This window comes from Silurus meridionalis, chromosome 5, assembly GCF_014805685.1.
Source record: "Silurus meridionalis isolate SWU-2019-XX chromosome 5, ASM1480568v1, whole genome shotgun sequence".
NCBI classification, from domain to species: domain Eukaryota; kingdom Metazoa; phylum Chordata; class Actinopteri; order Siluriformes; family Siluridae; genus Silurus; species Silurus meridionalis.
In genome coordinates this window covers 15509338-15560121 of record NC_060888.1, presented here as the reverse complement: position 1 = coordinate 15560121, position 50784 = coordinate 15509338, and the positions used below count along the sequence as shown (strand labels likewise).

The 50784-nt window shown below is 38.0% G+C and overlaps 3 protein-coding genes and 1 non-coding gene across 9 annotated transcripts; 3 read left to right on the top strand and 1 right to left on the bottom strand.

Annotated features, from left to right (window-relative positions):
- Positions 1 to 5165: 5165 nt before the first annotated feature.
- Positions 5166 to 13139, top strand: pabir2 (PABIR family member 2). Of its 4 annotated transcripts, none has more exons than XM_046850074.1 (10): positions 5166 to 5224; positions 7094 to 7172; positions 7274 to 7327; positions 8144 to 8187; positions 8380 to 8434; positions 9096 to 9197; positions 9306 to 9391; positions 9482 to 9546; positions 10740 to 10842; positions 11179 to 13139. In XM_046850074.1, exons 2-10 carry the CDS (start codon positions 7170 to 7172, stop codon positions 11312 to 11314), a joined length of 648 nt encoding a protein of 215 aa, XP_046706030.1. In that variant the 5' UTR covers positions 5166 to 5224; positions 7094 to 7169; the 3' UTR covers positions 11315 to 13139. The 4 variants fall into 4 exon arrangements, with proteins under 4 accessions (XP_046706030.1, XP_046706029.1, XP_046706028.1 ...); XM_046850073.1 differs by lacking the exon at positions 5166 to 5224 and adding an exon at positions 5736 to 5915; XM_046850072.1 differs by lacking the exon at positions 5166 to 5224 and adding an exon at positions 5750 to 6801 and having other exon boundaries at positions 9485 to 9546.
- On the top strand, positions 8570 to 8724 carry LOC124386674. The gene has a single exon (XR_006925995.1). It is a non-coding gene; the product is annotated as a small nucleolar RNA U109 (small nucleolar RNA).
- A 2584-nt stretch (positions 13140 to 15723) lies between the features above and the next one.
- On the bottom strand, positions 15724 to 23330 carry mospd1 (motile sperm domain containing 1). Of its 3 annotated transcripts, none has more exons than XM_046849235.1 (6): positions 23185 to 23330; positions 19303 to 19580; positions 19134 to 19209; positions 17553 to 17785; positions 16187 to 16348; positions 15724 to 16097 (listed from the first exon to the last, which is right to left on the bottom strand). In XM_046849235.1, the coding sequence occupies exons 2-6, from the start codon at positions 19454 to 19456 to the stop codon at positions 16066 to 16068; spliced, it is 657 nt and encodes a 218-aa protein (XP_046705191.1). In that variant the 5' UTR covers positions 19457 to 19580; positions 23185 to 23330; the 3' UTR covers positions 15724 to 16065. The 3 variants fall into 3 exon arrangements, with proteins under 3 accessions (XP_046705191.1, XP_046705193.1, XP_046705190.1); XM_046849237.1 differs by lacking the exon at positions 23185 to 23330 and adding an exon at positions 22501 to 23064; XM_046849234.1 differs by lacking the exon at positions 23185 to 23330 and adding an exon at positions 21331 to 21871.
- A 184-nt stretch (positions 23331 to 23514) lies between these two features.
- ints6l (integrator complex subunit 6 like) lies at positions 23515 to 49301 on the top strand. Its single transcript, XM_046849233.1, has 18 exons — positions 23515 to 23848; positions 23967 to 24044; positions 29559 to 29708; positions 31041 to 31130; positions 31313 to 31496; positions 34761 to 34889; positions 35183 to 35346; positions 36372 to 36524; positions 39312 to 39444; positions 40664 to 40758; positions 42670 to 42780; positions 43525 to 43740; positions 43993 to 44119; positions 44326 to 44468; positions 44727 to 44955; positions 45763 to 46152; positions 46267 to 46360; positions 48032 to 49301. Exons 1-18 carry the CDS (start codon positions 23738 to 23740, stop codon positions 48132 to 48134), a joined length of 2700 nt encoding a protein of 899 aa, XP_046705189.1. The 5' UTR covers positions 23515 to 23737; the 3' UTR covers positions 48135 to 49301.
- Positions 49302 to 50784: the final 1483 nt, after the last annotated feature.

Genomic DNA, 50784 nt, shown 5'->3' with positions numbered 1-50784 from the left:
GGCTATTCTTAATAGCTGTGTGTTTTCTGAATGTACACTTTTGCTGAAGCAACACCTCAGTCCTGGAATTGACAAATAGGTTATTAGCTAATGTAATTGGACCACATTGTCAAAGAGATTTGTGAGTGATGTTAAAAATGTAATAAATTGAAAAATGTGACATTAAAATAGTATTTCAATTCAATTTGAAAAAGCATTTGTCTTGTTCTCTTAAAATAAGTAATGGACTCACAGAGGTAATATCATGTGTCATATGGTGCACAGATGGTCCTAGTGGTGTCTGAATCAACACTCGTCTGTGCAACCTGATCCTGGAAAATTCACAAGAATTGTAACAGGAAAGAGCAATTCTGTTGGGACTTTATAAGAATAGCCATAATCCAGTCACCTATCTTAACTATTACTCGTATGAGCGAATATGTGCGGGATCAAATACAGTCAAACAATAATGGTAATCGACTTCTATAATTACTGTTAAATTTTAAATTGGTAAAATGTCTTCAGATGTTTAAAAGCAAAACTGGACTGAAACAACAAATCCCACACAATTTGTAATATTTGTAGTTAGGTTTTATTTCAGATTACAGTCATTAATGCACATAACCATGTATAACATAAACGACATTCTGTTTCTGATGGCTTTGTTGAAACCTGAGTTTGTGTAGACAGGCCTTACTAGAGCAGAACAGTAACACTGGATACCCCGACATCCAACTCCAGTATTGACGTGCTGCTTTAACACAGCCCATACACAAGTCCAAGAGCTGAACACAACTTAAGAACCGACGTGTTACCAGAATGGCGCTGAGCTGAAATGACTGGAGAAAATGCTAGCATTTTACCAGCAGCTCCTCATGATCTGCATCTCCTTTATCACTACAAACCATGATGTGCTGCTAGTAAAGCTACCAGCAAGGGAATAACAACTACAGCTATAGCGCAGACTCAAAGGTGGTTCACTGAAATGATGAATATACTTTGGATGGAAATAATAGCTGTAGCATTTAATCTGAGTTCAAACAGCCAAGTCCAGCCATTTTTCAATCTCTCAGCAGAATTTATAATGTGTGGGCCTCAGCATGTCTAAATTTTATTTAGAATTATTTATTTTCTAGTTTAAAAAAAATTAAAAAAAGGGGGTATTACATGTTTATCTTCTGAGTGTAAACACGAACTGCGAGCAAACACTAAAAAAGTTTTGAGTGAGAGAAGAGTGCCCTCTACGAGAAACTAAGAAAATAACAAGACAACTTTACCTGTGGGACAGGCCTCAGCTTGCTTGCTTTTGTGCCTGGTTATAAGCAACGTGACTTCCCTGGAAATACACACACTGAAATCTGATCTGTTGCAATAATCTTACTGCATTTTGACAATAAAACGCCATGTTTGAAAGCTACTTTCATATTTTAACATTTTTTCCCTGTGGGATCAAACAATTATTCTGATTAAATGGTGCAATTTGCTGAAATCACAAAAACTAATAAATAATATAAATAAAAACACGTGAATCGGAGTAAAACCTATGAAGTAAATAGAGCAGAGACAAGTGCAATCCTGATACACCACTGAGTTCAGAAATGGCTACACATTGTGGTCTAGCAGCTCGGTAGTTCCTCTAAATAAAAATAAACTGCACAGTAAATAAAACGGACTAAAAACAGTTTTACTTGCAAGTAGCTCACCGAATTTAATGTTATATAATTATTCCACTAGACATGGTGAAAAAAGAAATAGCCTTTTTGCATGAGCCTTTATGGACAAAAAAAAAAAAAAAACAAGTCTGTACATGCTGCTGTTGACAAATCAATGAACATTATTGCTTACTCAGCACGCACAACGCACTTTCTTAACATGTTTGCTAATTAAACATTTATTATACATATTGAGTATTTTTTCACAAATTCGTGCTGGAACACTGGTCAGTAGTAGAATGTATGGTTTATATATATAATCTCCTATAGACGGCCCCTATAGTATCATCGTCCTGCACTTATAATCATTATGTTATTGCGGGGGAATAAACCGCGTTCAGTAAAACACTTTCCGCGACTCAATAAATACAACCATTAAAACACAACTCGCTGGAATTGTGCATATTACTGGTTTGTTATGCTTTTTTAACCTGTATAAACTGTAAAATTGTGCTCAAAACATCGTTGGGTTTCAACTATTTAGAAAAGTGTCCGAAATCTACATTTTGCGGTCAGGAAACTGCGCTTATATAAAACCAACACAATAGAATCTGAACTAAAGCACAATGAAACAGAACAGATTAGAAGCTTATAAACGACAAGTTCACTAGAATACTTGAAGATGTTTAAAAAAAAAATAGTGAAAATATTACACCGAAAATCCTGAAACTTACCTCCTGCCCAATCGAAAATGGCGCCGAAACGTTAAAAAAAAGCCTGAAATTTGGTTGCACGGTCTCCTGCAAAGCTTTGTGGGAGCCTGAGTGCTGCTACAGCCTCGCCTCGCCTCGCCTCTTTTTTTCTCTCTCTCTCTCTCTCTCTCTCTCTCTCTCTCTCTCTCTCTCACTCTCACACACACACACAGGAGGAGTGCAGCTGAGCTTCCACCGTCTTATTACGCGTACAAATCCAAAATGTTTAATAACAAAACAATCATTTCAGTTTCCTTGTTTGTCTCTTCCCATTTGTTACTGAGAAAAAAGTAATAATAAAATAATGTTTAGGATTTGACCCTGATAAGTGATGTTAGTTGTAGTATCCATTGCTATGCAATTTGCTTTACTTTTCACAATATAATTTAATTCTATCTATCTATCTATCTATCTATCTATCTATCTATCTATCTATCTATCTATCTATCTATCTATCTATCTATCTGTGCAAGGTATTAATGACTTATTTGACTCATTAGCTAATGTATCTCCACACACAGTGTTTGGAGCATGTGAACTGAACTTTGGATACTAGTCATCATATTTTCGGCTGAAGACAACTTTACTTTTTTCCGTTTCCGTTGTCCCCATGGCTTGGTCTTTTTTTTACCTCCTGCGCTGAAGAACCTTTTAAAAGATATTAGTTTTACACACATGTTAATAACAAGTTTTGTTTTCTAAAAAATAGTGCTATATGTAATTGTGAAAAGTGGCTTTTAAAGGTTCAAAACGCACAATAATATCATACAATGTCATATCTAGACACATTTTCTGTACATTCTTCTTGCCTCCAGGTAGCAACTCCAAGACCTGGTCCTGGAGATATCGGCTAATCTAAAACAATGTTCCTTGTTCCTAATATTGTCTCTATGCTACAGTATTGCGACGGTTCGCCCTCTGATAAAGCAAAGTAGCTGTATAAATCATGTGTGTTGTAAACATACCCAAAGTGTGACATGCAAATATTAATAATAAAGAAAAAGTCCATCTTGAAGCAAATACATTTTACTATATTTCTGTTTTTCCTATACAACATTAGCTGTTCTCAGCTACACGTGTCACAGTTTTAAACATTAGGGAAAATGGTTAGATTTTGCTAGTAGCTCCTAGACACAAAAGAGCAACTACTTCTTAAATCATGACATTTTATTTTACATAAATGTTTAATGTCAATGAGAAATCCAGTATAGAAATAGTGTAGATAGTAAACACTCCAGAATGGTGGATTTGATTTGATGGCAGACTCAGTTTGGCTAGTTAGCAAAGATGATGACATGGTGGTATGGATGGGAACCGTTTTTGAGCAGAGTGTAGAGATGAGGATGTGAGAACGGACAAGACTGCTACTGCTCGAGTCACTTTAGGTAGTGTTAAAGCACAGGCAGTTAAACGGCATTGTGGATAAAACAGAAAACCATTAACCATAGTGAAAATGGACCAGTAGGTCAATAAAAGATGTTTAAAATAACTAAAACAAGCAACTCAGAATTTTATTACAAAACCAATTTTGGACTGCTAAAGATAACATGCTAATTCAAATGATCAATAAGCAAGTATTTTGGTGGATTTTTTCCCCCCTTTGATTAAAAAGCATATGAGGCATTTAGGAAATGTATGCTAGCCTGATATAACTATTCAACTAAGCTGTTCAATTTATTAAGGTTATTGCCAACAAGAACATTACTTCCTGAGTAATGAATTTGTGACATCATACCACATTATAGGGAAAACCAAAAACCCTGTCTGCCGACGAACATAGGCTGTAATGTGAATGGTGAGCTCTGTGTATTTATTATGAAGTTAGACTAACGTGTGTGACAAAGAGTACTTTGTAAACTCTGGATAAGGGAAGTAAACTGGAACCATTTCATATGAATAATTTCATTAGAACTTCCACAGAGCTTTGTTGTTTCTTAAGAACTATCTAAAATCAGGCCAGTTAAATAAATATGGTTGTGAGTTCCGATGGTGATCTGGTTAAAGATATTTTTTGTTTACCATGTATAAGTTTCGTTATCATTATATGTCTCTTTACCTACTCTGTGCTGTTTTTGTCCTTGTGCCTAGTCATAGGCTATACTAAAACAAAAAGTGACCAAAAAAAATACAAGCAATGACATGACTTGTCCTAGAAACCCGGAGATAGACCTTCTCATGTGGTTTGGGAAGTCAGACAATCCCAAGGAAACCCTTGTAAGCTCTATATCGGCATATAGAGAACATGCAGAGAAACTTCAACAGACAATGAAACTGGGATTCAAGATCGCCGAAGTGGCAACACTATCCGCTATGCCAACATGTCAACCAAGCATAATATAGTTTAGGTTTTTATAGTTTTTATAGTTATAGAAAATATGGTTCATTTAAAATCAAGCTTCCTTACTGATATCTTAACACTCCTACTATGACAAAGAAATGAACAAGACAATACCCCTGTAATATTCTCCCTGTGGCCTGAAGTATTCATAATGTGAAGACTAAATAAAAAATTCATAGATGACATTAATAGGCAGTTAGATACTAATTATTTAAAAAATATTTACAGTTCACTGTTATAAATATAATAAATAAGTATGGGTGCAGGTCAGGATCTTTGCATTGTATTACCATATTACATGGAAACAAAAAAAATACAGAATGGAAATGAGTTCTGGTGTGTCATTTTCCTATGTTGTTATCAGAAATACAGTGCGTGTAATAACATGATATAGTAAAAGGATTTGGTAGTTTAAAGCAGTGAAGTGTGAACATGTTTAAACTGCAGAAGGCTGGTCAGTCTGAAGGAAGAGCCGAGGAGAGAGGGTGTTTGCTGCAGGAGAGGTAAGGCCTTAGAACCCAGACTGGCTTGTTGGTTTTTTTTGCAGTGCATAATTTCTGCTGCTATTAGACAAGCTGAGCTATCATAAATCATACATTCTTTAGAAATCAACAGGAAAAAATGATATTTTAACTCATGTAGCTTAGCAGCTGTTTTTGTTATGAATACTACCAGGCCTACCAGTATTGGCCTACATGGCTGCTATAGTGTGAATAATGGGTGTTTTTTTTAAAGATGTGCTAAAGTATAATTATATGTTCACCATGATTCAGTGCTTCTGTGTAAATGCTTGCGTAAACTTTTAATATTGCATTGTTTGTTAGTAAAATAATTTCTAAGGTAACTTTACCAACAAAGAGCTCAAGGCACGCATGCGTTTCTCTGGGCCGAAAATGAAGGCGGGGCAAATATGACGTAAGAACGTAACGTTTCCAGGAAGTACGATGAACTTGCGATTTCATTGGCTACCCGCGCCCTGGTTTCCCTTTCAAAAGCTCACGCTTGCGGCGACCCAGAGGTTTGATTGGTGCAGGTTCTGTCGGTCACCCGGCGATAACAGCGAGGGCGGAACAGCTTGGTCGAGTCTCGATGTCCAGTGCGGCGCCCACAGGGATATAACCACAAACTTCGCACAGGAAGATTCATGCACTCGCATTATCTGTTCGCTCAGACTGATGCTCGGGCAGGACAGAGGTTGGACAGAAAGAGGATGATGGCTAATAAGTTGTTTGCTCGTTAAATAATAGAGTAGTGATATAGGTAGCGGGTTAGCATTGCATGCTAGCGCATCAGCAGCATATATTTATATATATATATATATATATATATATATATATATATTTGCATGGATATAGAGACAGGCTGGTTAGCCAGGATGCTAGTTTTTCTTTTCTAATTAGGACCAATTGAGCCTTTTTGTGTTTTACAGTTAAACTGAACATTTCCCAGTACGACCAGCTCCTGCTCGGGGAAGGTTGTAGGTGTTTTTTTTTTATTGCGTGTCTTTTTTTGTATTTTCTAAAAAAGCAGCAGGAGTTGAAATTTAAGCTTGCTGGAGTCCGAGGAAGGAGCGTTAAGAGCTAAAAGCTAACAAGCTGTAAGCGGTGTACCGAACGATTTGGAAGTTGGTGCGGCCGCGTGTTCATGCAGGTTACGTCGAAAATTTGATCGGGGGGAAAAAAAAAAATCATGGACACATGGTTCCGTATACGGATTCGTGATTTCTGGTTAGTGTGGCCATGCATGTAGCTAGCAGCTGCTTTCGGTTGTAGACGTCCTTTACGCGTGCAGGGCTCGTTAGCTTGTGCTAACCGCCTGAACACTGCGAGATGCGCAAATAAAAGCGGCAGTTGAACTCGCTTTGGCTGCTTTGAGGCGCTCAACGATGTAGCTTTCTAGCGGAGAAACGAAGTGCACGCGGTTGTGAAGTGAATTCGGACATTTAGGAAAGCACCATGAACAACCAAGGCATGATGGCGCAGGAGAAGATGGAGTTGGACTTGGACATGCCGTCGGCTCTGCTGCAGGGAGACGGACACTTGCGGCGATCCAACAGCGAGCCCATGATAAACGGCTTAAGGTTCATTGACCGTCTATCGTTCGTAATTTTCATGAACTAAAACCAATTCAAAGATTTATTCTCACTGTTTCTGGGTTCGACCAATTTCGACTAAACTGCATGAATGTTACTTGACCACCCTCCTTGATATCAGCAGTGTGAAATCACAGATTTGCAAAACACTTTAAAGTGAACAAGGCCATTAGTCTTAAAGCACAGACTGTTTACATTATACGCAATGTCCATGCAAACGCACCCTATGCTTTGTTTGCCTTTACTTTGCATTCAGTAAAAATGTAACTCTGTCTTTCAGTGACAACTCTCAGGTTTTCCAGAGAGATATCCAACGAAGCAGACGAAACAGCACAACTCTTGTTAACCGGCCGAACATGGTGTGCAACACGCAATGAATCTGGTTCACATTCACATAATCACCATGTTGTTGACTGTGCACAAAGTTCTTTCTGCTTATTGTTGTTTGTGTAACACCTAGGTTCCATCTTCTCCAGTTCGCATCCCTAGCACCAGGCTTGAAAGAATCAAACAGGTAAACCCAGTGTCTGTTGATTAACTCTACCACGCGTTAGTAGGTTTCGAAATTTTAACTTATAAATACTTGAAAACACAAGCTGTTGGTGAATGTGAATGGAAACCTCCATTTCCTCTCTGGAATCTGTGCATTTACGTGTAAGGACCAAAAGAAAACTTAAGTCTCTTAATTGTACTTTTTTTGGGGAATAAACATTCGATAAAAATCTATAACACTTTTTGTTTGTCACGAAACATGAGTATGATCATGACGCATAGTACTTGGCCAAATTCTTATACATGCACTGAGACTCATACTGCTAACATGCAGCAGCTACTACAAAAATAGATGCCTTGTTGAGTGTTTAGGAGTAATAGCAACAGTAGGCAGTTTTTTTTTTTCTTTAGCACAATTTGTTTAGCAGAGAAACTGAGGTTGCTGTAGTGTGATTGTAGGGGAAGTCCAGAAGGAATGGGTTGTGAAATCCACCCAAAATTTTTGTTGAGTTAAAACTGAACACAATTGAGATGAGAACCACTTAAGTATGGAACTCAATCTGTTAAAAAAAAAAAAGAAAGGAGCAAGTAGATGATGTACTAAAATGCATTTTTGTCTTTATTTTGCCTTTAGGCATTGGCTCGGTTAGAACGCTGCTTATTTGATGGTTTCCACATCTGTTGGATAAAGTTATCCGTTTCTGTGTAATTGTGTAATATTAGAGATATCTCATTGCACATGCCTGTTCTTTCCACAACACTGGAGCTTGCATGTTACTGTTTTGTAAATGGTGCTGCTTGATTAATAGGTAATATGTATGTCCGTCTGTCTTTGTAGGAGGAGGGGGTAGATGTGATGAACCGGGAAACAGCTCATGAACGGTAAATAACTGGCTTTCCGGATGCTGTTCATTATGGGTGACTATAATAAAATATTTCTTTGAACAGATGAAATCTTGGTATCAACAACCTCTCTATGGTCATGGTGTGTCCACCCATTTCCTGTTATTTTTGAGTGATTTTTCTTGTTTTTTCTGTTTCTCTCTTTTTTTTATATTCTTTCTGTCCAACTAGGGAGGTGCAGGCTGCAATGCAAATGAGCCAGTCATGGGAGGAAAGTCTTAGTCTGGTAAGGCTTGCTGTATTGTCAGAACTTCCTGGTTGTTGTATGTTAAGCACTCTACATCATGGGACACTGGGTTCCTGTAACACTTGTTGGCCCATATATTATGTAAAGTATTTGTAAGTGATCAAAGGCTGAAGTTTGCATGCAGTGGCTTTGTTGCCACAACCCATCCACCCTCTCCCCACTGATGAGATTGTGGGTGTAGAAACAAGCATGCTACAGTAAGATGGAGTTAACAGGGCCACCAGTCTCTCGAGATCAGACTGTGTTGGTAGTATAAAACTCCAACATTCCTCCTCACAAACGCACTTTGCGGTTTGTTGCGATATGGGCTGAAGGTGTGTACAGTGGTCCCCTGGAACTCGTGAGGGGGGTTACATTCTGAGATGCCCCGCGAGTTCTGAAAATCCATGAAGTTTGGACGCACCCCAGCAGCCCCTAAATGTAATAGTGTACAGCGTTTGACCAAACGCATAGTTTAAAACGTTATTCCTAACGTTCCTGAACATTCGGTCCCGCTGTGGATTCCCACGAATTTTAAGATAATCTGAAACTTGCTGTTAGTTAGGTTCCAAACGAGAACCCGCAGATTTTCCGAGCTGCGAGTTTCCCGAACCGCGAATTATCTGGGGTTGAACTGTGTGTCTGTATTGTGGTATTCCAGAGTGACAACGACTTTGAGAAGTCTTCATCATCGTCGCCGAAGCGTATTGATTTTGTGCCCGTGTCTCCGGCTCCATCTCCCACCAGAGGAATTGGGAAGAAGGTATTACTTCGACGATTTCATCGAGCCAAGCACTACACGTGCACTTCTGTTTTTCTGATTTTAATATCGCTAATGCTTATGCAAGTGTTCTCGTTTCTTAATGAGCAGCAGTGCTTCTCTCCATCTCTGCAAATATTGGTGAGCAGTAATGGTCTAACTCCTAGCCCCATTCCCAGCCCAACACGCCGCTTCAGGTAAATATGTGCTATTTTATTTGACACGCAAACAATACCTGCTAATGTATTAACATTAATGCGATGATCTGGTGCTCTGTGTGTGCTCAGCAGAAGGAGTCAGAGCCCCATCAACTGCATCAGACCCAGCATTTTGGGGCCCATCAAACGAAAAGGTAAAACTATTATTATGCATACAGAATTAGATTGTGGATGGTCCTGAGTGGTGATGCTAAGGCTGTCTGTCTGTAAGGTGGATTTAAAGTTGCCTGCAGGAGTTACTCATGATTTCCTGACCATATTAATACATTCTAGCAAACATTTATTGGTGTGAGAAGGGATTATTATTTTCTTCTGTCACAGAGACAGAATCGCATTCAAACCATTGTTGACATTATTACTTTAGACAATAGCTTGAATGTGAACAATCATACAGCTGTTTTTGTTAAAGCGATTCTGTTTAACTGTTTATGTTCTGTAAAGATTCGCCAGTTCAGAATTTTTCTTTTTCCACATCATCCTGGTTTCATCTTCATTCTGAAGCCATAGACTACAAAGAGCTTACAACACGAGTACAGGATGTCATGTTGAAATGTATTTATTAGGAGAAGGGTAGGAAAAAGTTCCAACACACATTTGCCATGGAACACTGAATCATAACGAGTGGAGAAAAAGGCAGTGACCTCACCAAGAACCAGACTCTCCAAGCTTATTAGGGAGAACTTTCAGGAAACCTACAGCGACGTTTAAGGAGCTGCAGAAACATTTAACAAGTGCTGGCTGTTTGATTTATGTGGCAAATATCTTGTCTTCTTTTCATGTCTGGGCTTTGGTGTAGTGTGGCTTGATAGAAGAACCCACATTCTTTTGGTGAAAAAAAGCCATTCCTTCTTAACCCCTAAACAATATGGCAGATTCTGCTACAGGTAGCATTTTTTTGGACCTAATTCTGTGGGGAAGCAAGGTAGTGATGGTATCATGCCTAGTAGGCTGCTCTCTTCAGATGGGACTGTGGCTCTGGTCGATTTAAAGAGAATCGTGAATAGTTCCAAATTAGCAATCTATTAAGACATAATATTTGCAGGTCATTGTTAATCAGGCTTCAGGGAAAAAATACTTAACATGGTAATTTGAATATGTGGAATGACACATGCACACACACACAGTGGAACCTCGATACTTGTGACTTTTCATTTGGAACTGGACTATGATTAGGAATTAAGATTATTTTTATAGTTTTGGCAGCTGTCATGAGACTGATAGGAAGCATATATTTTAATGAATGTGCACAGGACTGTGAAAAGCACTTTATTGAACTTTTTTCAGAGAGAATTTTTTTTTTTGTTAAATCTGTTCTGTCACTTCTTAGTTTCAGGAGAGATGGAGGCAGAAAGCCAGCCAAAGAGACTTTTCCAGGGTACCACCACCATGTTGTCCACAGAGACGGCCCACCTGCCTGAACTCAACTCATGGTATGTTTTCCATATCTGATTTGGTTTTATGATTACTGGAATGACAAAGCACCTGAGTAAAACACAAGCTAGAGTGTCTACTAAAACCTGGAAACATTTTGAGCTTGTTTTGGCTGGTGAAAAGTGTTACCAATGTAAGAGATTTTGTTTGCATTAACTCCATTGGGCTAAATTATATACAGCAAACAAGTAAGTAACTATTATCTTTATTTGAACCTGAAGCTCTTTGTTTTGCTTAGATTAGTAAATTTCAGCGATTACCTTTTTTTTTTTTTTCTTTCTTGCTAGTCTGGTATCTGTTGTACCCTAAGGTTTGATTTGTTTCTATTCCTACAGTTTATCTGCTGACCTGCTTGATGGAAGCCTCAGTAGTGTCGGCTCTTCTTCGGGTTCTCCATCTAAGATGGAAGGAGTTTCACCCTCCTCAAGCAACTCCCCCTTCACCCCGCTTCAGGACCTTTCACCCAAGTGATCGACACGTGTCTTTGTGAACAAGAAAAGGCCACATGAATGAGTTTCTTGTGCTTCTGTTCCATGCCTTCCCAGCCATACTTATTTTATTTTTCTTCATGTGAGGATTTTTTGTGGGTCATTGTGGGGAAGCTCTGTAATAAAAGAAGCCAAAGCCCTGCAGGTATTTTGTATGGACTGTACCATTTGGGTAATCAGCAGTAGTAAAGACTGAATGCTGTTTACACCAGCTGCTATAAAAAGGTGTAATATTTGGGGTGATGCTCCATAATGAAATGAACAGCATTTCAGAACCCTGCAGTTTCTGTATGATTTTTATTTTATTTTATTTTTTGTCCCCCTGGCTTTCTTAAATGAGGAGAGAATTCTATTATACAAAGTTAAGCTCTTACAGAGCAAAGTTTTCCCATTTGCAACAGTACCAGTAGGTTGGCTGTGACCAGGTCTATTAATTTACACAAACAGAATGCCAACAGGTGTTGTGAGAGAGAATTTAACTTATTTAAATTTTTTTGGGTTCCAGCTTGGGTTTTTTTATGTTCTTTGTAAGTATGTACATACATTTTAATGTCTATTAGCTTGTCATTTGTGTTCCATGAGGGAGTGAATGTGTGCACAGTGCTCGAGCAGTTAACTGACAGCTGGGTGCGATTGCACATCGCATACGTTTACCGTTTGAATCCGCATTTAGTCACGTGTATAAGGATCAGCCTTTCATTATTCATGCAGATGGAAGGAGGCGGCAACACTATCGACGAGTGCCTGTTTATCACTCTTAGTGTTTCATTAAGTTTTTCTAATGGAGTTAACAGTTGCCACCATGCAATATTAATGGGGAGTTGTACCACTAAATCCAGGATTTGAGCACTACAGTCCGAGTTGCAATTTGTCTTCAGGTCTACCACCTTGGGATGTGGTTTAGCCCTGTCAGCTTTAGAGAAGTGAACTGCCTCACTGCAGTGTGTTTTACAGCCCTTTAAAATGGTGGCTTGACCCTTATTCGCTTGTCTTTGGAATCACTGTGTGACAATACCAACCTTATACAAATGACTTGTGTTCAATGCCCTTTTTTTATTTTTATATAAACATGAGAACTACTGCATACCACTGTCAGTTATTTTGGCGAGAACGCAGTTTGGATAACTAGTAGAATAGAAGCAGCTGCTGATGGAGACATTTAGAATAATTAGGGTCTGGAGGAAGGTCATCTGCTGATTCAAGTAAACGTTTGTAAATAAGAGATGTAAAATTGTATTTGTGCATTTGAGCTTTTGTTATTTTAGTAAATAGAATTTTTTTTTCTGTAAATGGCTTTATGAATTAGTTTCCTTGGAAAAAAAAAATGACTATTTCCTCAGAGCATGATGCATCGTAAATGTTTTTATTTGCAAGCAAGAAAATGATTGTAAATTTTTTTTTCCATGATTTTGAAATTAACAGTGCGTTTTATTGCCCCATATTAGAAATATGCCTGAGGCAAAACTGCACTGTACATCCTTTCTCTGAATGTCTGTCTTTGCAAAGAGGGAGGGAGGAGCAGTATGTGGGTCATGGAGGTCCCCTTTCTGTACTGTATTGATGGTTGCAGTGTTTGTGGTTTGATTTAGCAATTTTTTTGTTTGTGGGTTTTTTTTTTTTTTGTCCTTTGGACTTGTCTGGTCTTTTATTTAAATTACAATGTCCTCTTTTCAAGAGCATAAACCTTAAGCTTATGTGTTAAGTGAGTCGAGTGCTTTGCTGAGCTCGGCTCTAAATGGACAAAGATATTTTCTTGTCCCCTTTATCAGTGATCTTCAGATTACAAAATAAATTATTGGTCTGGCAAATCTTGGAATGGAGTTTCTTTTGCCAGAGAAGAGGTCATGCTTTTTATGTTGCAATTTCTTTGAGAAATAATTAACGAGCAACATTACAGTATTAAAGGAGCTACATTGGCGGATTTGAACTGAGCTCTTATTGTAGAACTCCCATTTCTCTCAGGTTGCTTTTAGCTATTAACTTTCCCTTACAAAGACCCTGAATGTAAGAAATGGCTGGAAGTATCTTCGTATTAAATACCAGCACTATAGGGGAATGAATAAAATCCAGTAGTGTAAGTTGCTAATACATTGCTATTAGATAGTTGCAAACTTTTCCAATAATGGGACTTAAATACAATGTGTTCGATTCTGTTATTGTTAGCATTTGTTAAACAAAAATGTCAGAACACTGCATTAATTTCTACCTGTAGTTGATCTACCAGTCAATTGTGCTTTCTTGACTCAACAGTGCAACACAATACCCTTAAGACAGTCACTATTTTTTTACTGCTAAATGTGCTGCACAGTAACCTAAGTTGCCTCTTTGTTTTTTATAAAAAAAAAAAAAATATATATATATATATATATATATATATATATATATATATATATATACAGTACACACCTGCTCATTCAAAGAGTTTTCTTTATTTTCATGACTATGAAAATTGTAGATTCACACTGAAGGCATCAAAACTATGAATTAACACGTGGAATTATATACAGAACAAAAAAGTGTGAAACAACTGAAAATGTCATATTCTAGGTTCTTTAAAGTAGCCACCTTTTGCTTTGATTACTGCTTTGCACACTTGCCATTCTCTTGATGAGCTTCAAGAGGTAGTCACCTGAAATGGTCTTCCAACAGTCTTGAAGGAGTTCCCAGAGATGCTTAGCACTTGTTGGCCCTTTTGCCTTCACTCTGCAGTCCAGCTCACCCCTAAACCATCTCGATTGGGTTCAGGTCCAGTGACTGTGGAGGCCAGGTCATCTGGTGCAGCACCCCATCACTCTCCTTCTTGGTCAAATAGCCCTTACACAGCCTGGAGGTGTGGTCGGGGTCATTGTCCTGTTGAAAAATAAATGATGGTCCAACTAAACGCAAACCGGATGGAATAGCATGCCGCTGCAAGATGCTGTGGTAGCCATGCTGGTTCAGTATGCCTTCAATTTTGAATAAATCCCCAACAGTGTCACCAGCAAAGCACCATCACACCACCTCCTCCATGCTTCACGGTGGGAACCAGGCATGTAGAGTCCATCCGTTCACCTTTTCTGCGTCGCACAAAGACACAGTGGTTGGAACCAAAGATCTCAAATTTGGACCCATCAGACCAAAGCACAGATTTCCACTGGTCTAATGTCCATTCCTTGTGTTCTTTAGCCCAAACAAGTCTCTTCTGCTTGTTGCCTTTCTTTAGCAGTGGTTTCCTAGCAGATATTCTACCATGAAGGCCTGATTCACACAGTCTCCTCTTAACAGTTGTTGTAGAGATGTGTCTGCTGCTAGAACTCTGTGTGCCATTGACCTGGTCTCTAATCTGAGCTGCTGTTAACCTGCGATTTCTGAGGCTGGTGACTCGCATGAACTTATCCTCCGCAGCAGAGGTGACTCTTGGTCTTCCTTTCCTGGGGTGGTCCGCATGTGAGCCAGTTTCTTTGTAGCGCTTGATGGTTTTTGTGACTGCACTTGGGGACACTTTCAAATTTTCAGACTGACTGACCTTCATTTCTTAAAGTAATGATGGCCACTCGTTTTCTGTACTTAGCTGCTTTTTTCTTGCCATAATACAAATTCTAACAGTCTATTCAGTAGGACTATCAGCTGTGTATCCACCTGACTTCTGCACAGCACAACTGATGGTCCCAACCCCATTTATGAAGCAAGAAATCACACTTATTAAACCTGACAGGGCACACCTGTGAAGTGAAAACCATTTCAGGTGACTACCTCTTGAAACTCATCAAGAGAATGCCAAGAGTGTGCAAAGCAGTAATCAAAGCCAAAGGTGGCTACTTTGAAGAACCTACAATATGACATATTTTCAGTTGTTTCACACTTTTTTGTTATGTATATAATTCCATATATAATTTCACATGTGTTAATTCATAGTTTTGATGCCTTCAGTGTGAATCTACAATTTTCATAGTCATGAAAATAAAGAAATCTCTTTGAATGAGAAGGTGTGTCCACACTTTTGGTCTGTACTGTGTGTATATATATATATATATATATATATATATATATATATATATATATATATAAAGCACATTCTGGGAAGTGTTAGTGTATTCATTTCAGGATTTTGGTTAAAAAAAAAAATCAGAGCCTATAAATGTAAACTGCAGTTTATGCAGATATTGTTACTAGTGTACAGTTAAGTGTGTACATAAGTAGATAATTGGATTGCAGTCAACTATTATGTCATAGCACAAAATATACTATTCATTGTTTATAAACATTTATAAATATATATCTTTTGCATGGATGAAAACCATACAAGAATGATTTGGCTGACATTGTAAACTTTATAGGTGTTAATAGACAAATCCACATGCATGTTCATTTTACATATTGTGGCAGTAAGAATAAAGGCACTGTCACAGGTGATGAAGTAAAACGTTTAATTTAACATATTCCTTATGGTTATGCACACAACCCCATCCCACCATCCCTGATAGTCAGCGTGGCTCAGTCGCCAGCTCAGTCATTGTTTCTGGGTGTCCTCTCAGAGTACATCCCTCCCTGGCCCCATGATGTTTTCATCTTCATTGGGGCATACACTTGTTTGTAATATCATTTAAGCAGTTAGTTCCTGTTAAAAAAAAAGAGTTGATTTTTATCTTTCACATGGGTTCACCCCTTTTTTTCACAACTCTTCTGGTTGTGCAAATGTCTATTTCCCCTCTTTTTCTTTAGTTCCTCTATACAAAGTCATCAGCCAGTGGCACATCATGTGCGGAGGATAACCATTGTGAGAAGACCTGAATCCGAAGAGACACAAAAATACAATGGATACATGCGCAAAAAAATAAATAAATCTGTACACAAATTAATTTACAGTGCAACTCACCTAACACATAAGCAGCTACGAGTTTCTTATTAACGCTTAAGTGGAGGTAGACAGGCACTGTGGATTCCTGCTCTCCCAGTGTAGGGAGCATAAGCGCAGCCATGCACACTAATCCCAACAGGACAGTTAACAGGCTGGGGCCCCCTGACGCTGCACGACTCTCTGTAGAACACATACATAAAGAAAAAGTTCAGTCATTATTAACAAATCATTATTAAATCATAGACGTAACTCTCTACTGCCACCTAGTGACAAAAATTTGTCCCGCAGGATAATGTAGAAGGAACTACCACACAGTGAATATTAAGAACACGTAAATACCACTTTGCCAATGGCTTGCCTAAACCAATAGTGATGAGTGCATTTGTTAGAAGTAATCAACAAGGAAGCATGTTCATTCACCCAAGTACCATGCATTCATATCCGTTTATGCATTTCTACTATATAGAATTGTCTACACATACTCAGTGCCCAGAGATTTGTTATTTACTAAATATATTCACTTTGTAATGTTTATTGGATATATTTTTACATAGTCAACTGCACTTTGTTAATCTGTACAATGCTACTATTTGCACGTCTGGTAGATGCTAAAATAATATTTTGTTGCTGAGTTGATTGTAAATTAAGTGCCTTAGCTGGCTACATTAATGGGGTTGTGACAGTAGCACTATACAGTAGTACTGCAACAGACAGTTGGTTTTGTTTCACTTTCGTGTCGTAAGTGAAGCACACCTGATTGTCTTCAATGGTTCGGAATCCCTCATTGTCAAAAACCATTAGCAGCTGGTCATTAAAGATTTATTGGTTAAGGGCTGATATTTTCACTCACCCAACTGCTGGGTTTTATAGTTAAGATGTTTTATCAGGTCACTTGTAATGTAGGAAGATGCTATAGTTCCTGCTGTGGATATTTTTTGCTGAGCACAGTTTGAAGTCTGCTTTGCATTGATTGCCATCATTAAACACGGAATGCTTTCAGACTGCTGTCATTTCATGCAGTCTGCTCATTAGCAAGGCAACGTGCGCTGGGCTTATATCACATCGTATCAGGTGATAGCAGATGTTGGTATCAGAGCATTTTTTAGAAGTACAGATCAATGGGCATGGTACTGGACCAAAATATGATTGCATTATTGATATCGATGCATTGTTAATAAATACTATAATATAATTTGAATAAAAACAATTTCTTCTTTATATGATACATGTTTGAATGTCTTCCAATATTTAGCTTATACTGAGCTTAAAGTAACCCATATGAATTAAATATCTTTTTGGTGTCCGATCTTCAACAAACACACACCACTCACACGTGCTTATTCGTTAATTCAAGTTTCATGAGGTCTAGTACAGTTGTCGCTACCTGTCTGGAATGCAGTCTGCTCAAAGAACAAGCTGTCAGTGAGCTGCTCCTTCATCCTGCGCTCCTCCTCCTGAGGCCGGCTTTGAGGCTGCTCCTGAGCTGCTGAGGGCAGCAGCGTTGCCATTACTTCCTTCCGGCCCAGAGCTTTCCTCTGGCTCTGCTCAGACACCTGCAGGCGAAACTTATCGATCACTCCATAGTGGCAGGCCCGCACGTCTCGGTGCCGGATCACTCTATAGGACGGAGGAAACGGCAAGAGGTCAAAGCGGAAAAAAGATCACGTATCGACCATTTCAATTGTGTGGCCTTTACTAACTTCTTTAGACAAATCTAATTTTACAATAAATAAATAAATAAAAAGTAAGGAGACATCATTCTAAACCAACTGCAACACAGTAACATGTCCACCAGTATCCCACATTGTTTTGGAGAAATATTTTTTTTTTTTTTTTACATTACTTAATTGATGTTTCATGGAATCCATTTCTTTATGCACTGCTCTCTTAATATTTTGCCACAACATTGCAATGGGGTTGAGGTCTGGACTTTGGTATCCCAAGATCGTTTTCAAGATTTTTTTTTCTTCTACAGCCATTTAGGTAATGATTTGTTGGTGTATTTAGGATCATTGCAATGTTTCATGACCCAATTCGGGCAAGCTTAAGCTGCTGAACACACATCTCACATTTGTCTCAATGACTGCAGAGACCTAAAGCTGCAAAACAAACCCAAATTATCCTTAATTCAACCCTAAATCATGCTTCATAATAGAGGGGGTTTTTCTAGTCACAAATAAATATAATCCATAGATGTCCAGCATTTTTCTGTGCTGTTATGAACACGAACATTTAATATGCTTACTGAGGCATGTAGGTCACATAGCTTCTGTTTCCCCCCCCTTAATATCCCTGAGCCCACTCCAGGAAATAGTGTCAGCTGTCTTAAAGGCTCTCGATTTGTAAGCAATCCTTCTTACTGTTGAATGGTGAATTTGAAATGGTTAGGAGATGGCCTTATAACCCTTCCCAAACTGATCAAGAGCAACTATTGCTTCTGAAACGTCTACTTCTTGTCATTATTTAGACAAATACACCAAAACTGCCAAATAATCTGCTTTTATAGGGGTAGTCTCTATAGAGGAAGTTCCATGATGATGAATAAGTCTTGTGTATTTCATTAGAAACACACACAATTGTAATCTAGTGCTGATAAACAAAAACTATTTTATTTTCCCCCTGTTCTATTCATACCAAAATAACCTTCTGTCAAATTCAATAGAAAAGAAAATCACATCAAACCTTGTAAATTCTTATCAAAACTTTTCTAATTACTTTTTTCTCCAATGACATTCTCCAACTTGCATTACACTTAGGTGCATTTTAACCTGGTGTTAAGAAAATAACCAAATGGTGATTTTAGAAACTGTCACAAGTAGATGTCCAAACGTGTCCTTCGCATTTTTGTAGTTTCTTTCTTTAAAATCTATACCCAGGTATACCTAGTGAATAGTTCCTATTTAAATTTAATGCTTGGATCAACAATATATCTCTTGGTTAAATAACAGACACTTAAAAAACTTACATGTCTACACAGCATTGCGGCTTGACAGCACCAGTGGCATCCACTACTGCATACTTATTTGGTGCTGTGCACAGAACTGAGAAGGAACAACAAACAGTTAAATCAGTCTACCATTTGGAGTGTACTAAAAGACAGTCATGTATTGCTTGCAGACTTGTGTTGATCTTACCTTTGAACTTGAGTGCAAACTCATATGGGTTGTAAAGGGTAAGCACCTGCTTGTGTGAGGCCTGCTCATCTGCATAAAAAAACAGCTCTGTGGGGAACACAAACACTGGAAGTCTTCCTTCCACTAGGTCGGGTTGCCGGCTGTGCTGCTGCATTGGCACAGGCTGAGCAAACCTAGCACTTTAGTTTATACTCTCTTTTGGATTCAGAGTTTGCAGAAGCTCCCTTAAACATCAGCTGGCCTTGCTCACTCAGTTCCTTCGCAGCATGATGATTAGCCTTAAAAACAAAGGCACAATTTATCTGTTTTTTATTATTTGTTTTTTAGTAACAAAACCTGATTCAGTGTACCAAAAGCACTGTGACAAAGAGAAATATATAAGAAGAGAAAATTAAGCTTTTGAGGGGGAAAAAATGTTCCATGACTGAAGAAAATAAACTATTTATGTATAAGGCGGGATTTTACATCGTTTCTATTATGTTTTTAGAATACATTCAAAAAAATCCAATCTGCGCATGCATGTAAAAACAGTAAAGACGTGTAGCAAACTTTGTACGTGTACAATGATTGAATATAGTTTATTTGTGAGTCCTTCTCTACACTATATATCAGAAATAACCAAACCTTGACCAACGAGCTAAAGTGGGTCCATGGTGACCTTTGATTGAGTAGCTGGAAAAACTACTGGAAATAAGGGTTTATGTCTCTGACTGAAGGTCACTGAATAGATGTCATTTATTTCCTATTCATTTTAGATGATAAATCATAAATGAAAGGAACCATGGCTTTCATTTTAATATAATGTTCACTACACTGCAACATTAATTTTCGGCCATCGGCTCTCAACCGAGTTGGATTTTTAGCCATTCATAAGAAAAAGTGCTGCATCATGCGTGGCACTGGGATAAGAGTATCGAGCACAGTAAAGTGTAGCTTGTTTATGAACACTTCACCCTGTGTGCCCCATGTATGATCTCATTTTGGCCAAACTGACCCCGAAATTAGTCCAATGGCCCAACCAGTGACATAACGCTGCTCTTTACACAATCAAGACAACCAATGGTCAGTAGACTTTTCTGAATTCAACAAAAACACTGAAATCTCATACCAGTGGCACACAAACAGAGCAAAATAATATCTGTTAAGTAAAGATAATGTGGATGAATGAAGTTGAGGTATAGAAACAAAACTAATAAATACTGGACAGAAGTTAACCAGCCTTTAATTAAATAAATACATTTTACAGAAATATATACACAACGCGACTGCCCAGGCCCAAATTAAAACCCCGAAGGCTACACGTGGCTAGTCACGTGACCACGTTTACCCGCAGATCTCATTACTATTGCGTGCGAGATTCCGCAATAATTCTAATATTTACTTCCCAAACTCAACAACACACAACCACACACACATATCAACCAGTTTGGTAGACTATAAGTTAACTTAACATGTGTGTTGACGCAGTACTCAGACTGATGATTGCTTTCTAAAATGCTGTGACATAAATGACATGTATGCCAATGTTGTCCGGTGTAGCTCGAGCTAACAAGACACATAAACAACCGGCTGTAACACGATCTTTTCTCCGATACGGCTTTGGTTTCACCCAAAAACTCATTTTGTGGGATGTTTGTTAACAAGCTGTCGTGTTGTCACGTAGTAGCCACATAGTATTCGTTAAACATTAGCTACATCCCACAAGCTCTTCCAGCTACAGCAGCCTAATGTAAACATTGTAGACATCCGGACTTTAGCCATCGTGTTTTCTTTTAACGCTATAAATGATATTCAACGATGGTGATGATTGTCGAGTCTTTTAATATGAAAACCAGAGTACAAAAAAAAACAGCCCACATAACATCGTGCTAATCCAGATATGAGCTTGTACATATCTCCTGCCATACAGGCTTTGTTCATCAGCTTGATCAAATTATGTCCATATTGACCCTGGTTATAACAGAATATTTTTTTATTTTATTGTCAAATTCACATCAGCATCTTAATTGAGTAACAAGAAAGGTTTACCTTTGTCACGACAATTAATGTTGATGCGAGGTACTGTGCAAAATCCCACCCTTGTTTTGCCTTTTTTTTCTTTGTCGGTGCGCTGCAGTTCGCGCACTGAACTCTGGGATGCCGGAGGGCGTTAGTTTCTATGACGCAACGAGCCTCCATACAATAATTGTGGACATGCTGTCCTCTTCCTTGTTTACGATCGTTTGTTCCGCTTTGCAAGGCTGTAAAAAGTAGGATTCCGAGCGAGAAGAAGTGGGAAATCAGTGAGGGATATAAACGCGTGGTTGGCAGGCAGCTTTTTATACAGTGCACGAGCTACAACAGAGATCTACATTATTACTAATTGAAAACAAGTCCAGACCAAAAGTAAAATCAGGATGTATGCAAGATATGATCTAGTCGCCAATGTAGGAGACGAATATGGTACTCACTTGCATGCAATAAAAAGACTTAATGCAACAGCCTACTGCTTCCTCCTTTAGTTCAAGGGCAATTCCCCTTTATTGTAATATAAACCACCAAAAACAAATAAGTCCACAAGAAAAGTTTAACTTTCTTTTTTACGACAAGTCATTTCATCTATAGCATTCAATCTGACCTTGTTGTCAGACATTTCTATTTATCACATGCATGACAATAAACTGGAAATTTTTCTTGTAAAATGTTAAACTGTATTAATAGAGACTGGCGTTTACTGTCTGTTGCCACATTGCCTTGAGGGATTCAACTTTCCACCTCGAAAACAAAGGTAGTGCAGGACTTTAAAATGGTTTATGACTTGTAATATACACTGCCAGGATTCATTAGAGGAGAGAGAGAGAGAAAGAGAGAGAGAGAGCAAGCAATCGGATATATTTACCAGTGTTAATGAATCCTGACGGGACACATTATGAGCCATAACTCTTACACAAAGGGACACATACGTGGGTCAGAATCTCCTAATGTAAATATGTGTATAAAAGAAATCGCAGGTTGCCAAATAACTCAGAAGACATCCCACAAAAAAAGCCAAAATCTTTGATCACCTGTGATGTTTTATCTGTCTGTACATCCACACAAAAAAGTTTCTATATAATATAAAAAGAAAGAAAGTGTTGCGCACGTGCAGAGTTCACCTGCAATTGTAGCTGTGCGAGGCACTTTGTCCAATATATAGTAATAGTTTTTTTTAATAATTACCATGTGCAATTTTTTAATGGCGCTCAACATATTTTCACACGTGGCGATGACTGTTCATCAAAGTGTGCACATGCCAGTTAAAATTCCGAGTTTCATCCGAAGTTCAACAGGAACCCACATGTGTTATCTAGGCTGTGTCAGTTGTGGGCGGGGCTTAGCGCCCTGTTCCACAAGGCGGTCCTATAGAGAAGCTGCATGAATGTGACGTGGATCGCCGCTTCTCAAGTACAGTGCACTGAGTCGCCTTCTGGAGTCACGTCCTGACATATCAATAATGTCCTTTGCACCATTAAACATAATCCAACCTTCTGTATTAAATGAAAAACAAGATGTGGATATGAAGGTTAAATACCCGTATGAATAGACACGTGCGTCGCAGGGATTATATGGTTATATACACATCTATTTATCGTAATTATTTTGTAAAAAAAAAAAAGAAATGCAGGATCCCCCTCCCTCCTGCAGTGTCCGTATTGCAAAGGGCATGTACATGGATTAGTCCGTAGTATTTGTGAAGCATAATTGATGTTGATGAGCAACGCTTTTGAATCAGACATACAGTGCAGTATGTAATGTAAAAAAATGGCGCTTTTTTATGGCAAAAAAAAAAAAAGATCAGAGAAAAGGGCGAGGGGGGAAGGAATTATTATAAAAAAAAATCGCATTGATGAGCACTTCCCCCACCTCCATGAAGACATCCAGAAGAGAAGACTAGTAAAGGACGTTTGGCGTGGGATTATCTTAAAAGCGTGTGCACTCACGAATTACATAACAAAAATGCCAATACGTATGCTTGTTCCAGCGGATCCAATGGCGTATCATACTCGTGTTTAGAAGTGAAAGGAAGAGCACGACGTGCCTGCGGTTCCCCCCTCACACCAAGAAGGAAGGAAAAGTGTGAGGCGGGTGAGAAAAGCTCTAAAACCCAATTCGCATATTCATGAGCCGGAGGCGTGGCCACTGTGGCCTGAGCTCAGCCAATGGGGTGTGAGCGGCGGAGCGAGGGCGTGTCTGTCTGTTCGGAAGAGAAGTTGTGTGAGCGCGAGCCCCAGCACTGCTCAGAAGAAAAGACAGATAGAGAGTCAGGCGGCGGCAAAGGGTGGCAGTGCGACCCTCTTTCTGAGGGGGGGTCTGATTATAACAAAATATAACACACCATATATGCATGCCCAGGCCGGTCATATGCCGATCATAGGGATTTTCGTAACCATCTAGCTCTATATCTATCCATTTCAAAATGCCTATTTTACTTTTCCTGATAGACACGTCCGCTTCTATGAATCAGCGCACATATTTGGGTACGACGTATCTGGACATTGCTAAAGGCGCGGTTGAGATCTTTATGAAGGTAAAGAATAATTTTACCCCGACTTTTACCGCTTACTGTTGTACCTTGTGGCAGTTAAGGATCCCTGTGATAGGATCAAGTCGAAATTAATGTGTTATTGTTTCGTTTTCTTTAACAGCTGCGTGCCCGAGACCCGGCTAGTAGAGGCGACAGGTACATGCTAGTTACATTTGACGATCCGCCATACGGAGTAAAGGTAAATAAATGCTGCTCAAATTGTTTGTATGTGGATAAATCGTAGATTTTTTTCTGACAGTGAGACTCTACTGTCCCTTTGGTTCGTAGCATCGGGTCAGACGGCTTCCCGGTGACGAAAACGGCTATTTTTTGTTAAAATACCCGCAGACGCGGAGCAGCGCAGCCTCTGAACATGGCGGACATTTTGCTTTTGTGTTGGGAAGCTCTCGGGCGCTTAGATGGAGGCGGAGAGATTTATTATCTACCGTGACGTATCGCGTGACGCGATGGTGGGCAAACTCGTCCCGGATTGGACAAGCGATCTGCCCTTCTCCCTCAAGCCCGCCCCTCCCGGCGCGCTGTGGCTGACCTCTGCGCTTTCTTATTGGCCAATAAAGACTAAACAAATCAAAACTGATTTGATTTCTGAAAAGCCATCAATAAGAAAATGAGAGTGCATTTCACTTAGGGTGTTTTATTTTTATATTAAATATATATATATATATATATATATATATATATATATATATATATATATATATATATATATATATTTCCCCCCTCTCATTGGTTAATTTTACATTGACTGTAGTCTTGACATAGTCAAGTGCATATTTATAACAAGCATCAGTTTTTGGCCCTCTTCATTCACTTACCTCTCTCCATTTGAGTACATGAATCACCCTCTCATTTAGAAACTGTTTCCCAGTGTCAAATCCCATGTAAGCATAAAACAAATTGCCTTCTCCTAAAGTTACCCGGTTTGCATTGCTTAAACAAATGGCCTGACCTAGACAGAAAGTTCACATTGTAGTATGTGACCCACACAAGGTGATCCTGACACATACAGATACATGCTTTTGGTTTGGCTTCCCTTTTTTTTTGTTGTTGACATCTTCCACTTTTTAAACTGAACATTTCAGTTTTCACAAAACCCCCCGACATTAAGACTTGACTACGGCAAAAAAAAAAAAAATACGTTGCTGTGATGAACAAAAATAAATCCTTCAGCAGTTATAACAAGTGTAAAGGCAAAAACAAGTGACCATAAACACAAGTGACCATGTTTTTTATATGAATATATGGATCATTCCAAAGTGTCATATAAGCACAAGTGTACAACATTTACAACCTGATATAGACTAATTAGCAGGTTGTTCCTAAGCATTTTGCTTCTATTTTTTTCCCCTTATTCTATATCACATCTTTACCTCTCACATTTCTACAACTTATCCGCAGGCAAAGATTTAAACTACATTGCAATTGCCGTTAACTTTGTAAATTCATACCATTTCTTTTAGTTTAACAGTAGTTTCTAAATAATTTATTTTTATAACTCAGTAATATGCTTTATCATGAATAATGAACACCATTGAACAATAAGGAAAGGATTTAAAGAAGGACATGGTCAATAATATTGTAGAATATCCTTCATTGGATGCTTATATTCTGTGCGGAGAATCAGTGTAACATTTATTGCAGTACAGTTCATGGTAGACCAAATTGAAGGGTCTTTTTATTTGCACGGTAGAGCTAAATGTTCTACCCTTGTCCTGACATGGATTTCAGGATCTGTGGATGTGACTTGCTGCTGCATGTGAAATTGCGTCCTTCATTAGCTGGTTGACATTGACAATGAGAGTGGATTCATTCCCAGGCAGTTCATTAGTGTTTTCTCTCTGGCAGGTGGCCAGGTACTCTCTCAGGGGCTTTTCTAAACCCACACTCCTTTTTCAAGCTTATCCTAGAAAGTTTTGGGCTACTTTTTTCAGTGCTTTACGACCTTTGAAAGTGTGTGCAGTCATATTTAGAAGAGGCCCCTAATAGACTTTTGTCCACACATATTATATACATGTCCTGTATTGTTCATTGTCTGTTGGACAACAGATTGTTTTTTTTTCCTGCTTACAGTTGGTAGTCCTGCAAGGCATCTGTTTCATGTTGATATTAAGCATTATAAGACACAACAGCTCACTAAGCTGTAAGCGTTGTGTATGTGTGTGTATATGTGGGTGTGTGTTTGCTATTCATGGCCAGCGTGTCCCACCCACCTGTTTAAAAACACTCTTCTCAACCAAGCTTTAACTTTTCGGAATTAGTCACAGAGCTAATCCAGTTGTCAAAAACAATACATCATGTAAGAGCCAACACAGCAAGATAGAATCTGGCTACAGTGTCCAAGAGAGTGGCTTTTTAATTTCCTGTCAATTATTCATGAGCTTTTCTGTAGCTAGTCAGTAAAGAGTTTGCTGTAAGCTTCCGGCTCTGACAAAGCTCTCTTTTTCTGAGCAGTGTGCTTCACTCTTCTCATTCTTGGACAAACAGATCATTATTCTTAGTCCTGCCCATTTTCTGAAGTTGTTTTTTCATACATTTTTCTCATCTCCTTCCCCTTGCTGTATGTTGTTGATCATGTTGTGGTGCTTACAAAGTTTGATCTTAATTTCTGTATTATTACATGTGAAAGGAATTTTAGAGTTTAGAGATTAGTTTTATGCAAAGAGATACTTTGCACATGGAATATGTTTTGCACATGATGACGGGGTTCCTTTTATTATGCTTAAGTAGATGGACAGACCTCAGAGGCTTTAAAATATCAACGGAAACGGAAATGAGTCAAATGGTGGCTGTGTATTTATGGGAGAATTCGCAAAGTATTTCTGTCTTTTCTGAATCAGGCTACTAAAGAAGGGTTTATTGGATGCTTGAAATAAGCCTGATATAATTGCTACCACTTTTACTCTTCACTTTTTCCTCATTCTGGTGTCCCTTCTAGTGCAGGTTTTATGTGGCTTGGTAAGCACACCCCATTCCGTTTCTTAAACTCTGTAAATCCACGTATGAAGAAGGACAAATAGTGATAGTAAAAGGCTTGAAATATTTTTGTGTCAAGACCTTGTTCTATTGCCCCAGATGCAGAGGAGCTTTTCACAAGCGTGATTTTTTTTTTTTTAAATCTGTGGGTTAGCCAGTCATCATTAATAAAAAAAATATAGATTTTTCCTACATATCAAAATCATGTTTTTACATATAACAAGCACCTGTCGGTCAGCGCCATTTTTTGCTACAGATCAGAATGTCAGACTCTGCGTTTGTGTTGATTTAAAAAAAGACAACCTCATCTTGGAACAAAGCAGACCCACAGGGAGAGTCTCTCTCAGTGTTACTTACTTGTACAAAAAGCTCTGGTATCTAACACATACTACATTCCCAGCTAACAGACACCATTTAGTAGCACACAATATTAGAACATTTGAAAAATATTCAGATAGGTTCTAAGAATGTTGGGCTGTAACTTTCCAAAAATAATGTTCCTGCAGTATTCAAAACACTTGCTGTAATAGTGGTTTGTCAAGGAAAGACAAAACATATGTCGTAGACACATTCCTACTAATGATCCTGTAACATACAAATATCCAGTAACATTGTAGGAATCTTGACTGATTTTTTGTCTTTAAACCAAAACTTACTTCAGCCATTATGTTATAAAATAATATTTAGCTAGCCTTATGTGTCCATGGTCGATTCAGTTACGGCTAATAAAGGCTAAGCGCTAGGACAAGTCTCTGCTAAGGTTCCTTATTTGGCTACATTTGGGGGCAATATTGCATGAGGTCTTCTTGGCAACGACAATAAACGTTAGAGAGAGAATTTGAAATGTTAAAAACAATTAGAGAGACCCATTCAGATACATGCTATTCTAATACAAGATTCTGACATTATAAAGTGTGATGAAAGTTAAGGCAATTTCACATTATGAAAATATATTGCATGCTGTCTGAGTCCACCCCAAGCTGTCACACGTCTGGCTCTGCCAAGATGATTCCTGCTGTTCCTTCACGGGCGTTGCATTTATACGGGTGCTGGTTTTCTCATAACTGCAGCTTAACAGGGAACAAGTCTTTATCTGTCCGTTTATGCTGTGCAGCTCATTTGTACTAGCCACCTGTCCTGCATTTGGATAAGGAATACAGTCATGTTTGGCTTGTATATTACTGACACCATGCCTCTACTCTATTTTAGTTGTGTTTCTGCAAGAAAGCTATCGGGGTTATTTTGCGCACTAATTGCATTCAGTTTTTTTTTCCTTAATGATTTCAGTGGATTTGAGTTCTACTGCATTGTTTTGACACAAAATATACCCCCAGTCTTAACTATACTGTATTTAATGTTAAATAACATGGCATCTAATCAGCAAACCTAGTGCAGAACATATGTCTCTATCATTGATTTTGAGACATTGGTGTATGCAGTTCTTGATTTATTTAGTCAGAGTCTTTCTGAAACTCTGTTTTTTTTTATGTCAATGGACATGGCAAGAAAAGCACTCTGACTCACACCTGTTGATAAATTGTTAAAGTAGATGGAAAGAAATATAGAATTCACAGTAACAATAGGTCCTCTAACTGAATTATTGAGTGCCACTGAAGACACCTACATTCTTTAGTGTGCGTTGGTTTCCTCAACATACACAAGACCAGCCCTTAAATGACCTCAAACTCTCAAAAGACAAATATCTATGCGTTTGTTTCTTATAGAGGTCATCCCTATACACTTTTACGTTGAGACTGAGCTGTCTCAGGGTGGAGCACTGCAGCATCTGGCCTGTGACTCTTGTGGAGATTTGACATACATGCACATTTACATGTAATGCACTGATTTCCTCCGAATGAATAATTTAATTTTGGATTAAATGATTGTACCGTTATTATGGGCCATTAAGCACGTTTGTTTCCTGGGAAGAGAATCTGAAATGTCATGTGCACACATAATGAAACATCTCTGTCTGCAGTGTGTTATTACGAAGAGAGAAACTTTGCAACGCAATGGCAACTTGATTTTTTTCAAGAGATGGAAGCAAATCATTTCAGAGGTTTTATATCTGGACTGTATCACTGAACTTTTGGCTACACACACACACACACACACACACACACACACACACACACACACACACACACACACACACACATTATTTGTCTTACTGTCATTGTGAGGACCAGCTATTGACAATTCTTATAACAGCTTAATAATGCTGTGTTTACAGCTGTTTCTTTTGTCCATGCAAATACAAAACTTGTTGGTTCCCACCAAGAAATCCTGTCAAGACACAGCACACTTATCCTCTCAATTATACTCTCACTTATACTCTCAATGGATCCTGTCCATTTTCTCTCAGTTACTTTTTCATTCCCATTTGTGCTCGGTAAGCCTGCAGGTCATTTGTAGATTGAGCATCAAGCTGTAACAGTAAGGCACTTGACCTCACTGGAAGAAGCAGCGAGACAATCCACAGACAGCCGGATTCATTAGCCTGTGCTGTCCTGTGTAGGCTTTGATCGCATTTTGTAGTACATGCCATCCGATACCGTGTGCGAGTCTGCTTGTGTTTGTGTCTTCACAGCGCTGCAGCGTGACCTAATGTGCTCTCTCTCTCTCTCTCTCTCTCTCTCTCTCTCTCTCTCTCTCGGTCCTCCAGCATTTTCTTGTGTCTTGTGTGACCTTTTTCTGTATGTGTTTGTGTGCACCATAGGCGGGCTGGAAAGAGAACCATGCCACCTTTATGAGTGAACTAAAGAATCTGCAGGCATGTGGACTGACCACTCTTGGTAATGCTCTACGAACTGCCTTCGACCTGCTCAATCTCAACAGACTGGTGTCTGGCATCGACAACTATGGCCAGGTATTAATGACGTTCTCCTTCATCTTCTGAAGTGGAAAATAAGTGGTGGAGCCTAAATGACACCTGGTCTGGCTTTCATGATTTCATAGTTAGGCTAGTTAGGCTAGGCATAGTTTGATAATGGAAAAAATAATGTTTTATTTTGCTAAATATTGAAAGTATTATTCATTTTGTAAATGATTCTGAAGCAAAATAGTTTGCCTTGTCAAAATAGTTTTTTTCTAAATCTCAGAGACTACTCATAATCTATTTGTTGATTTGAAGTATTTAGCATTACACATTTTTTAAAATGTAAAATAAAATATACATACCACAGTATACATCTAAATAAATACAAATTCACAAATGGAGTCTACAGAGATAATTCTTTTGAATAGTTTTCTAAGGTTTTTTTTATTTGGAAGCAAAGGAAAATCCAGCGAGTTGTGATTAAACACAAGTCAGCTAATTTTATCTTAGCTTGTCACAGACACTTAATTTTGGAAGCCAATAATTATGACAGTGATTAATTGCGCTTCCTATTTTTTATAGCCTATATTTTGTCCTTATGTACATTTAAAATAGTAAGCCATTTAGCATTCAGCCACTTTGTCTGAGTGAGTGTGTAGGAATGCTGAACCGCCAAAGTACAGTACAAGATATAGATAGAAAATTAAATCACAACATTGTGTCTATTCTCAGTGTAGTCCTGCTGTAGCCATCTACCATTGAGCCAATGCTTGTAATATCTACTGCACTCAGTCAGACTGCATTAAATATATGAACAGAAAAGTCAATAATATGGTTTCTTCAGGGCTGCTGCATTTGTGAGTGCTTCCCTCTAAGGAACGATCTTATTTTTATAACCCCATGGGCCAGTGGGTAGATGATAGCAGCTTCAAAGGTCTAGTTTGCTGTGTAGATGTGCAGCATTTAAATTTTTGTTGTAGATGATCCCATTTCGCATTATAATCGAATACTTCACCAACGTCAGGTCTACATTAAGTCAAATTAAAAATAGTCCAATTTTACGTGTTACACTGTGACGTATTTTGATACTTTCAACTCTTAACTAAGTTTTAACAAACCAACTCTGACCTTCTGGACCTAGACTTTGGGGTGCACTGCAAATTTAGTAAAGTTTCTTTTGATACATTTGACATTGCTTGTTTCAATACCAGTTTTCCTGTTAAAGGGATCTAACTGACTATGATCTCTTCGTTTCCATGTTTTCCACCCTTACATTTTGGTCTGTGTCATGATAGAAGTGTGTATATATAATCTGATTCACTTACACACATAGTTCTTCTGGTCGCAGCCAAGTGCTCTAAGAGTGTTTTTCTTTCCCTTCAGGGTAGGAATCCCTTTTTCCTGGAGCCGTCAGTCATCATTACCATAACGGATGGGAACAAGCTGACACACAGCTCTGGAGTGCCAGATGAGGTGAGGACCTGTGACCCACCATTTGGAGATTCTTTTTGTAAAACTGCTTTGTATGATCATGGAGGCCTTTTTTCTCATCTAGGTCATGTCATTTTGACTATCTAGGAGTACAGCAAGGAAACGTGGTGCAACCTTAAATATTTTTTCTGTTTATAAGCATGTTTTTGCCTATGTCTCCTCAGCTTCACCTGCCTCTGAACTCCCCGCTACCCGGGAGTGAGCTAACCAAGGAGCCGTTCCGTTGGGACCAGCGTCTCTTTGCCCTGGTGCTGCGCATGCCCGGTGCAGCCGTCCCCGACACCGAACAGCTTGGCAGTGTGCCCAGTGATGAATCAGCCATCACCCAGATGTGCGAGGTTACCGGAGGTACTAGCACAATTTGTTCAAAGCCACTTAAAGGCACTTTTCTGTCCATCACTTTATTTGAAAGTAGCAGAGAGGAGTTATGTCCTGTGCAATTCCCACACTGTTCTTTACACACTATTTAGAAGAGCGTTTTATCTGTGCCAGACGAGCGGTCACAATTTCCTATAGATATACTTATCCCCAGAAGTAGAAACATTATAGCCTTTGATGCTTGATTAGTCTGTTTCATTTTCTCTTCACAATACACAGAGCCACCTGTCAGTTACAGGTTACAGAGTTACAGGTCAGTGTAATGCATCGAAAACCTTTTTTAATTAATACACCTGTTCTTATTCTGTCTTACACTTACACATAGCTTCATTTACACTGTACCGTACTTTAGAAAAGAAAATTCGGTCAGATTGAAATGACTTCTAAACGTGTTTTTCTCTTAAAGTTTACAGACTATTCGTCGTGTCATTTTAACTTGCAAATCCGTGCTATTAAAATAATGGAAGAACTTATAAGATTTCCACAGGAAGAATGCTGAAAGGCAAGTCGGTCAGTCAGTAAAGGCTAATATCAGTAAATGGATATTATATTTACGTCATTACTGCCAGAGTTTAGTTCAGTCTGTTACATTTATGGCATTTGAAAGATGATCTTTAGAGAGACGACTTCTTTTTCCGCTTCTCCCATTAGGGGTCGCCACGGCGACTCATTTATAGAACTGAGCATGTAAGGGTTAAAAGCCTTGCTCAAGGGCTCAGCAGTGGCTGCTTGGTGGTGCTTGGATATAAACTTGCAACCGTCCCTTCATAAATCCAGCTTCCACCGAACTACCACATCCTTGCTGTTAACATTCATTCAGTGGATAGGTACAATACACCTAGTCATATGTAATATTAATTATTTAGTATGTTAAATTAGCAGGTTTACATGTACGCATTAGGTGATCTTAAATCCTTAAAATTGGAGGCACCATATACAGTGGGAATAAGTAGGTTACACACCACCCACATGTGAAAAGTGTAGGTTTTTGTTAGGGTGAAGAAAAAAAAAATTAAACCAATAATAAATAGTTAATCATTGCCAGATGTATTTTCTATTTAATAAGTAACAAATCTTATTCAGAATATTGCTCAAAAGTAATTTTTATACATCTGTCTTTTGTGAAGTGATTCTGTTTAATTCCAAATGAAGCTCATCAGTTTCTGTAGAATTTTTGTTGACATCATCTTGGTTTCATCCACCTGCTGAAGCTATGACTCACTAAGAGCTTTGAAGGCATGTACAGGATCTCATTGTCAAAAGGCTATTGATCTGGAGAGGAATGCAAAATAATTTCCAACACATTAGATGTTCCATAGAACATTGTAAAGGTCATCATCAACAAATAAATAAATGGAACATCACAATGACATTATAAAGAACAGGACACCCCTTCAATTTTGATAAAAGGACAAAAAGAATGCTTATTAGGGAGGTTGTCAAGAGACCCAGTGTAAATATAAAGGGGCTACAGAAATATGTGGCAAGTTCTGCTCACTCCCTGGATGTTGTAATATATATTTATTTTAATTAATATAAATAATTATTTTTCTACATGTATTCTCTACATGTCTGGGCTATGGGGTTGGATGGCTCGATAAAATCTCTTTCTTGAGAAATAAACATCCAGTCACAGCAACATCATCTTAAACTATGTGCAAAGTTTGTCTGATGAACTTTTGGGTATAATTTAGAATGTTTCCCAGAAAGAACACCATGTTCACTGTGAAGTGAAGCGTAAACCCGTGGACTTACTTAGGCAGCTGAAAATTAACATGAAAAAAAACATCAAGTCAAGAGGCTTTTATTGTCATTTCTACTATACACAGTGGTACACAGTCCACAGTAAAAACGAGACAAAGTTCCTCCAGAACCCTGGTGCTACACGTAACTACAACACACAACATAAAGCTACATAAAGTGCAACCTAGTGCAAACAGTGCAGACAAAAAATAGTACAGACAGAAAACACAAGACAGTGTGGGACAATACACATAATACAAGATAGCGCCGACCAGTAAACCTACTGTATACTCTGATTATACAGTACTGTGCAAAGAGGACTAGAACGACTATAACCAAGAGTATATGTAAACAAACACATTGAAGTGCAAAAACAGCAGTAGCAGCAGTCTAAAGGTGCAAAAAACAGCATGTAAACGGTAGTTTAATTTTAACAAAATATTCTAGCAGAACAAGGATTCCAAGCACAAACAAAATAATTGCTTAACAAGAATATAAATATTTTATAACGGTGAAAACCTATGTTATGATTTATGATTTAAATTGAGCTGTGTCAAGTAGACTCTATCTTAATTTGATGTCTCTGAAGCATTTTTTTTAAGAGTGGAATCAAATTGCCAAATCTGGATGTATTAAGTTGATTAGACCAATTCTGACAGTGCTGAAGTAAAAACGAGAAATGGTTTAACAGAGTATTATCCAAGCGGTGTTTACACTTATGCACTCAGGTTACTGTATGTCTTTTATTTTTCCCCTAAAACATTTCTTTTTGTTTTTCACTTAAAAAAAAAATTTAGGTTGTAAAACAACATAAGGAAAAATATCTGATGTGATTTCTTTTGAGTGCTTTTATTTATTTATTTATTTTTTTTAAACCCAAAAAACTGCAAGTTTAACAGGGGTGTGTAACCTTTTTATATTCAGTGTAGGCTGTAAAAGTCATTATATCGATACCCTGCCCAGTATAGTCATGTACATAGAGAGCCATTTGGTATTTAGCCTGTTATTGTTCTGCAAGAGATATCTTAGCAGAGACGAGACTCTGATTCAGGATCATTAAACCTGCCTCCTGTCTGTCATTATTCTAATTAGATATGACATTAGTGAATTATACTGATAGTACAGAAGGTCATTTGTTCTTGTCCTAACTGGGTGAAAAGACAATTGCTGTTTTTTTCTAGTCAGGACATTTACAGCATTTAAACACCATTCAGTAAATGCAACTCAGTTTTATACGCTTCATTGAAAAACACAAGTGCATATAGGCCAAGGTTAGAGAACACCATCCCCCTAGAAGCCTTTTCGGGAGGAGTTAATGTGGAAGTTTGATATTACAGCTCTGAAAACTGATATTTATTTGTTTTTTCCTTGTTTCTTGTCAGCGGTTGTCTGGTGCTTAGCACTTAGTAGATACACCACTGTCAGGTTTTTTTTTTTTTTTTATATTCTCTCAAATACATAAACAATACATTTTCTCTTGGTGTTTTTAAGGTCGGTCGTATTGTGTTAGAACACAGAGGATGTTGAACCAGTGTCTGGAGTCTCTGGTGCAGAAGGTTTTGAGTGGAGTAGTTATTAATTTTGAGAAGATGGGCCCAGATCCACCTCCTGTGTGTGAAGGTATGTATCTGGGGATTGGCACAGCACACTATGCTTGCAACCTGATGAAATTAACATGAATTGTAGGATTTCATTTCCCCCAGCATAATTTATTCACACTATCAGTTTGATACACAGGATGCAAAGCGGAATTATGTTTGAAATCCACCATTATGATGAAATTCATTGTTTGCAACCCCTTTTTTAACATGTCCTTGTAGAATTAGAAATGATGTTAAAGAATATATATTAAAAGCTTGTAGTGCCTGTTTGTGATCAGTTCCACTTCATTTGCTCTTATTTTTGTCATGCAGATGGTCTGGTAGATCCAGTTCGACCTCTGTCATCCTTCAGCTCCCAACCTTGGCACAGCTGCCACAAACTCATATATGTTCGGCCAAATCCCAAAACTGGTGTCCCTGTGGGCCACTGGCCGATTCCTGAGTCCTTTTGGCCTGACCAGAATTCCCCCACACTGGTGAGTTATACTATAAGAGTCAATCCTAAATTCATACAACTTGTTTTAACTGCCCACACACTATTCACTCTGGCTGACACTTTTGCTGTTGGACTTTGTTTAGCAAGAATGTCCAGATGGTATGCCACTTTTTGCTTTTTTATTGCCAGCCAGACAGCATGACAGCAGCAATCAATTAACCCCTAATCCAGAACTGTGTATTTCCTGGAGAGGTCTTTCATGGCTTAGAGATGGTAGCTTCTTTTTTGAAATCAACAAGAGGTCTGATGTCAGATTGAGAATGACGTTAGCCACGTCCTCAGACTTCTTTGAAGGCATCATGTTGTTTGAGTGTAGCTAAATATTTGCCCGATGTAGTTGACAACATTCTTTGATTCTTTTTTTTTTTAAAACAAGGAAAAGGAGTTAAACGTTGAAATGAAAGAAGCCTAGTGTCTGTAAACCCAGACGTTTGGCTCATGTTATGGAGCCCATTCTAGATCTGCAGTATTGCATGTAAGGATATAAAACACTTAAAAATAACTAGCAAAAATCAGTAGTATTGGGCATAACGTTAAAAAAGACAGACTCGGAAAAATGAACCCAGGCCAGTATTAATAGGCTTAATGTTCTAGAACACTATACAGTAATTTAGTAGTTTTACTAGCCATAATAGTTGCTTACTGTGCTATGTTTGGTGTCCTGCCTTTCCTTGCCATGTGGGTGCTGAGAGTGTGATCGAGGCAGCAGCGATCGAGTACGCAACTGTGCCTTCTGACTGAGCTGTAGTAGTCCTTTAATGCTTGCCTCTTGACATGAGGCCTTTTCCACCTCTCCACTTTCTATTGCCTTATTATAATAGTATTGTGTTCACTTCTGCCTGTGGATAACATAACTGGACATTTGCAGTTCATTAAAGCAGCAGTAAAATTCTGCAGTTTTTTTCAGTTGCCTGAAGTTTAATGGTTAAAATGTCTGTAGTAAAAATCAGCAGTTCTTCAACAGCATACATATATTAACTCTCAGTTTATAATTTACTCCCTTAGCCTCCTCGATCTTCTCATCCAGTTGTACGTTTCTCTTGTGTCGACTGTGAGCCTATGGTTATTGACAAGCTGCCTTTTGATAAGTATGAGCTGGAGCCTTCACCTCTTACCCAGTACATTCTGGAGAGAAAGTCCCCTCATATGTGCTGGCAGGTAAGACCTACTTTTTTTTCCCCCAGATAATTATTATTATTGATATCAATTGATATTAAATAATATAAATGTATGCCCCATTGACCAAGCAAAGTTACTCTCAAATTCGAGTGAACTAAACATCAGTGTTGGACAGTAACAAAGTAAATGTAATTTGTTACTGTACTTAAGTAGTTTTTTCGCGTATCTGTACTTCACTCAAGTATTTCCGTTTGGGAGACTTTTTACTTTAGTTTTTTGCATTTCAAAGTTAAATATTTTACATTTTTCCAAAATAGTCGTTCCTTTTTATTTATAATATATAATGGATCAAATGTGGATAAAAACTGGTCAAGCACACAGCAAGCCACCAATCAGGGAAGAGCGCGTGCTCTTTTTGTTTTGATTGTCCCTTGACATTGGCGGATTTAGGCGACATAGGCAGCATTAAAATTATTATTATTATTTTTTAACTAATGCTCATTTGCAAGGTCAATTGTTATATCATGTCACGGTCAATAAACCCGGTCGGTACTCGGAGTGTCCACCGGCCGGAAACGTTCCCTCACTCATACACTCAGAAAGGGGGTTTGGGTGAAGTCACGTCAGTAAGGAGAGCTGAATCCAAATTTAAATTGTGGATGACAAAAAAAGGTCTAAACCCTCAGGAGCCCAATTCAGAAAAAGAGGATAGAAGTAAGGGGGGATACATGCAAAAGATAAAGGTGTGTATGCAGCTCTATCATTATCTCGTTATGAGGATAGTAAAAGCTAATGCATTTGATTAAATAGGCTAAAAACTATATAGCACTTAGGTTATGCTGTGTTGCTATGCTTTTATGCGTATAACATCAACATTTCTTTTAGCTGCATAACATTATAATTTAAAGTATGTAGTTTATCATAATGTGTGTAGCAACAAAATAATTACAGCCAAACAAGTCTAGTTTGGTTGTAGTTAAACAGCACTTATTAATTTGGTTACTTTTAATCGAGATGATGTCATAAAGGTTTTAAGTGATTGTACTGAAAAATGTCCTGGAAGGAATCTCCAGTGCAGTTTAAAAGGCTCATTTAAAATACATTTATTATAAGGATACCGATGTTGTATGTATCTTATGGCTACACATAGACAAGGAGTTGTTTGGTTCTTGCTTCTGAGAGTTTGATAAATTATGCACAATGACGTGTAATTAATTGCGCAATAAATGCATTTAGGGTGATATTTCTACATGAACTGAAGCTCCATCTAAATTTGTGGATTGCTTTGAGAATATGTCTTACTCAACCAGTGACGGTAGCTGAAGCAGAGAGGAGCTTTTTAAAGCTGAAACTAATCAATGGGGGAGACGTTGGGCCGTGGCGTGGTTCACCCCGGGCATCATTCATGCTAAAACCGCTATTGCTGGTTGTTGGTATCTACTTAGCATGAACATACAGTTAAGCGTCAGTTCAACATCAAGCAGAACATTTTAAGAGGAATAAATGATGGAACTTCTGACTCAAACTTGCCACAGCACCCGTGGCCTTATTTACAAGATTTTTTTTAAGTCATTGAAAAGAAGGTTTTGGTCTCATGATAATTTATTAGATATTAATCAGTGTTTGACTTATTCATTTCATTTATTAATAAATTGATATGCTAAAAGGAACAGAGTCTTTTCACATCGTTCACCCAAATAAGGATGGGTTCCCCTTTTGAGGCTGGTTCCTCAAGGTTTATTCTTTATGACATCTAAGGGAGTTTTTCCTTGCCACAGCCGCCACGGCTTGCTCATCAGGGATAAATACACACCATCCACCTTGACTGTTGATTTCTGTAAAGCTGCTTTGAGACAATGTCTGTTGTGAAAAGCGCTATAGAAATAAACTTGACTTGACTAGACATCGACTGAGTTGATTAAGCACAGTGATTAAAATGATAAGACCTTATAGCCATAATAAATCATAGTACTTTGGATACTTTAGTACATTTAAAGGCAAATACATTTGTACGTTTATTCATATGAAAGTTAAAAGGGAGCACTTTTACTGGGGTAATAGTTTAACTAGTGTATCTCTACTTTTTTACACAAGTACATGCTTTGTGTAATTTGTCCACCGCTGCTAAACATACACATCGCTTTTAAAATACATATTTCATCTCGAATTGAGAAATTGAAAAACTACACTTTACACAACATAAAGTTTAACTAAGTGTACTATATGTCAATCTTTCTTGTACCTCAGCATATTCGCTGGCATCTTAGACAACGCCCACTGTAATAAGTGCATTAACATTATGCTTATTTTAAGGCTGGCCATTATGACAATAAAGCTATCATCAATTATCTTACAGTTTTCCAAACTTTGTGGACTCCATTTTTAATCACAATAAGAATTAGATCAGAAAAGAAGCATACTTTTGTACCAAATGCTGATTTAATAAGTGTAATCAGTTGGGTAAGTGTAAGTGTAATGTGTATATTAATGAACATCAGTAGTAATAGATTTGAGGCACTGGAATGCTATTATAGGGGATTTGGAAAAAGAAAGATTAACAGCTAAAGTAAATATTGTGTAAACTTCGAAGGCATGTGGTATATACATTGTCAAGGGACCCACTAATCTTTAAAAAAAAAAAAAAAAAACCTGCAAAACTGTGGCATTTAATGTGGAAATTTTGACACCATCTTTAGCTCTGCCCCTATGGAGCACTCCACATGATGAGGCATTGAAGTTTTTTTGTCTCGGAGGACTGTGTGAGAGTAGAGGGAGCTAAGCCCAGAAGAGGCTGAGCTCTGCTAACACTTGTCCCTTGCCACCTAGGTGTTTGTGAGCTGCAGTGGTAAGCACAGTGATGTAGTGCAGCCCTTCGGCTACCTGAAAGCCAGCACCACTCTCACCTGCGTGAATCTTTTCGTCATGCCTTACAACTACCCTGTACTGTTACCACTCCTCGGTAAGTGTGTGTTTTACTTCCTACAGCTAGAAGGAACTTTTGTAAATTTGTTCTTTAACTTGCCAGATTTCATCATTCTTACATTCGTCCATCTCATATTTATCAATGGTCTCTTCCGAAAGTATTGGAACAACAAGACAAATTCATTTGTTTTTGCTATTAAGACATTTGGTTTTGAGGTCAACAGATGAGACAATAGTTTTTTTTTTTTGTTTTTTTTTTTAAATAGATATTTGCATGTAGGTTCTTAAAATGTAGCACATTTGGTGACAGACCACCCAATTTTTACATCTTATTGATACCCTGATAAATAACCCTTGATATGTAAATGCATATCCATTGTTTTCTATAACTGCATCAACCTGGCAACCCAGTGACACGACCACGTTAATACTTTTCCAGGCTTGTACTGCAGCATCCTTTATTTGTTGTTTGTTTTGGGAGAGTTTTTACCTACAATATCGGGATTCTGTAGGAGTGTCGTGTTTTCTGATAAGCTTGTATGTTTTCTATCATGATCAAATTCTCATTTTGGCTTTTCCATCACTTTGGTAGAAATTGGATTCTGTATTTTTTGGCAAAATCCAAGCTGTTTTTTTCTGATGCTAGCTGCTACTGAGTGGGTAACTGATCTTTAGTTCTGTTCTTGAAATCTTATTTTGTACAGTAGATTGTGATGTTTTCACCCGTGCCTTTCAGAGGGTTTTTTTTTCTTCACAGCTCACAGTGTTTCTGTCATCAACTGCTGTTGGCCATCTTGTTTGATGTCTGGTTGTTAGTACACCAGTGGTTTCTTTCTTTTTTAGGACATTCCAAATTGTTGTTGTACTGGTCATGTGCTTGTGCAGCAGCTCTGATTCATTCTATCTATCTATCTATCTATCTATCTATCTATCTATCTATCTATCTATCTATCTATCTATCTATCTATCTATCTATCTATCTATCCATCCATCCATCCATCCATCCATCCATCCATCCATCCATCCATCCATCCATCCATCCATCCATCCATCCATCCATCCATCCATCCATCCATCCATCCATCCATCCATCTTTCTATCTATCCTTCTATCCATCTTTTGATCTCAATCCCAAATGTCTTCAGTGTACAAATGAAAAGAAAAAGAACAGCTTTTGGACATAACACACATATTTTAGGACATAATAAAGTATTCTATATTTAAATGAATAACCTCTTATTTTTTTGACTGAACAGATGACTTGTTTAAAGTGCACAAACTAAAGCCAAACCTCAAGTGGAGACAAGCCTTTGAGGTGTACTTGAAAACTATGCCTCCTTACTTTCTGCTGGTAAGAACTGCAATGCTGCATTGGAATGTTTAGGTGTAACATTATATTTATTTAAATTGTTTTTAAGTATATTATAAAATATACACAGTATACAGTTGTTGTAAAATAGTGATGTTTTTCGAAAATAGAAGTGCTGATAGGGGATTTTTCAAATGAATCAAATTAAAGTAAATGAACAGAAGAGAAATGCAATAAAAATCAATATTTGATCAATAAACCACCTTTTGCTTGCCAAACAGCATCAATTCTTCTAGGTACACTTGCACACAGTTTTTGAATGAACTCAGCAGGTAGTTTGTTCCAAACATTTTGAAGAATGAACCATAGATCTTTTGTGGATGAAGGCTGCCTCAAATCCTTCTGTCTCTCCAGGTAATCTCATACAGACTCAATGATGTTGAGATCAGGGCTCTGTGAGAGATAAAACTATTACTTTCAATCTTTTTGGGGTCATTGCCCTGCTGCAGAATAAATTTAGAGCCAATCAGACACTTCTCTGATGGTATTGATGATGGATAAGTATCTGCCTGGATTTCTCAGCATTGAGGACAACATTAATCCTGATCAAATCATTGCATCGCTCTCTAGCCCTTTGACAAACAACTTGTTTTTTTGCTACAGCCAATTATTTCAGACTTTGACTCATCATTGAGTCACTTATCCTTGTTTCCATGTCAGAGGTATGGCCCTTTGACCACAATTCTTCCATGAGGCCCACTTTTGGTAACACTTCTTCAGATAGTAGATGGATGTATCTGGGTCACACTGGTTCTGATGGCACGGCTGAGAATCTTCCGATACAGAAGGGACGTAAGCATGATGTGCCTTTCATCTGCTGCATTAGGTTTCTTTGGGCGACCACTGCGTCTACGGTCCTCAACACTGGCATTTCTTTGTGCTTCTTCAAAATAGCTTGAGCATCACAACTTAATACCCCAGTCTGCTTTTAAATCTTTGCCTGGGAGAGATCTTGCTGATGCTGTATAACTACATTGTGTCTTGTTGCTTTGGTCAGTCTTGCCATGGTGACATGAAACTGTCTTCCACAACCTCACCTAAGTAGCCTAAGAGTTTGGTTGTTTCTCACCCAGTTTTAAGCCTCCTACATAGCTGTTTCTGTTTCAGTTAATGATGGTGTTTTAGCCTACACTTGGTATAATTGGTTAATCATACACCTTACTCTGACCCTATAAAATCCTTGACTTTGTGCAAGTGTATGAACTCTGAAACCCAAAGGGTGGTCGTACCAAATATTGATTTCTCTTTTGTTCATTTACTTATCATTTTGTTTAATGATAAAAACATATATTAACACTTATTTTTGAAAGCAAAAAACATTTGTGTTTGTATGTATAATAATATATATGAATTATTAGAATTTTTGTATGTACCAAAATATATTGTGTATATATTTATATATACATATATTAAATTAGTATTAAATATAGAATATATTTTGTGTTTTGTGTTGTCTGTGTGCATTTCACTGTGTATTGCGTCAGCTATATGTGGTTAAAATGACAAAAGCTTGACAAATGTGAAGCAGGTTAAAAAAGGGAAAGTGTTTTTTAAAGAACATTAAATTAGATTGTTATTAAAAGACATTGTTATTAGCTGGAAATCTTTATGTAATCTAGAAACGTGAGGTAACAGTTACAACTCTTTGACACTCAATGACAGAGAGGGTTATATCAAATATCCTCATAAACACAGTAGTCATATAGCTGTTATGTACATTTTTATGTCTACATAGTCAGTCATCTGATCGTAGTTAACACTGTTTATTTGTGTGTGATTTAATCTTGTGTTGTTAAGTCTATAATGAGGTTGAGATCCTGTTCTTTAATGAGAATGACCTCATTTTGTCTGTTTTTATCTTTTCTTTCCTGCTTTCTTTTCTGCTTTCTGTAGCCCTTAAAGAAGGCACTTAGGATGATGGGAGCTCCGAATCTCATCTCTGACAACATGGACTGTGGCCTCAGTTACAGTGTCATTTCCTACCTAAAAAAACTCAGTCAGCAGGTAAAGTCACACACTGATAAAAAATATATATATTACTATATTAACTTTATAATTTATATATATATTCATACATACACTGTGTTTAGACACACTTTCTCTCTAACATTCTTCATAAGCTGTATAATAAATATATACGATATATAGCCAATATTTATGGACACCTGATCATCCCATTCATGTTTGTTTTTGGACATTTCTGGGAAGCTTTTCCACTAGAGTAGGAGGATGTATGTGGGGGGTTTGTCCTTTCAGCTACAAGAGCTTTAGTGAGTTCAGACACTGATGTCAGGCAAGAAGGCCTGAGATGTAATTAGCATTCCATTTCATCCCAAAAGTTTTCAGTGGGGTTTAGGTCAGGGCTTTGTGCAAGCCAATTAATTTCATTCACTTCAAACTTGTCAAACCATGTCCTAATAACTTGCTTTGTGCACAAGACATTGCCATGCTGGAACAGGTTTGGTTTCTTATTACCAGTGAAGGAAAATTATACTGCTACGTCATAGAGAAACATCCTGTGCAATCGTGGCAACAGTTTGGTGAAGACCCACTTACTTGTGTTGGTCAGGTGTCCAGTGTTCTACAAACAAGGAAAAGCATTAGTGTCTTAATGAGTATGGAGTAAATAAAGAGAGTGGAAACTATCTAATTTTGGATAAGTAAACATTTTAAAGGACAGGGTTGTTTTGGTTCATTTTGTGTATTTAATTCCACGTTTAATCAAAGTAAGAATGTTTGTTATTTCAGGCAAAGATTGAGTCAGACAGGATTATTGTGTCGGTGGGGAAAAAGCCCCCTCAGGAGACTGGCATCAAGGTGAAGAATCACTCGAATACATTATCCCTTGCCCACCGGCGTGATTTCAAACAGCTACTGCAGGGCATCACAGGCGAGGTGCCTCTCCGCCTTAACGACATCAACCTCAAAGAATTCGCTGGATTTCAAATCGCTCTCCTCAACAAGGTACAGCCTTTAACATTCGGGGCTGAGCCCGTCAAGGGCAACACTTCTAAATCAATTATGTCACAGATCATGTTTTTGCCTGACAACCGTATGGAATGTCACAGTTACATACACGCATCATTTAGTTGATCATTTTTTATTTTTTATTTTATTTTTCTTGTAAAACTGTGTCTATCTGACATGCATGTCTTGGTTTTATTGAGTGATACATCAGTTATTACCTAGTAAGTTCTTTCTGAATTTCCTGTACAGGAGGTAAAGCCCCAGGCGTATCGTAATGCCTATGATATTCCGCGGCGGAATCTTCTGGATCAGGTCACGCGAATGCGCTCCAACCTTTTAAGGACTACTCAGAAGCTAATCAGGAGCCAAGATGAAGGTGTGCTCAAAAGACATACACAATCTTTGGACTGTTTCTGGTTAAATATTCGTTCAGGTCTTTTATATTGATTTACGGTGTGCTACTTCAAATACAGAAAGAAACTAAGGAAATGGTGAATGTCAAACAAAACAAAACAAAATTCACCGTTTTATGAATGACCTCATTTTACGAATGAATGAATAATGTTAACTTTTTTTTTGTAGATTATTTGCATAGTATTCCTGTGGCTCAGATGGGAAATTATCAGGAGTACCTGAAGATGATGCCATCCCCCCTTCGCGAGATCGACCCCGATCAGCCCAAACGCCTGCACACATTTGGCAACCCATTTAAACAAGACAAGAAGGTGCTTTCTTTCACAACTGATCCTCAAATTCCCACTATAATTTTTACAATACTTGAACACCCAATAAGTTAAAGTGCACAATGGGTTAACTTCATATTTGTTGGTTATATAAGTTTTGTTTGTCCACATGATAGATATTATTGTTTGTACAATACACAAATGCTTTTTGTATTAGTATGTTTCTGTATTATTTTAACTATAGAAACATCCAAACACAACAGTGTTAAAGTAAGTACGTTTTTCTCTTTATGATCACAGGGAATGATGATTGATGAAGCAGATGAGTTTGTCACAGGCCCTCAGAACAAGAAAAGGGGAAACCCAACAGATCCTAATTCTGGTGCAGCTCCAAAGAGGCGGCGGAGTATGTCCCCTTTGCTGCGTCGACCTCAAACCCCACCTATCATCAGCAATCATGTGCTAGGCAAAGGGTCCACAGTAGTTCCGGGCCAACACGGTCTCATCAAACCCATCCCACTGCACAAAGGTAAGCATTATAAAGCTATTATAAAGCTATTAATAAGGTCTGGTTGAAGATATTGCATTCAATGCCTCACAATAAACTTCCAATGAACTTAGTTTATCATTTTTTCAGCAGCCATACAATTTAAAGTTAATTGAATTTCCCTGAATAATTAGCAAACAGTGTTGATGTTAACAGACACATAAAACATTGCCATGTGCTTGGGGCGCCACCTGATGGTAGGAGCATGAACAGATGTAATTGAAAATTAAACTTCTAAAATGGTCACATAGTTTTTTTTAATGTATTTACAAAAGCCAGGCATTTTAAAACCATTCCTTTGTTTTTCGAAGGTTAAAATACACAAATACAATCTTTGTAAAATAGCATCATTTCAGAGTGGTTATGCTTTTATTAAATATCTTTTCATGACCTGACATTTTCTCTTTTGTGGGTGTTTTAGAGGTTCCTGTTGCTACGTATGATGTATGTATGTATGTATGTATGTATGTATGTATGTATGTATGTATGTATGCCTCTACAATGTCTGTCTTATAAAGTTCAGATATTGCAATTGTTACATTTCAATTATTTTTGATTGTGTTAAAAATACTTTGTCAACTAACAGGAAGAAAAGTTTCAGCCATGAGACTTAAAATAGCCATTTGGTGAATTAAATTGTCAAGTGTTAGCTTGTTACTTTGTCAAGTGTTTTCATGTGTTTCATGTGCTTCAATTCTGCTGGGATTATGTTGTCACAATAAGTTTCTGCAGTAAAACCCCATATGTTGGTAATTGGAGCATGTCTGGTTTCTGTCTCTCCCCCTGTAGGAGTGGAGGGAAATAGCACAGTGGGTGCAGAGAGCAATGGTGAGAGAGTGATGAGTGGAGAGACTGGAGACAGCTGGTCTGGGGGAGTGGAAGGGGTCGGGGGAGGAACTGTGGCGCTCTCTCACGAGGAGAAAGGAGGAATGAAGGTCACTGATGGAGGGGAAGAAAGGGGACTGCTGGAGAACAGGCTTGGAGAAGAGTGTATGGAGGAAAGACCGCCTGAAAGACCACAGAACTGTGATAATCCAAGTCCTCCAGACCAGGACAGAGACATGGAGGGTGCAGGAGAAGACACTTCTACACGGCCCACCATTGTTATGGTTCCTCTGGAGGGTAGTAATGCTGAACTGCGCACTCGAGTCATTAAAGAGGTCCGAAAACCTGGTCGCAGTAAGTGTCATGGCTATATACCTTTATATCTGCGTGATTTTTACACTGACATAACTTGTAATGAGTTTTAGTCATTCTCTTGTTGAAATGTCTCTTAATCTCTGCCTTTGACAGATTACGAGGCAATATTCAGGCTGCTAGAAGAGGTAAAAGGACCAGTGTCAGTCCAGAGGTACTTTATCCATTACGCTATCAAAGAAGCAGCCAGGTGGGTATATGCATGTAAACACACACAGACACACACAAATGCACACACACCAGCACACTATTTGAATTGTGTTCCAACTAATTCCAACATCTATTTCCTGCCATTAATACTGCAAAGCAATATATACCCAAATAAATTTATTAATTAAAGCTTTTCAATCAATGAAGATGATCATGGATCTACGTTCATGCATATCCATGTCCATTAACATTTTATATAGGTTCTAAATAGTGGCTTGCATATAAAATCTGGAATAGAACTGGTTTGAATACATTTTTTTATATACCCTGTACCCATGTACTGTGCTCATCTACTTTGACATAAAAAAAAGGTCTTTGAATTCTATGGTTTTAGTTACCAGGACATAGTAAATAAAATAATCTGTCCCTCAGCAAATTTTCTCAAACCTCAAAAGAACAACACATGGGGTATTTCACTGTTATCATTTATTATTTATTTATTAGGTCATGTTAAAAAAAAAAAAGCTAAGCACACCGTATAATTTAATAGTAGAACCACCAGTCATGTTCTGTATGACTTGAGCAGTCTCTTACTTCATCGAACTTTAACTTTTAACATGATAACTGAGGCCTGTAGAGTCTGAGATGTAACTCCTATGTTTTTTGCAATTGGGAAGATTGGCAATTGTCCCGAATGTTTTCCACTTGTGAAAAATCTTCCTCACTGTAGAATGATGAGCTTTAAATTGTTCGGAAATGTCCTTCCCAGATACTGTAGATAAGCAGCAGCAACAAAGTGGTGGTCCATTAGTTAAGCTGCTGACTCTGCCTTTTTGTCAAAAAATTTAAAATAAACATATGATAATTCATTTGTAATAAAGAATATTACCCTATTTTCCGGACTATAAGCCCACTCTTTGAACCCTGTGGCTTAAACAATGAAGCGGCTAATTTATAGATTTTCCTTGGTTTTTCCTGGTTTCACAAGCTTCAAGCCAAAAAACTGAGCCCCATAACATTAGACCAATGAAATTGCAGAACGTGTTCAGGTGAACCAATGGAACTCTTTATATTAAATCAGATGCCGCACCACATCATAGTTATGGATGCGGTTCCTCTGACATTTGACCTGCCGCTCACTTGGACTGTCAACAGAATATGTGAATCATTGGTCACGCTGAAAACAACCGGGCATGAAAAAACGCACTTTACCTGTGTTCTGAGCTGCACGGCATCAGGAGAAAAGATTCACCGATGGTGATTTTTAAACGCACGACGATGCCAAAAGAAAAACTCCCAAGAGAAATAGTTGTGAAAGGAAGGAGGAAGACAGTGAACAATGACTTTCTTGGTAGGCTACTGTTTAGATACAAGCCGTGTAACAGACACTGTCTTACATTAAAGCCTGTGTGAAGTTCATTAGTTTCAGTGTAGTGTGCGGCTTATAGACAGGTGCGGCTTATTTATATTCAAAATAAAAATCTTTTTCAGTGGGTGTGGCTTATATTTGGGTGTGCTTAATAGTCCGGAAATTACGGTATATATGCAAGCATTTTTAGGTATTTCAAGCTATTAGAAGTCCAGACCACAGGAGGACCTTTGGTTATACACACCCAAACGTTTATCATCAGAGCCCTCAACACGCTCTGACTCCTGCTAATATAAACATGCAAGGGCTTAACTTCTGTCTGTCTATCGTTTTTTGTCTCAGATTCAAGAAGCGTGTACTGATCCAGCAGCTGGAATCTGCTCTCGAGGAAATTGAAGAGAGACAAATGATGCCTGCACAAGTTAACAACATCCATGGCAGATAGTGAAACGTTTGGCAGCGAGGAATAAACCGTGGAGATGGCGGAGCGGGCTACACAAGCATGCCTGTTAAAGGCCAGCACTGTACTTCAGAATCGGAGAAAGATCCAGAACAGAAGAAATGAGGACGTAGAACTTCATTCTGTTGCTGACACTCTGAGTAACTGGAGTCGTGACACATTAGAAAGCGCTTATGTGGAAAAGTTATAGGCTTGACAATATAATATGATATTGAGTGGAAATCCTTGGCCATTTTAGCACATCAGACGGCCCACGAACACACCCCCTCCAGCAAAAGCAGGTTTAGCCCCGAGAGAGACGAGAGATGGTAAGAGACATCATGTTAGCGCAATTGTCTTTGTCTGTAGATGTCTGTCCACTGTCATAGACATCAGCTGAACATGATGGGTATGCTTTTGCACAAAATATCTGTAGCCCGTAAGGTTCAACAGCAGTCCAGGGACTCCAACCAGCCTGGCCACCATCCAATATTGTAGACCACTGTGGAGCAATAATTTAGTTTATCAGTTTTCCTTTACACACTCTTCAGAATAATGCAGTCTTAAAGATTCTCGATACCCGACGCCCCATGAAATCATCCTGAGCAGGAAACAGGTCGTCAGTTTGTCTCTGTGTTTGTGGTAATAAGCAATGCTAAGCAACATAACAGGACCAGTCAATTTGATGTTTTGAAAAGCTTCACCAGACTCTGTGCAAACTAACTAGAAACATGCAACGCATCTTTTAAGCAATAGATTCCAATGAACGCCAGGCAAGCTGGCACCAAACTGTCACTTTGATTCAGGCCAAAAAAAAAAAAAAAAGAATTCTAGTAAGGAGGGATGTAGTTGTTTGGAAACTCTAGACCCATTCAGCATCATCTGTTCTAAACTGGATCATTTGTTCGACTGTCATCGGCTACTTTTCTCATGCAAAAGCTACCTTAGTGACCACATGGTTGTTCCCTTTGTTTATTTTTCAAAGCAAATGTATACGACTTTTTGACGTTCATAAATAATATAGATTATTTTTGGATGGTATTCTTACCAGAACATAATATTTTAAGAATTGTATAAAACATTTTTGTAACTTTGTTATTATATATAAAATGTAAAGTTTTATGATTTTTTATGAAGAAAACCGTGAAAACAAAATAAAACATTATAAACAAATGAGCTTTTAAATCTTTCTCTGCTATGTTGCTCAAAGGGGAGAAAAGTGAAGCTTGTCAAGACAGAGTGAGGTCGCTTTTCCAGCACACACTACGTAATGAAGCCTGTTTTTAAATCTAAACCTGGCAAATCTCTGATACGTAATCCGTAACATTAGAAGCAGTATAAACTGCATAATGGGATATGGCCATTTGGCCATGGGAATTGTGAAACTTTTACTGAATCAGATTATAGATACTACAATTCAAATAAAACGATTGACCTTTTTTAATCCGGTGAATGAACTCAAAAGTGGGGGTCTGTACGAACATCATCAGCCTGTAATACCTTTTAACATTTACATCAAACCAAGAGCATAAATAACATTTCCTGAGCCATCCTTCTATAGCTACATTCTTTAATGTAACTGACTACATTTTTTCAAATGACCGTATTATAAAGCTGAGAAAAATTAAAATTTAAGTAAAATAAAATTGATTAATAATAGACGTTTGATTAGATTTAGTATTTAGATTCATGTGACAGATGTTTTTAATCCATAACCAGAGATACATAATCCAAATGAAGCACGAAGTCCTGCAGTTAAGAGCTAAAGGTAGGTTCAGTGGTTTTTAAATCAGTACCGTTTTTGTACCGTTTGGAAAAGTTCCTCTCATATTCTGGCAGCTCTCAATAAAAATATGTGCTTGAAGAGAAAACTACTAGTCTCTGTAGCACTCCAGACTTCTGTAAAAGGAAGTCATTTAAGAGAGAGAAAATGTGGCTTTGGCTGGAAGATGGTTTTATATATATATATATATATATATATATATATATATATATATATATATATATATATATATATATATATTTTACTTTTAGGTTGCTCAGGGACCCAGCAGTTTCTGTGGCTGTTTTGGGATTCACTGCAGCTGTTTCTCATACCAACGTAAGCAGGGTTGGGCAAAGATACAACAAAATGTATTTTCAAATAAAATACCAAATAAATACCAAAAAAGTGTATTAAAATAATCTACTAAATAAAGCAGCCACACTCTGTATTAAAATAAACTACTGTATGTTTGTATTTTAAAAATACTTAACAATACTTTTACAAGGGAGCATGAAATTTCATCACAAACCTTTTATCATTTGGCCTATTAGATTTTTTGTCATTATTATGCTGACTCAGATGATTAGGTAAACAAAGCTTTTCTCTGCCCGGGTCATGCAATAAATCTGACATATGAAACCAGTTAACAGATCAAATATTCACATACATTTCCCTGTGATCTCCCAAATGAAGTTTAGTTCTGAAGTAACCAACAGTTTAATGTTTAACAGTTTGCGAATGAGTCATAATTGCATCTTAATTTAGTTATTAGGTGTTTGGTAATGAAGGGCTACTTTGCATCAGCAACACTGACTCAATGACAAACAAGTCATTCATAAGAAGACAACTGATAGCACCTGTATTTATAGCAACTAGTTTCTAACTAACTAA

What these genes read in the sequence shown, in the direction of transcription:
- ints6l (XM_046849233.1), top strand. Translation starts at nt 23,738, where the DNA reads ATGCCTATTTTACTTTTCCTGATAGACACGTCCGCTTCTATGAATCAG. An exon ending in GCTCTGGAGTGCCAGATGAG is followed by an intron (nt 31,131 to 31,312) that starts GTGAGGACCTGT and finishes ATGTCTCCTCAG; the next exon opens with CTTCACCTGCCTCTGAACTC. An exon ending in TGCCTCCTTACTTTCTGCTG is followed by an intron (nt 40,759 to 42,669) that starts GTAAGAACTGCA and finishes TGCTTTCTGTAG; the next exon opens with CCCTTAAAGAAGGCACTTAG.
- pabir2 (XM_046850071.1), top strand. Translation starts at nt 6,677, where the DNA reads ATGAACAACCAAGGCATGATGGCGCAGGAGAAGATGGAGTTGGACTTG. An exon ending in GGGAGGAAAGTCTTAGTCTG is followed by an intron (nt 8,435 to 9,095) that starts GTAAGGCTTGCT and finishes GTGGTATTCCAG; the next exon opens with AGTGACAACGACTTTGAGAA. An exon ending in CCAGAGGAATTGGGAAGAAG is followed by an intron (nt 9,198 to 9,305) that starts GTATTACTTCGA and finishes CTTAATGAGCAG; the next exon opens with CAGTGCTTCTCTCCATCTCT.
- mospd1 (XM_046849235.1), bottom strand. Translation starts at nt 19,456, where the DNA reads ATGCAGCAGCACAGCCGGCAACCCGACCTAGTGGAAGGAAGACTTCCA. An exon ending in CCGCAATGCTGTGTAGACAT is followed by an intron (nt 17,786 to 19,133) that starts GTAAGTTTTTTA and finishes TCCGTCCTATAG; the next exon opens with AGTGATCCGGCACCGAGACG. An exon ending in CGTAGCTGCTTATGTGTTAG is followed by an intron (nt 16,098 to 16,186) that starts GTGAGTTGCACT and finishes CTTCGGATTCAG; the next exon opens with GTCTTCTCACAATGGTTATC.